The sequence below is a fragment of the Scyliorhinus torazame genome, chromosome 4, assembly GCF_047496885.1.
Source record: "Scyliorhinus torazame isolate Kashiwa2021f chromosome 4, sScyTor2.1, whole genome shotgun sequence".
In the NCBI taxonomy this organism is placed as follows: Eukaryota; Metazoa; Chordata; class Chondrichthyes; order Carcharhiniformes; family Scyliorhinidae; genus Scyliorhinus; species Scyliorhinus torazame.
The window spans coordinates 207734634-207806722 of record NC_092710.1 but is presented as its reverse complement, the minus strand read 5'-3'; the positions used below and the strand labels follow the sequence as shown (position 1 = coordinate 207806722).

General features: G+C 51.1%; 1 long non-coding RNA gene across 1 annotated transcript; it reads left to right on the top strand.

The window, feature by feature from the left end:
- Nucleotides 1-35894: 35894 nt before the first annotated feature.
- On the top strand, nt 35895-58771 carry LOC140411702 (uncharacterized). Its single transcript, XR_011940954.1, has 2 exons — nt 35895-36075; nt 58318-58771. It is a non-coding gene; the product is annotated as an uncharacterized lncRNA (long non-coding RNA).
- The last annotated feature ends 13318 nt before the right edge of the window (nt 58772-72089 follow it).

Here is a 72089-nt window from a genome sequence, read left to right as displayed (position 1 = left end):
TTCATGAGCGATGAGCTGCATCAGTTCCTGCTCAGCAGGGGTATAGCCCCCAGCAGGATTACCAGCTACAACCCCCGGGGAAACGGGCAAGTAGAATGGGAGAATGGGACGGTTTGGAGGGCCGTCCAGCTGGCCCTACGGTCCAGGAACCTCCCAGCCTCTCGCTGGCAGGAGGTCCTCCCTGACGCTCTGCACTCCATCCTGTCACTATTGTGCACCGCCACTAATAACACACCCCATGAACGTTTTTACCTTCCCCAGGAAGTCCACATCCGGGGTGTCGCTCCCGACTTGGCTCGCTGCTCCAGGACCGGTCCTTCTCCGTAGGCAGGTCCGACTTCACAAGGCGGACCCCTTGGTGGACAGGGTTCACCTGCTCCATGCCTACGTTGAGTTCCCCGACGGCCGCCAAGATACTGTCTCACTCAGGGACCTGGCACCGTCAGGTTCCACCCCAACACACACCCCCACCAATGCGCACTCCCCTCACCTCCCACCTCGCCGACAATATTGACCCCACCAGACCACCCCCCCCTCCCCTTTTCCGCACAAGAGGACGAAGAGGACTTTGGCACGCTCCCGGAGTTCTCCGATGACTGGCCAGCATCAGCACCGCCACCACCGCCATCGGTGCCACCTCCACCACTGCCAGCACCGACTTCGCCGTCACCGTTACGCCGATCCCAACAAAGCACCAAAGCACCGGACCGGCTGAACCTTTGACGGACTCCGGACCGTCAACATGGACTTTTCTTTCCCTACCACTGTACCGCAGATGCCACACATCTGACTGTAATAAAGCCACAGTTGTACCCAACTTTAGTCTTTGTGCAATTGAGCGTGCATCAAACAGTCAACCTACTGAAGGAATATGCCATTCAACTATTGATTCTGGACTCACGCAAAACCTTACGTTGTCGTATCTGGGCACCATTTTGAAAATCCGCCCAACATCACTGATCCCCTATTGAAGGAAGTACGTGATCCTTCTGAAAATGAGGATGGATCACCGGGAGCACTCTTGATAGTGGAAGATGGACCCCGTGAGAATGATGATGGATGTCCAGGAACACTGAGGCTGGAAAATGGACCCCATCCAGGACAACAGACCCACCTGCAGGTGCTACACCCATCCACTGCTCTGGTGTGGGTCACAGGCGGCCTCTATCCTGAACTCCGGGGGCAGCCCCAGGCATTGTTCAGGTGAGATCCGACAGCTGCACATCACACTTTTCCACATGTATCTTACGCCGGCATGTTTTCCTGCCAGCATCACCGAACCTCGGGCATGGCTGGAAGGAGATCTAATTGAGCTAAAGGGAATTGACAGAGTAGTTGTGGAGCAACTGTTTCCCTTGTTGGATATTCCGGAACAAGGTGCCATAATTTCAGGCTAAGGAGTGGCAGATTTAAAACAGAAATGAGGAGGCATTACTTAACTCAAATGGTCGCGAATCTGTGGAATTCTCTACCTCAGAGTGCAGTGGATGGCGGAACACTCAACAAATTTGAGGAGATCGGAGGGTTTTTAATTAGTTGCAGGATGAAGGGTTATGGGGAGCAGGCAGGAAGGTGGAGATGAGGCTGGGATGAGGTCAATCATGATATTTTGAATGGCAGAGCAGACTCAAGGGCCTGCTCCAGCTCCTAGTTCTGAAGTTCTCTGTCACTTTGAAATTTCCACATTATAAAAATCAACAAAATATAAATATCTGCTTATTAAATAATTTAGCATTGTTCACTCTGTCACTGTTAATATGGCTATAGAACACATTTAGATTCCCTTTTATGTTTGCCACAAATCAATTCTTGTCGTGTCTCTTTGTCCCTCTTATTTATTTTTCACTTCCCTACTTTTTATACTCAGCCTGATTGTCCCTGTATCCTCAGACACCTGTTATATGCCACTTTTTCCTGCTTCCTCATGCATTGTATTTTAACATCCAGCGACCTCTGACTTTGATTGGCCTCCTTTTTCTTGTGGGAATGTACCCAGATTATATTCAACCCATTTCCTCTTCAAAGGTCACTCATTATTCCATTACATTTCTGCCTGCTGATCTTTCACTCCAATTTACCAGGCTAGATTCCCCTGCAATTTACTGAAATTAGCCATGGTTCAGTTAAACTGCTGCATTCTCTGTTGTGCCTTGTCCTTCACCATAAATAATCTGAACCGAGTGATACAAAAGCAAACTACTGCAGCTCATTTGGCTGGACGGCTGGTTTGTGATGCAAGGCCAACAGTGTGGATTCAATTCCCGTCCCGTACGGGCTGAAGTCACCTTCTCAACCTTGCTCTTTGCCTGAAGTGTTGTGATCGTCAGGTTAAACAACCACCAGTCAGCTCTCTCTCTCTCAAAGGGGAAAATAACCTATGGTCATCTGGGACTATGGTGACTTTACTGCAGATGCTGGAAATGTGAACTAAGATGTTGGAAATACTCAGCATGTCAGACAGGATCATCAGAGAGAGAAACATAGTTAATGGGCAGTCATCAGGGGTCTCTGTTGCCAGCTGGAGAGGCTCACAATTGACTCTTTTCTGGGAGGCCCACCACATCTTACATCATTCAGTCACTTGACAGGACAACGGCAGGCATTCTCCCAGATCAAGAGCCCTGGGGGTTTTAGTCCCACCTACAAAGAGCTGCGAGCCAATCAGACAGCATCACCTGGGAAGTGGTAGTGTGCTGGTACAAAACCCTGTCGAGGCCCAGGATCATTGGTGGATTTCAGGCCGGGGGGGGGGGGATCGTAGGGAAAGGGGTAGACATTAGGCACAAGCTTTCCAGGATGTATTCTGCCACCCATCTAGCTCCTTAGGTTCAGAAGCCCTCAGCCTCAATTCAAGCAGCTGGAGTCACTTCCTGCACACTTGTTCCTCCACCACACACCTTGATAATATTTCTTTGTAAATTTTGAAGTGTAAAATGTTTTGTTATTAGCTGTCATTGAAGATTGTCAGCTTGTGCACACTACCTGTCGATGGGTGATGAATACTTCAAGTATTGAACAAGCATTTTACCCTTTGAGCTTCAGGAGACTCAAACAGTCAGCCCCTTCCTTATTTTATATGTAACAATTTATATCAAGAGGTAGCATGTGTGTAGTTAGCTTAAAATAAAGTCCACAGCAAAAACAGCTTTGTTTTCCTTCAAAGTACATCATTTCTGTATTGCATCTTGCATTTGAATTTTTCGGTGAATTAAGTATTGTGGATTTAAAATAGAATCACGTTGTAGTGCCGGAAAATGAATTACTGGGGCCTGAATCTAAGTAATAAGCTAACAATTTGTTTCTGAAGAGATTATGGGCAAGATTCTCTGTTTGGGAGATGCAACCAGTTTGTGGTCCCCTGGGAGCGCAAACCGGTAAGCAATTCAGTGTTCCTTGCCATGCAAATTTATGCATGGCGTGGAATACGAGGGATTCCCAAGGGAATCCCACTATTGGGCCGTCATTTTGAGCAGGCAGTCTGACGGTGAGGTTCTGTGACCACCCCCCCCCCACACACACAGCAAATCAGCCCTGTACCCCCACCCCCACCACCCCCCACACAGCAGCCCCCCCCCCCTCGACCCACTCCCGGATTGCCTGGATATTCCCCCACCCCAAGTTTGGGAGAGTTTCAACACCCCCCACCCTCAGACCCCTGTAATAGGAAGACTTTCCCACAGGGACCACTGTAATATGGAGACCCTCCAGGGACCCCCCCTGACCAAAGGGACTTCCTCCCCGGGAACCCCCACCCCCCCACCCCACAGAGACCCCTGACCAAAGGGATTCAAGAACAAGAACAAAGAAATGTACAGCACAGGAACAGGCCCTTCGGCCCTCCAAGACCGTGCCGACCGTGCTGCCCGACTAAACTACAATTTTCTACACTTCCTGGGTCCGTATCCCTCTATTCCCATCCTATTCATGTATTTGTCAAGATGCCCCTTAAATGTCACTATCGTCCCTGCTTCCACCACCTCCTCCGGTAGCAAGTTCCAGGCACCCACTACCCTCTGTGTAAAAAAACTTGCCTCGTACATCTACTCTAAACCTTGCCCCTCTCACCTTAAACCTATGCCCCCTAGTAATTGACCCCTCTGCCCTGGGGAAACGCCTCTGACTATCCACTCTGTCTACGCCCCTCATAATTTTGTAGACCTCTGTCAGGTCGCCCCTCAACCTCCGTCGTTCCAGTGAGAACAAACCGAGTTTATTCAACCGCTCCTCATAGCTAATGCCTTCCATACCAGGCAACATTCTGGTAAATCTCTTCTGCACCCTCTCTAAAGCCTCCACATCCTTCTGGTAGTGTGGCGACCAGAATTGAACACTATACTCCAAGTGTGGCCTAACTAAGGTTCCATACAGCTGCAACATGACTTGCCAATTCTTATACTCAATGCCCCGGCCAATGAAGGCAAGCATGCCGTATGCCTTCTTGACTACCTTCTCCACCTGTGTTGCCCCTTTCAGTGACCTGTGGACCTGTACACCTAGATCTCTCTGACTTTCAATACTCTTGAGGGTTCTACCATTCACTGTATATTCCCTACCTGCATTAGACCTTCCAAAATGCATTACCTCACATTTGTCCAGATTAAACTCCATCTGCCATCTCTCCGCCCAAGTCTCCAAACAATCTAAATCCTGCTGTATCCTCTGACAGTCCTCATCGCTATCCGCAATTCCACTAATCTTTGTGTCGTCTGCAAACTTACTAATCAGACCAGTTACATTTTCCTCCAAATCATTTAGATATACTACAAACAGCAAAGGTCCCAGCACTGATCCCTACGGAACACCACTGGTCACAGCCCTCCAATTAGAAAAGCATTCTTCCATTGCTACTCTCTGCCTTTTATGACCTAGCCAGTTCTGTATCCACCTTGCCAGCTCACCCCTGATCCCGTGTGACTTCACCTTTTGTACTAGTCTACCATGAGGGACCTTGTCAAAGGCCTTACTGAAGTCCATATAGACAACATCCACTGCCCTACCTGCATCAATCATGTTTGTGACCTCCTCGAAAAACTCTATCAAGTTAGTGAGACACGACCTCCCCTTCACAAAACCATGCTGCCTCTCGCTAATAATTTGCTTCAAAATGGGAGTAGATCCTGCCGCGAAGAATTCTCTCCAGTAATTTCCCTACCACTGAAGTAAGGGTCACTGAAGTAAGGTTCCCTGGATTATCCTTGCTACCCTTCTTAAACAGAGGAACAACATTGGCTATTCTCCAGTCCTCCGAGACATCCCCTGAAGATAGTGAGGATCCAAAGATTTCCGTCAAGGCCTCAGCAATTTCCTCTCCAGCCTCCTTCAGTATTCTGGGGTAGATCCCATCAGGCCCTGGGGACTTATCTACCTTAATATTTTTTAAGATGCCCAACACCTCGTCTTTTTGGATCTCAATGTGACCCAGCCTATCTACACACCCTTCTCCAGACTCAACATCCACCAATTCCTTCTCTTTGGTGAATACTGATGCAAAGTATTCATTTAGTACCTTGCCCATTTCCTCTGGCTCCACACATAGATTCCCTTGCCTATCCTTCAGTGGGCCAACCCTTTCCCTGGCTACTCTCTTGCTTTTTATGTACGTATAAAATGCCTTGGGATTTTCCTTAACCCTATTTGCCAATGACTTTTCGTGACCTCTTCTAGCCCTCCTGACTCCTTGCTTAAGTTCCTTCCTACTTTCCTTATATTCCACACAGGCTTCGTCTGTTCCCAGCCTTTTAGCCCTGACAAATGCCTCCTTTTTCTTTTTGATGAGGCCTACAATATCTCTCGTTATCCAAGGTCCCCGAAAATTGCCGTATTTATCCTTCTTCCTCACAGGAACATGCCGGTTCTGAATTCCTTTCAACTGACACTTGAAAGCCTTCCACATGTCAGATGTTGATTTGCCCTCAAACATCCGCTCCCAATCTAGGTTCTTCAGTTCCCGCCTAATATTGTTATAATTAGCCTTCCCCCAATTTAGCACATTCACCCTAGGACCACTCTTATCCTTGTCCACCAGCACTTTAAAACTTACTGAATTGTGGTCAATGTTCCCGAAATGCTCCCTTACTGAAACTTCTACCACCTGGCCGGGCTCATTCCCCAATACCAGGTCCAGTACCGCCCCTTCCCTAGTTGGACTGTCTACATATTGTTTTAAGAAGCCCTCCTGGATGCTCCTTACAAACTCTGCCCCGTCTAAGCCCCTGGCACTAAGTGAGTCCCAGTCAATATTGGGGAAGTTGAAGTCTTCCATCACCACAACCCTGTTGTTTTTACTCTTTTCCAAAATCTTTCTACCTATCTGCTCCTCTATCTCCCGCTGGCTGTTGGGAGGCCTGTAGTAAACCCCCAACATTGTGACTGCACCCTTCTTATTCCTGATCTCTACCCATATAGCCTCACTGCCCTCTGAGGTGTCCTCCTGTAGTACTGCTGTGATATCCTCCCTAACCAGTAGCGCAACTCCGCCACCCCTTTTACATCCCCCTCTATCCCACCTGAAACATCTAAATCCTGGAACGTTTAGCTGCCAATCCTGCCCTTCCCTCAACCAGCTCTCTGTAATGGCAACAACATCATAGTTCCAAGTACTAATCCAAGCTCTAAGTTTATCTGCCTTACCCGTAATACTTCTTGCATTAAAACATATGCACTTCAGGCCACCAGACCCACTGTGTTCAGCAACTTCTCCCTGTCTTCTCTGCCTCAGAGCCACACTGTCCCTATTCCCTAGTTCTCCCTCAATGCTCTCACCTTCTGACCTATTGCTCCCGTGCCCATCCCCCTGCCATAATAGTTTAAACCCTCCCGTGTGACATTAGCAAACATCGCGGCCAGGTTATTTATGCCTCTCCAGTTTAGATGCAACCCGTCCTTCTTATATAGGTCACACCTGCCCCAGAAGAGCTCCCAGTGGTCCAGATAATGGAAACCCTCCCTCCTACACCTGCTGTTTAGCCACGTGTTTAGCTGCTCTATCTTCCTATTTCTAACCTCACTGGCACGTTGAGGTCCTGTCTTTTAACTTTCTGCCTAGCTCCCTGAACTTCTGCTGCAGGACCTCATGCCCCTTCCTGCCTATGTCGTTAGTACCAATGTACAGACCTCTGCCTGTTTGCCCTCCCCCTTCAGGATGCCCTCTACCCGTTCGGAGACATCCTGGACCCTGGCACCAGGGAGGCAACATACCATCCTGGAGTCTCTTTCACGTCCACAGAAGCGCCTATCTGTGCCCCTGACTATAGAGTCCCCTATTATGATTGCTCTTCTGTGCTTTGACCCTCCCTTCTGAACATCAGAGCCAGCCATGATGCCACTGCTCTGGCTGCTGCTGTTTTCCCCTGATAGGCTATCCCTCCTGACAGTATCCAAAGGGGTATACCTGTTCGAGAGGGGGACAACCACAGGGTATTCCTGCACTGACTGCCTGCCCTTTCTGGTGGTCACCCATTTCTCTGCCTGCACCTTGGGTGTGACCACATTTATATAACTGCGATCTATGACGCTTTCCGCCACCTGCATGCTCCTAAGTGCATCCAATTGCTGCTCCAACCGAACCATGCGGTCTGTGAGGAGCTCCAGTTGGGTGCACTTTCTGCAGATGAAGCCATCTGGGAGGCTGGAAGCCTCCCGGACCTGCCACATCTCACAGTCAGAGCACTGCACCCCTCTAACTGACAGTGCGTCAATTAATTAGTAAATTAAAGTTAAAAGTTAATTTTTTTTTTAAAAAGTTACTGTTAACTATCTGTTTCCTAGCACTAGATTTCTACTATAAATGAGAAAGCTAAATATAGTACTCTCCGATCTCTGGCTTAGATACCCCTCTGAATTATAATTAAGTAATTATGTTTAATTAGTTACCAATGCTTAATTTTTTAAATTTAGTGTAGATTCCCAACCAGCCACTCCGGTCACAGCTTTTGCCACTTCAGTTCCTCCCCCCCCCCCCCCCCCCCGCCCACACACAATTTGAAAAGGTAATAAAAGTAAAAATTAGTTAAAAATCACTTACTTATTTTCTGAGGGTCTCAGATGTTCTCAGGTTCTCTCCCTGCTGATTAAAAGTTACAGGCCAGAAGAAAGAGAGAGAACAAAACAGTAGGGAAAAAGCACCTTCTCCCACTCTTCACTGAATTACCTCACTGCACCAAATTACCAAGTTTCAAATTCTCACACTGTGTTTCACTCACTCAGGCTGTGTCTCCTTGACCAGCGCAACGCTTACTGAGTGCGCTTTCTGTCTGTCTTTTATACAGACTTTAGGATGACTCACACTAAAACTGCAAAGAGAAGAATACAATGTGTACCTTTGTGCCCCTAAACAGGCCTCAGGTGACTGCCAGATAACTGCCTCTCAGCAAATAGAGGGGGGGGCAGCTTCAGCCAATCAGACACTAATCTATACTGCACTTTTAACTGAAAAACAACAGAATTAGATTTATCACTTACCTTTCCTGGTTACCTCACTGCACCAAATTACCAAGTTTCAATTTTGGTAATCCGACCCCCAGCGGGTCGGAGAATGGCCGTTGGCCGCCGTGAATCCCGTCCCCGCCGGTTGCCGAAGTCTCCGGTACCGGATATTCGGCGGGGGCAGGAATCGGGCCACGCCGGTTGGCGGGCCTCCCCGTTGGATTCTCCGGCCCGGATTGGCCGAAGTCCCGCCGATAAATTGCCTGTCCCGCCGGCGTAAATTAGAGTACCTATTTACCGGCAGGACAAGGCGGCGTGGGCGGGCTCCGGGGTCCTGGGGGGGCGCGGGGCGATCCGACCCCGGGGGGCGCCCCCACGGTGGCCTGGCCCGCGATCGGGGCCCACCGATCCGCGGGCGGGCCTGTGCCGTGGGGGCACTCTTTCCCTTCCACCTCCGCAACGGTCTCCACCATGGCGGAGGCGGAAGAGACTCTCCCCACTGCGCATGCGCGGGAAACTGTCAGTGGCCGCTGACGCTCCCGCGCATGCATCGCCCCAACATGTCATTTCTGCGCCAGCTGGCGGGGCAACAAAGGCCGTTTCCGCCAGCTGGGGGGGGCGGAAATCCCTCCGGCGTCGGCCTAGCCCCTCAATGTTGGGGCTCGGTCCCCAAAGATGCGGAGCATTCCGCACCTTTGGGGCGGCGCGATGCCCGTCTGATTGGCGCCGTTTTGGGCACCAGTCGGCGGACATCGCGCCGTTTGGGGAGAATTTCGCCCCAGGTGCCTAACAAAGTTTTGCAGAAGTGTTACAGAAGCAGTGTTTGAAGAGACAAACATTGAGGCGGTTTCTGATGGTGGTGTGAGAAGTAGAAAGATAATGGGGTGTAAGAAAATAATTAATAAAAATAATTTAACATTATAATTCAACTCAACCTTATAATTTCTCAACTGACAATTTATAACCAGCAGCATAGAAGTTTTAGGGTGTGATTTTTAAGCCACTGGTATTAGGGTACTAAACTTAACAATTGTAGGACAAATATAAAGCTAAGAATGAATAATGGGTTCCGCACACCTAATATGCTGATATATTAGATATGACAATGTTGTCTTCCAGAAACAAATTTCACAAATAAGGAATTGCAGACCAAGCGATTGCGCTGGAACCGGATTGTTCTTTTTAGATTGAATACAATGAGCATTTTTGTTCATTCTTATGATAGCGCATTGCTGTTAAGACCAGTATTTATTGTCTACTCCGAGTTACCCTGGAGAAGGTGATGGGTTCTTCTGGAAAAGCTGTAGGTTATGAGGTGGAAATAAGATTACATTGCTGTTATGTGGTGAGTTCCAGAATGTTGACCCTGGGGCAATGAAAGTACAACAATATATGTCTAATGGTATGTGATTTGGAGGGGTGCCTGGGACTGATGGTGTTCCCATACAACTCTTGTCCTAGATGGTGGAAGTTATGCTGGAAAAGCTTCAGTCAGTTTCTGCGAAGCATTTTGTAGGTGGTTCACACTGTGCTAGTGGTGGAGGAAGTGGATATTTAAACTGGTGGATTGACTGGCAGTCAAGCACATGCTTTGGCCTGGCTAATGTTCGGTTTCAAGTGTTGTTGTAGGTCTACCCTGTTATATTATTCTTTGGTAATATACCGTGACTCTTTGTTTCGTAATCCAGAATGGTCTGATATTGTGATTATAAAGAAACCATCAATTTCTAACTTAGAGCAAAATTGATTTATTGAATAACGATTGATTAATATTGAGTTTGCATACTCCACAGAACTATGATTTGTAATCAAGTAATCTATATTGAAGTAATGCCTAATTTAAATAACACGTGCTGCTTCTATCTAATCTTAACTATGCTATGATCTATCTCTCACTACACTATACTGGCTACAAGAATACCTAAGATCCCCTGAGTTCTTATATTTATAATGGGAACTAGTGGTGACCTCTAGTGGTTGTGATTTGATTTGATTTATTGTCACATGTACCGAAGTACAGTGAAAAGTATTTTTCTGCGGCCGAGGGAACGTACACAGTACGTACATAGTAGGCAAAAAGAATAATCAACAGAGAACATTGACAAATGGTACATCGACAGTGATTGGTTACAGTGCGGAACAAGGGGCCAAACAAAACACACACATGAGCAAGAGATCATAGTGTTCTTACAGGGAATAGTGTTCTTGCAGGGAACAGATCAGTCCGAGGGGGAGTCGCTGAGGAGTCTTGTAGCTGTGGGGAAGAAACTGTTCCTATGTCTGGATGTGCAGGTCTTCAGACTTCTGTGCCTTCTGCCTGATGGAAGGGTCTGGAAGAAGGCAAAGCACGGGTGTGAGGGGTCTCTGATAATGCTGTCTGCCTTCCTGAGGCAGCAGGAGGTGTATACAGAATCAATGTGCGGGTAGCAAGCTTGTGTGATGCGCTGGGCTGAGTTCACCACACTCTGCAGTTTCTTGTGATCTTGGACCAAGCAGTTGCCATACCAGGCAGTGATGTTCTCTATCGCACATCTGTAGAAGTTTGTGAGAGTCGATGTAACTGAGATGTAATACTTAACCTTTACTTGTCTACAGATATACATATCATTACACACCCATCCAGGCAAGTGTAGAATATTTGTGAATTGTGTCTTGTAGGCTCTGGGGAGTCAAGAGGTCAATCATGTGATATCTAATACCCAACATCTGACCTGCTCCAGTAGCCATAGCATTTCTATGGCAAGTACAGTTAATTTTCTGAACAATGATGACCCCCCAGCATATTAGTGGTCCAATGATGGTAATGCCAATGAATGTCAAGTAGATGTGTTTAGGTTCCCTCTTCTCTGGCATTAATCTTATGTAATGATGTATATTAATGAAATTGACAAGAGTTGGTTAATGGAGTATCAAATGACTGACCAATCATTTTAATCCTTTTGTCTGGTTTTGCTTCTCCCTCAGCCCTGCTCCAAAGCTAAATGTCACTTTCTCCACAAGGGGGCAATCTACCTTAAAAACAATGCAAAGAATCCTTCCTTTCAAACTTTCAGATTTTCTCAACGAAAGCTACTCATTGCTTCTAATAAAAGGGTAAATTATTTCTCATCCACTCATGATGTTTCACTCTGATGCTCCCGAATATAGCTGAATGATTAGTTTTATTTTCACTACATAAACTATATAGGATTAGATGGAAGGAAAAAGGCCCGTGGCGACTTCCCACACCTCTCCCATACACCTCACCATTTTACCTGTTTTTCCCCTCTACAGCTTGACGGCCATTCCACTAACACTGCCTCCTCCTCTATCAAATGTCCAGCCCATTCTTTTCCTTTTATGCTACTTACTAACTTTCTGCATCCACATTCATTACCTGCCCTTTATTACCCACCCAGATGCTTCACCCTTGATTTGTTCCCCCTCCCCTCACCCCATCCGTTATCTCACTTAATCGTATTTCCTATTCCTCCTTGTTACCGAACTATTCTACCCTCAACACTAGGCAGGTCTGAAGGATTAAGAATTTGTTTTATGAAGTGTTTCCAGCATTATAAATAGAACATAATGCTACATGTGCTTTGAAATGAAATTCGCTTATTGTCACAAGTAGGCTTCAATGAAGTTACTGTGAAAAGCCCCTAGTCGCCACATTCCGGCGCCTGTTCGGGGAGGCTGTTACGGGAATTGAACCGTGCTGCTGGCCTGCCTTGGTCTGCTTTCAAAGCCAGCGATTTAGCCCTGTGCTAAATAGCCCCTGCTTTAAAGTGCTTTAAAAGGGTGAACGTCTGATATACAGTAAAAGAAAAACAAGCTCGATGGTGGTCCTCAGTGTGGACAGTAAAACACGTGAAATAGGGAAGGGAAGAACAAAATTCAAGACCTGGGTCAGGCACACCAGCAGCTCCAATGGCAAATAAGAATCCAAAATATTACCAAAAAAAGGGTTGTAGAAGACAGGGATGTGACATGAGGTGTGAAAGGCTTGATCACGAATAAGAAAGTGGGAGGTGGTGGACGGGAAGCTCGCGAGCTTGGGTGAGCTGGAGGAGACGTACGGGCTCCCCCCGGGGAAAACCTTCAGGTACTTACAGGTAAGGGCGTTTGCCAGACGGCAGGTGGTGGAATTCCCGCGGCTACTGCCACACACAGGGACAGGACAGGGTGCTCTCGGGGGGGGGGGGAGATCTCGGAAACTTACCAGGTGATGCAGGAGGAGGAGGAGGCCTCGATGGTGGAGTTGAAAGGTAAGTGGGAGGAGGAGTTGGGAGAGGAGATTGAAGAGGGGACGTGGGCAGTTGCCCTAGGGAGGGTGAATTCTTCCCCTTCATGCGCGAGGCTCAGCCTCATACAGTTTAAGGTGCTGCACAGGGCACACATGACCGGGACAAGGATGAGCCGGTTCTTTGGGGGTGAGGACAGGTGTGTTAGGTGCTCAGGGAGCCCAGCAAATCACACCCATATGTTCTGGGCATGCCCAGCGCTGGAGGAATTTTGGAAGGGCGTAGCGAGGACGGTGTCGAGGGTGATAGGATCCAGGGTCAGACCGGGCTGGGGGCTCGCAATATTTGGGGTGGCGGAGGAGCCGGGAGTGCAGGAGGCGAAAGAGGCCGGAATTCTTGCCTTTGCGTCCCTGGTAGCCCAGCGAAGGATTCTCCTTCAGTGGAAAGATGCGAGGCCCCCAAGCGTGGAATCCTGGATCAGCGATATGGCAGGGTTCATTAAATTGGAGAGGGTGAAATTCGCCTTGAGAGGGTCGGTACAAGGGTTCTTTAGGCGGTGGCAACCGTTCTTAGACTTTCTGGCAGAACGATAGACATTGGTCAATGGCAGCAGCAGCTCGGGGGGTGGGGGGGGGGGGGGCGGTTACTTTATTTTTGTTTATGTTATTTACACTGGAGGATCTGAGGGGGTGTATACACCTGTTGTGTTAAGTCGGGGTGTTAATGTTAATTTATTATTTAGGTACGGGGGGGGGGGGAGGGGTTTGGGGGGTTGCTTTTTTAGATTGTGTTTTGTACTTAACCCTGTTGGGTTCTTTTTTCTTTCTCATTTTGTTGTTGATATTTTATGAAAACCTTTAATAAAAATTATTTTTTTTTAAAAAGAAAGTGGGAGGTGGCTGTAATACTGTAGTGGTAAGAAACAGTTGAGTGGATAAACCCACATGATAAATTGATCATTCCTGCAGCAGCTGTAAACCAGAATAACCAAATGTACTGAAAGACTCCCAACTTTTGCTTTAGCACAAATCACAACCAATATAAATTACACATGGAAAGTAACATTTGTCCATTTAAAGGTAAATTTCACTTTGAGTCGTTGAAACAAAGAAGCATCTTGCATAACCACAAGCACCCGCATAACTCCCAAAAGACATTTGACGATATGTAGTCACACAGTTCCACAATTTGTTGTTCTTTATTCATGCAGGATAGGGTAGGAGTCCTATCTGACAATAGCTTTCATCTTCAAGTTTCATCAGCAAGGCACAATTCTATGAACACATCCTCTTCCTCGGGTCACAACAGTCCTGATGGTGTAGCTCTCCAGAATTCCTTTCCAACTGACTAACCAATAGCATCTCTAAGCTATCCACAGTGTTGTTTTCTAGATTTTAGACTCTTTTAGCCCGCTTGCACAGTGCCTCCAAGAACTCCTGTATCTGTATGGTAATCACCTTCTGTCTGCAGCTGTCCTCTGGGGGCTGGTTTAGCACAGTGGGCTAAACAGCTAGCTTGTAATGTAGAACAAAGCCAGCAGCGCGGGTTCAATTCCTGTACCGGCCTCCCCGAACAGGTGCCGGAATGTGGTGACTGGGGGCTTATCACAGTAACTTCATTGAAGTCTACTTGTGACAATAAGCAATTATTATTATTATTGTGCCTGACAGGGCAGCACGGTGGCGCAGTGGATAGCACTTCTTGCCTCACGGCGCCGAGGTCCCACGTTCGATCCCGGCCCTGGGTCACTGTCCCTGTGGAGTTTGCACATTCTCCCCGTGTCTGCGTGGGTTTCACCCCCCAACAACCAAAAGATGTGCCAAGTAGGTGGACTGGCCATGCTAAATTGCCCCTTAATTGGAAAAAAATGAATTGGGTACTCTAAATTTATATTTTAAAAAAATTAATGTGCCTGACAGCCACAGAGTTTTCATACAGTAATTTCCATTCTGTTGGTGCTTCTTCCAGGTCCAGTGTCACCAGGTCACATGGACCTGATAGTCCCTATTATTCAAGAAAATTACAATTGATCCCTTTACAATTGACACAGGCTCTTAAAACCCCTTTCCAAATAATTTTCAACAATTACGGATTCCAAAAACATTTTTAAGACATTATTAATTTTACCTGACTGTACTCTACTGCTTCCGGGTCAAAGACAATCAAAGCTTGAAACCAAATCCCATTGTGTGGCTGAGAAATTGGCACGCTACAAATAAATTGAGCATATAGACAGTATTCTCACAAATGGCAAGGCAAGTGCACTCTGGAAATCAGTTGTAAAATCTGAAAAGCATCTTTGAAACTCAAACTAGATGGAAAGAAGACATCAGAATAATATGAAAAACAATAAGTGTATCTGGGTATCTCACATCACACTGTCACTTAGTGATGGAAGGCTTTCAAGCAGAGAATAACAGCCAAAAAGCCTTCAGCATTATGGAATGTTGATGTAGAATTATGCTACTATAAATGTCAATCAAAAATCATAACTCAGGAAGGTCATTGCAGCCAGCAAATGAATGTGTTGCAGAAAATGTTTAACAGCAGATCCAGGGAATCTATGCTTATAAAAATTAAAATAGTATCTCTAGGCTTGATCCTAGATTGGTTGGAAAAGGCAGTGCAATTGGGACAAACATACGCTGTTCCGTACTGGTAAAGAGATTAGATTGCATTGGACTCAATAAGAGCACTTAATTTAATTTAAGTTAAATAATCACTCTGTGTACAAAGGGGCTCAGCCTACTTCCCGTGCTTCCATTCCATTCCTAATAGCAACACTTAAAATCACTGCTCCATATTTTTATATGTATGTTTATTGAGATTTTACATTTTAATAACAAATTAACTCAACAAAATAATACAGCACCCAAAGCGGGGGCGGGGACCCCTGCCCCCCAGAAATGGCTTAACCCACATGAGCACAGTAAGGATCAGGAGAACAACATCACAATTGGCACAAAATCATCATTAAACTAAATTGGATGCCCATATCGTCCATCAGAGATCGTGGAAGAAACAGGATATGATCATAGAACATGACAGCATGACAAAATAGAACACGCCCTCTCACACTGCACAGTCCCGCAACCATTAGGAAGATCAGGGTAAATTTCTCACACCATGATTGGGTGTGCACCAATATACATTTCCCGTAAGGAGTGGGAAATCCTGGGGGCGATTCTCCGAGCCCCTCGCCGGGCCGGAGAATCACCGCAACCGCGCCAGGACGCCCCAACGCCGGCACGCGATTCTCCGAGGTGCAGAGAATCAGCGCCACTTGCACCGGAGTGTTTGACACGGCGGGGCCGCCAATTCTCTGGCCCGAATGGGCCGAGCGGCCGCGCAGATAGGACAGAGTCACGCCGGCGCCATTCGCCCCTGGTCTCTGCCGGCGGGAACTCTGCGCAAAGGGTCGGGGGCGGCCTGTGGGGCGGGGAAAAGCGATCCTTCACTGGGGGGGCCTGCGATGGGGTTTGGCCAACGATCAGGGCGCACCGATTGGCGGGCCGGTCTCTTCCCCCCTGGGCCTACTTTCTTGTGCGGCCGGCCCCTGAACACCAACGCCATGCTGAGTCGGGGCCGGTGCGTTGAATCATAGAATTTACAGTGCAGAAGGAGGCCATTCGGCCTATCGAGTCTGCACCGGCCCCTGGAAAGAGCACCCTACCCAGGCCCACATCTCCACCCTATCCCCATAACCCAGTAACCCCACCCAACACTAAGAGCAATTTTGGACACTAAGGGCAATTTATCATGGCCAATCCACCTAATCTGCACATCTTTGGACTGTGGGAGGAAACCGGAGCACCCGGAGAAAACCCACGCACACACGGGGAGGATATGCAGACTCCGCACAGACAGTGACCCAAGCCGGAATCGAACCTGGGACCCTGGAGCTGTGAAGCAATTGTGCTAACCACTATGCTACCATGTTGCCCCGCGCATGCGCAGGTTGGCGCGGCCCAACTGCGCATGCGTGGGTTGGCGTGGCACCCATTTGACGCCGGGAAAGGAGGCTGGAGCAGTGTGAACCGCTCCAGCGCCGTGCTGGCCCCCTATGGGGGCTGTCATAATATCCACTCATGTGTATAATGAGATGCAGACAGGCAGTGATGACCAGTAAGCACACAACACAGTGCAGCCAATCACCAGACAGGACACTACCACTATAAAGCCAGAGGGCACTAGGTTTACAGCTCTCTCGGGACCCAGCCACTGAGACAGTCAGAGTCCACGAGCTAGCAAGCACAAACACCATGCGGTAGCTAGTAAGTCTGGTCAGGCTACTACAAGGTCTGCAGTCAGTTCAGTATAGTGTCGACTCACAGTTGAATATGTATATCAGTTATATCATTGAATAAAACAGTGTTGGATCTTCTCCAGTGTTAGACGTCTGTTTCTAGCTTCCCTGCATCGAGTGCAGTCCACATCGAACCTACCTGCCTAAAACATCATGGTACCAGAGTGATACTGATCTTGACGCAACTACGTCGAGTGAATCAGCATCGACCAGCAAGCAGCCATCCAGTGAAATGGAAAACATCCAGCCTCCTCCGCAAATCCGCATCTCTGGCAACCTCGGCGCCAACTGGAAAATCTTCAAGCAAAAGTTCCTCTTGTACATCGAGGCCTCCGACCTCGAAGCAGCATTGGATGCCAGGAAGATCGCGCTATTTCTCTCCACCGCGGGGGACCACGCCATCCACATCTACAACTCCCTTACGTTCACTGACGGCGAAGACAAAACAAAATTCAAAACAGTCCTGCTGAAGTTTGACAGCCACTGCGACATTGAGGTGAATGAGAGCTTTGAACAGTACATTTTCCAGCAGAGGCTTCTGGGTAAGGATGAACCTTTTCAGTCCTTCGTGACCCTCCTCCGCATCTTAGCGCAGTCATGTAACTATGACTCGACGGCTGATTCCATGATTCGGGATCAGATCGTTTTCGGGGTCCACTCCGACTCCCTTTGGCAGCAGCTCCTGAAAGTCAAACAGTTGACCCTCTCTGTCGCTATCGAGACGTGCATTGTCCATGAGCGTGATGAATGATATCTGTACACATATGTACCTTTAATGCGTAGGCCCTTTTAAGACCGGCTTTGGAACCCTGGGGGACTCCGCCCCCAGGAAGCTGTATATAAGGTTACGTTCAGTAGGCAGCGTGCAATGAGCACACTTCTCGGCAGCTGTCTGGTTTTCTGGTTATTAAAGCCTTTGTATTATCGAACTCCTCTCCTGAGTCGTAATTGAGGGTATCTCAATTTAATAACCCGACTACATCATGATGGACAGCGGTCTAAAGCCGGAGAAGCTCAATTTGGACGCTCGGTCGCCGGAAGCCACTGAAATTTTAAAATACTGGCTCCGGTGCTTTGAGGCCTATCTGAATTCCTCAGAGACAGAAGTTAACGGACCTCGCAAGCTGAGCTACTACATGCCCGGGTGGGCCACCGACTATCCTCCGTGATCGAGAAAGCTACATACGAAACGGCGGTCGAAATCCTACAGAAGCGCTTCGTAAAGCCGATAAACGAGGTACACGCCAGACATTTGCTCTCGACCTACCGCCAGCGCTCCGGGGAAACGCTAGATGAATACTTGGAGAGACTCACCGCGCTCGCCAGGAACTGTGACCATAAAGAGGTGACGGCAGAAGTCCACATGAACTTACATATTCGTGATGCTTTCGCGTCCGGTATCCGATCCACGTACATCTGACAGCGGCTCCTAGAAGATGGAGCGAAGGACCTCCACCACGGTAAAGCTCGCCTCTTCCCTGGAAGCGGCCCACCATAATCTCCGCACGTACTCCACAGACCTTGCGAACCCCTCTCAATCCCCTCCAGACTCGGCCACGCTTCAGGCCTGCACCGCGCGGCGACCCGCTTACACCGGGGGCCCCCAATGCTATTTCTGTGGGCAAGGCCAGCACTCACGCCAACGTTGCCAGGCCCGCTCCGCTATCTGCGGCGAATGCGGAAAGAAGGGGCTCTTCGTGAAGGTCTGCCTGGCTGGGCCCAAAGGCCAGAAACAAAAGTCTCATCGGGCCCAAAAATCGAACTCCTGGTACCACAGGCCCCGCAACGCGGCCGCATGGCGGCCGGACACGCCTACTTCCGACGCGTCATCGGCCTTGTGCGAGTCATGGGGGCGGCCATCTTCAAAACTCAAAACGTGCGACCGACGGCGGCGGCCATTTTGCGAGTCCGATTCAACCGAGAACTCTGACTGCCCACAACTAGGAGCGATCACGCTCGATCAATCTCGGCCGAAGTACCTGCGAAACTCAATGATGCAGGTTCAAATGAACGGCCGCGACACCCCCGGCCTTTTTGACTCCGGGAGCACGGAGAGTTTTATCCATCCAGACATGGTAAGACGCTGCTCCCTGTGCACCTATCCCACCTCCCAAACTATCGCCCTCGCATCTGGGTCTCATTTGGTCCAAATCACAGGGTATTGTGTCGCGAACCTCGCTATCCAAGGCGCCAAATACGCCCGTTTTAAACTTTATGTCCTCCCGCACCTCTGCGCCCCCCTGCTGCTCGGTCTGGACTTTCAGTGCAGCCACCGAAGCCTGACCCTGAAGTTCGGCGGACCCCTGCCCCCACTCATGGTATGTAGCCTGGCGACACTCAAAGTTGCACCACCCCCCTCTTCGCGAACCTCACCCCCGACTGTAAGCCCGTCGCCACCAGGAGTCGGCAGTACAGTGCCCAAGACATGACCGTCATCAAGTCAGAGGTTCAGCGGCTACTAAGAGAAGGGTCATAGAGGCTAGCAACAGCCCTTGGAGGGCACAAGTACTGGTAGTCCGCTCCGGGGAAAAACAACGTATGGTGGTGGACTCTAGCCAGACCATAAACCGCTTTACGCAACTCATGCGTACCCACTTCCCCGCATAGCAAAAATGGTGAACCAAATCGCCCAGTATCGAGTATTCTCCACGGTCGACCTAAAATCGGCCTATCATCAACTTCCTATCCGCCCAGAGGACCGCCCCTATACAGCCTTCGAAGCAGCCGGTCGGCTCTTCCACTTCCTCAGAGTCCCTTTCGGTGTCACAAACGGAGTCTCCCTTTTCCAAAGGGCAATGGATAAAATGGTGGACCAGTACGGCTTACGGGCTACATACCCGTACTTGGACAACGTCACCATCTGCGGCCATGACCAGCAGGACCATGATGAAAACCTGAGGAGTTCCTCCAGACCGCCCGGGCCCTCAATCTGACATGCAATAAAGAGAAATGCGTGTTCCACACAACCCGGCTAGTCATCCTCGGCTACGTCGTGGAAAATGGGGTCCTAGGGCCAGACCCAGACCGCATGCGCCCCCTTAAGGAACTTCCCCTCCCCCGTAGCCTCAAGGCATTCAAACGGTGCCTGAGGCTCTTTTCCTATTATGCCCAGTGGGTCCCCAGATATGCGGACAAAGCCCGTCCACTCATTAAGGCCACGGTTTTTCCCCTGACAGCTGAGTCTCAGTTGGCCTTCAGTCGTATCAAGGCCAATATCATCAAGGCCGCCATGCTCGCGGTGGACAAAACCATTCTCTTCCAGGTAGAAAGCGACGCATCAGACATTGCCCTGGCTGTTACCCTCAACCAGGCGGGCAGACCGGTAGCGTTCTTCTCCCAAACCCTCACCGCCTCGGAAATTCGACACTCTGCAGTCGAGAAGGAGGCACAAGCCATAGTGGAGGCTGTGCGGCACTACCTAGCCGGTAGGAGGTTCGCCCTCGTCACCGACCAACGGTCGGTCACCTTTATGTTCGATAACGCACAACGGGGCAAAATAAAGAATGATAAAGTTCTGAGGTGGAGGATCGAACTCTCCACCTACACGTACGATATTACATATCGTCCAGGGAAGCTCAACGAGTCCCCAGATGCCCTGTCCCGCGGCACGTGCGCCAACGCGCAGAAAGACCATCTGCGGGCCATCCACAATGACCTCTGCCACCCGGGAATCACCCGGCTTGCCCATTTCATCAAGTCCCGCAACCTACCTTACTCCACCGAGGAGGTCAAGGCCATGACCAAGGCTTGCCAGATCTGTGCGGAGTGCAAACCACACTTCTATCGACCAGACAAGGCTCGCCTGGTAAAGGCCTCTGGGCCCTTTGAGCGACTAAGCGTGAACTTCAAAGGGCCCCTCCCGTCCACCAACCGCAACACCTACTTCCTCACTGTCATCGACGAATTCTCCCGCTTCCCATTCGCTGTCCCCTGCCCCGATATGACCTCGGCCTCCGTAATCAAGGCACTGCACAGCATCTTCACCCTGTTTGGTTTCCTCGCTTATATCCACAGTGACCGGGGTACATCGTTCATGAGCGATGAGCTGCATCAGTATCTGCTCAACAAGGGCACTGCCTCGAGCAGAACGACCAGCTATAACCCGCGGGGAAACGGGCAGGTGGAGAGGGAGAATGCAACAGTTTGGAAGGCTCTTCTTCTAGCCCTACGGTCAAGAAATCTCCCAATCGCCCGCTGGCAGGAGGTCCTACCCGATGCCCTACACCCCATTAGGTCGCGCCTCTGTACGGCCACGAACGAGACCCCTCACAGCCGTTTCTTTGTCTTCCCCAGGAAGTCCACCTCTGGGGTCTCGCTTCCACGTTGGCTGATGACTCCGGGACCAGTTCTACTCCGGAGGCACGTGAGGAGCCAGAAGGCAGATCCACTGGTCGAGAGGGTCCAACTATTATACGCAGACCCTCAATACGCCTACGTCGAGCACCCCGACGGCAGGCAATACACTGTTTCCCTGCGAAACCTGGCAACCGCTGGCTCGCCCACCGACGCCCCCCCTTCCACCGACACTCCCCTGCCCGCACCGGCTGTCGACTCCGACAGCGCCCCCCCCCATAGCGCCCCCCTCCCCTCAGCAGGCGCCGGCACCAATCACCCTAGTCACCCCAGGTACACCCCTGCTCCAACGCGGGCAAAGGCTCAGACAACCGTGCTCCTGGATATACCACCACCAAGGACGACCGTGTCCGCTGCACCATCGCCGGAGCTGAGAAGGTCGACACGGGCAATCAGACCACCCAAAAGACTGAACTTGTAATTGCACTTCACCCCCGACGGACTAGGCGTTTTTTTTAAACAGGGGGTGAATGCGATGAATGATATCTGTATGCATATGTACCTGTAATGCGTAGGCCCTTTAAGACCGGGTTTGGAACCCTGGGTGCCTCCGCCTCCGGCTCCGCCCCCAGGAAGCTGTATATAAGGTTACGTTCAGTAGGCAGCGTGCAGTGAGCACACTTCTCGGCAGCTGTCTGATTTTCTGGTTATTAAAGCCTTTGTATTATCGAACTCCTCTCCTGAGTCGTAATTGAGGGTATCTCAATGAGCATTCCAAGAATCGTTACTCCCACATCAGGGCGGCAGAAACTGCGAAGCTGGCCTCCCACGAGGTGGAACGGGTGCAGGCCATTGCACAAATGCAGGGCCTGAGCATCGAGGAGAGTGGCCGTTTTGCTCGCTTTTCCCGGGTCCCTGCACATGCGCGCCACGACCGAGTGGACGATGAGCCTGACAATCCGACTGCGCAGGTGCGTACATCGACCGACCGCACTGCGCTTGTGCGATGGCGCACGGAACGCGCTGACGTCGATGTCATGATGTGTCCAAATTGTGGCTCCGCCCATTTAAAGTGGCAATGTCCGGCAGAAGGACGCCGGTGTCTACAGTGTGGCAAGCTTGGCCACTACGCAGCCCTTTGCAGATCTGCTCCACCGCTCAGCAGACAGCGATCCCAGCTGCGGCGCAGAAATGTCCGCTCAATACAACAAGGCATGCCAGATTCCGATCCCGACAGCCCAACAGACCCTGATGCTGAGTGCCTCAAGTCCCCATACCGGGTGGGCATCATAACTACACATGCGCTGCCTACCACCACAACGGCGAAATGTCTCTCGATCCTCAGTGTGATCCCGACGGCGAGTGGTGTGCTGTCCTCACAGTTAACAAGGCTCGCTACCGATTTAAACTGGACACCGGCGCATCAGCGAACCTCATCTCAAAATCCGACCTCGACACCATCCGCCCCAGACCAAGCATTCTTCCACCGGCCTGCCAGCTCCTTGACTACAATGGTGATGCCATAGCTGCCAGTGGCTCGTGTCAACTAGGGGTATCCAACAAGGCGGTCAAGGCAACACTGCGGTTTGAAATCGTCGGGCCTGACAGAGTGTTCCTGCTTGGTGCTCGAGCCTGCAAGCTCCTGAACCTGGTTCAGCGAGTCCACACCATGTCTGTGGTAGTATGTATTAGGGGTCATGTGGGACTGGGAGCCCTAATGTCATTGGCTGACAGATCCCGGGTCCTGGTTGGCCGTTGACCTCTAGCTCCGCCCTGAAGGCGGAGTATAAGAAGCCGGAGTCCTCCCCCGCAGGCCATTCTACTATCGAGCTGCGGGGGAACAGACACGCTTAATAAAGCCTCATCGACTTCACTCTATTCGTCTCACGGAGTCTTTGTGCGCTACAATTTATTAAGCGTGCCTAAAAAGGACTATGGAGCTCAGGATCATCCCGGAATGCCTGAGGATCAGCCCTCACGCAGTGAACGCGGCAGCAGCCTTCAAGCACTGGCAGACTTGTTTCGAGGCCTACCTCAGAACGGCCACCGGCCGGGTCACAGAAGACCAAAAACTACAGGTCCTGCACTCGAGGGTAAGCACGGAGATTTTCTCCCTCATCGAAGACGCGGAGGATTTCCAGACGGCGTTCGCAGCACTGAAAAGTCTCTATGTCCGCCCAGTTAACCAAATCTACGCTCGATACCAGCTCGCGACGAGACGGCAAGGTCCCGGAGAATCGATGGACGAATTCTACGCCGCGCTGCTGATTTTGGGACGAGCCTGCAGCTGCCCTTCGGTGAACGCAAATGAACACACGGACATGTTAATGCGCGATGCTTTTGTGGCAGGTATGAATTCCTCCCAAATCCGCCAAAGACTTCTAGAGAGTCGCTAGGACTCTAAGAGGCCCGGGCCCTAGCAGCCTCCCTAGACGTGGCCGCGCGTAATACCCGCGCCTACGGCCCCGACCGCGCGTCAGCCCATTGGGCTCCGTACGTACCCGTCGCGACAAACCCACCCCCCCCCCCCCCCCGGACACCCCACAGGCTTGCGCGGTCCAAACGCCAAGTCGCACCGGGGGAAATCCTCCGCGTCTTCGATGAGGGAGAAAATCTCCGTGCTTACCCTCGAGTGCAGGACCTGTAGTTTTTGGTCTTCTGTGACCCGGCCGGTGGCCGTTCTGAGGTAGGCCTCGAAACAAGTCTGCCAGTGCTTGAAGGCTGCTGCCGCGTTCACTGCGTGAGGGCTGCTATTTCTGCGGCCAGGCGAAACACCCCCGGCAGCGCTGCCCGGCCCGCGCAGCAATCTGCAAGAGCTGCGGGAAAAAGGGCCATTTCGCGGTTGTGTGCCGGTCCCGCGAGGTCGCCGCTGTCCCGGGAGAACAGGGAGCCCTGCAAGCTGTTTACGCTCCCCAACCCCCCCAGCGCCCCATGTACGACCCGCAGGCGCAGCCGCTCTGGGTCCCGACCACCGCGGTCCCGGGAGAACAGGGAGCCCTGCACGCCGCTTACGCTCCCCAAACCCCCCCCGCGCCCCATGTATGACCCGCCGGCGCGACCACTTTGGGTCCCGACCACTGCTCTCCCCAGAGAAGAGGGAGTTCTGCGCATCTCTAACGCCCCGCCAAACCCCCCCCCCCCCCCGCGCCCCACGTCTGACCCGCCGGCGCTACCAACTTGGGTCCCGACCACTGCTGTCCCCAGAGATGAGGGAGCCCCGCCCGGTCCTAACGCTCCCCAACCCCCCCCAGCGCCCCATGTGCGACCCACAGATGCCGCCATTTTGGGTCCCGGCCACCACGAGGGGAGGAAGGGCGCCGCCATCTTGGACCACCCCAGACCTGTACGACGCGTGGGGGTGGCCATTTTGTCCACCCCCGCCGCCATCTTGTGACCCCCCAGCCATGTGCGATGTATGGGGGCAGCCATTTTGTTCATCCCCGACGCCATCTTGGACGGCAACAACGGACCCCACTCCACTACTACAACCACGTCTCGCTTCAATTACGCTCGATCAAGCTCGGCCCCGGACACTCCAGACGACGATGACAATGGTGCTAATAAACGGCCACGAGACACCATGCCTAGTCGACTCCGGGAGCACGGAGAGCTTTATCCACCCCGACACGGTAAGACGCTGTTCCTTGACCACCTATCCCAGCGCACAAAAGATTTCCCTAGCTGCAGGATCCCACTCAGTACAGATCTAAGGTTTCTGCATTGTTACCCTAACGGTGCAGGGGAGGGAGTTCAAAAACTACAAACTACACGTCCTTCCCCAACTCTGCGCCCCCACTTTACTGGGATTAGATTTCCAGTGCAATCTACAGAGCCTTACGTTCAAATTCGGCGGCCCAATACCCCCACTCACTATCTGCGGCCTCGCAACCCTCAAGGTGCAACCCCCGTCCTTGTTTGCGAACCTCACCCCGGATTGCAAACCCGTCGCCACTAGGAGCAGACGGTACTGAGCCCAGGACCGGCCCTTCATTTCTCTCCGAAGTCCAGCGGCTACTAAAGGAAGGCATAATCCAGGCCAGCAATAGTCCCTGGAGAGCACAGGTGGTAGTAGTGAAGACAGGGGAGAAACAAAGGATGGTCATAGACTATAGCCAGACCATCAACAGGTACACACAACTAGACGCGTACCCTCTCCCCCGCATATCCGACATGGTCAATCGGATTGCCCAATATAAAGTCTTCTCCACCGTGGACCTCAAGTCCGCCTACCATCAGCTCCCCATCCGCCCAAGTGACCGCAAGTACACAGCCTTCGAGGCAGACGGGGGATTATACCATTTCCTAAGGGTCCCATTTGGCGTCACAAACGGGGTCTCGGTCTTCCAACGGGAGATGGACCGAATGGTTGATCAACATGGGTTGCGGGCCACGTTCCCGTATCTCGACAATGTAACCATCTGCGGCCACGACCAGCAGGACCACGACGCCAACCTCCAAAAATTCCTCCAGACCGCCAAAGCCTTGAACCTTTAAGAAGGGTGGCAGGGATAATCCCGGGAACTACAGGCCGGTGAGCCTTACTTCAGTGGTAGGGAAATTACTGGAGAGAATTCTTCGAGACAGGATCTACTCCCATTTGGAAGCAAATGGACGTATTAGTGAGAGGCAGCACGGTTTTGTGAAGGGGAGGTCGTGTCTCACTAACTTGATAGAGTTTTTCGAGGAGGTCACTAAGATGATTGATGCAGGTAGGGCAGTAGATGTTGTCTATATGGACTTCAGTAAGGCCTTTGACAAGGTCCCTCATGGTAGACTAGTACAAAAGGTGAAGTCACACGGGATCAGGGGTGAACTGGCAAGGTGGATACAGAACTGGCTAGGCCATAGAAGGCAGAGGGTAGCAATGGAGGGATGCTTTTCTAATTGGAGGGCTGTGACCAGTGGTGTTCCACAGGGATCAGTGCTGGGACCTTTGCTCTTTGTAGTATATATAAATGATTTGGAGGAAAATGTAACTGGTCTGATTAGTAAGTTTGCAGACGACACAAAGGTTGGTGGAATTGCGGATAGCGATGAGGACTGTCTGAGGATACAGCAGGATTTAGATTGTCTGGAGACTTGGGCGGAGAGATGGCAGATGGAGTTTAACCTGGACAAATGTGAGGTAATGCATTTTGGAAGGGCTAATGCAGGTAGGGAATATACAGTGAATGGTAGAACCCTCAAGAGTATTGAAAGTCAAAGAGATCTAGGAGTACAGGTCCACAGATCACTGAAAGGGGCTACACAGGTGGAGAAGGTAGTCAAGAAGGCATACGGCATGCTTGCCTTCATTGGCCGGGGCATTGAGTATAAGAATTGGCAAGTCATGTTGCAGCTGTATAGAACCTTAGTTAGGCCACACTTGGAGTATAGTGTTCAATTCTGGTCGCCACACTACCAGAAGGATGTGGAGGCTTTAGAGAGGGTGCAGAAGAGATTTACCAGAATGTTGCCTGGTATGGAGGGCATAAGCTATGAGGAGCGGCTGAATAAACTCTGTTTGTTCTCACTGGAACGAAGGAGGTTGAGGGGCGACCTGATAGAGGTATACAAAATTATGAGGGGCATTGACAGAGTGGATAGTCAGAGGCTTTTCCCCAGGGTAGAGGGGTCAATTACTAGGGGGCATAGGTTTAAGGTGAGAGGGGCAAAGTTTAGAGTAGATGTACGAGGCAAGTTTTTTACGCAGAGGGTAGTGGGTGCCTGGAACTCACTACCTGAGGAGGTAGTGGAGGCAGGGACGATAGGGACATTTAAGGGGCATCTTGACAAATATATGAATAGGATGGGAATAGAAGGATACGGACCCAGGAAGTGTAGAAGATTGTAGTTTAGTCGGGCAGTATGGTCGGCACGGGCTTGGAGGGCCGAAGGGCCTGTTCCTGTGCTGTACATTTCTTTGTTCTTTGTTCTTTGTTCTCACGTACAACGAGGACAAGTGCGTTTTTAGCACCAACCTGCTAGCCATTCTGGGCTACGTAGTGCGCAATGGGATAATAGGCCCCGACCCCGAACGTATGCGAGCCCTCATGGAATTTCCCCTCCCGCACTGCTCAAAAGCCCTGAAACGCTGCCTGGGGTTTTTTTCATACTACGCCCAGTGGGTCCCCCAGTACGCAGACAAGGCCCGCCCCCTAATACAGACCACGACCTTCCCTCTGTCGACAGAGGCTTGCCAGGCCTTCAGCCGCATCAAAGCGGATATCGCAAAGGCCACGATGCGCGCCATCGACGAGTCCCTCCCCTTCCAGGTCAAGAGCGACGCCTCCGACATAGCTCTAGCGGCCACCCTTAACCAAGCGGGCAGACCCGTGGCCTTTTTCTCTCGAACCCTCCACGCTTCAGAAATCCGCCACTCCTCAGTGGAAAAGGAAGCCCAAGCCATAGTGGAAGCTGTGCGACATTGGAGGCATTACCTGGCCGGCAGGAGATTCACTCTCCTCACCGACCAACGGTCGGTAGCCTTCATGTTCGATAATGCACTGCGGGGCAAAATCAAAAACGACAAGATCTTAAGGTGGAGGATCGAGCTCTCCACCTTCAACTACGAGTTTTTGTATCGTCCCGGAAAGCTGAACGAGCCGTCCGATGCCCTATCCCGCGGCACATGTGCCAACGCACAAATTAACCGCCTCCAAACCCTCCATGAGGACCTCTGCCACCCGGGGGTCACTCGGTTTTTCCACTTTATCAAGTCCCGCAATCTCCCATACTCTTTAGAGGAGGTCCGTACAGTCACAAGGGACTGCCACATCTGCGCAGAATGCAAACCGCATTTTTTCAGGCCGGATGGTGCGCACCTGATCAAGGCTTCCCGCCCCTTTGAACGCCTTAGTCTGGATTTCAAAGGGCTCCTCCCCTCCACCGACCGCAACACATACTTTCTTAATGTGGTGGACGAATACTCCCGCTTCCCATTCGCCATTCCCTGCTCTGACATGACCGCGGCCACAGTCATTAAAGCCCTGAACACCATCTTCACACTGTTTGGTTGCCCCGTGTACGTCCACAGCGACAGGGGGTCCTCTTTCATGAGTGACGAGCTGCGCCAGTTCCTGCTCAGCAAGGGCATAGACTCAAGCAGGACGACCAGCTGCAACCCCCGGGGGAACGGGCAAGTAGAGAGGGAGAACGGCACGGTCTGGAAGACCGTCCTACTGGCCCTACGGTCCAGGGACCTCCCAGCTTCACGGTGGCAGGAGGTCCTCCCGGACGCTCTCCACTCCATCCGGTCGCTATTATGTACGAGCACTAATCAAACGCCTCATGAGCGTCTCCTTGTCTTCCCTAGGAGGTCCTCCTCTGGAACGTCGCTGCCGACCTGGCTGGCGGCCCCAGGACCCATCTTGCTCCGAAAGCATGTGCGGGCACACAAGGCGGACCCGTTGGTCGAAAGGGTTCACCTCCTCCACGCGAACCCGCAGTACGCTTACGTGGAGTACCCCGACGGCCGACAGGACACGGTCTCCCTGCGGGATCTGGCGCCCGCCGGCAACACACACACCCCCCCGACACCATTCACCCAACCCCCCTTCCTGCCACCGCCACACCCCGCGACCGCCCCCTTCCCAGGTGGATCGGTTCCCCTCCCCTCAGGCCCGACCAAGAATAAAGCCCAAGCTGAAACCGTAAGGCTCCCGGAAACGACAACACCGGTACAAGCACCGCCACCACCACCGGGGCCGAGGCGATCGACACGGACGACCAGACCGCCCGACCGACTCGTGGCGCCGATCTAAATCAATATATGGACTTTTCACAAAAACATTTTGCTTTTCTCCCGATACCTTCTGTAAATAGTTGAAACAGGACAAAATTGTACAATACTGTATTGCCATGTGAATGTTTTTCCTCCCAGGACCAGCCCGGTAAACCCTTACCACCATGCGAAGCATCACCCCGCCGGGTTCATTTTTGACAAGGGGTGAATGTGGTAGTATGTATTAGGGGTCATGTGGGACTGGAAGCCCTAATGTCATTGGCTGACAGATCCCGGGTCCTGGTTGGCCGTTGACCTCTAGCTCCGCCCTGAAGGCGGAGTATAAGAAGCCGGAGTCCTCCCCCGCAGGCCATTCTACTATCGAGCTGCGGGGGAACAGACACGCTTAATAAAGCCTCATCGACTTTACTCTATTCGTCTCACGGAGTCTTTGTGCACTACAATGTCATCATCACCGGCGACGGCCTCGCCTGATGTAAATTTGCAAGCCGACATAGATGACATTATCACGCAGTACCACAGTGTATTCGATGGAATGGGCACGCTCCCATACCGATATAAATTCCCGCTCAAGCCGAACGCCACCCCTGTAATTCATGCACCACGCCGGGTGCCGGCACCCCTCAAGGATCGTCTGAAGAAGCAATTGCAGGACCTCCAATACGAGGGCATCATACCCGATACCAAAACGTGAAGAGTTGACCAGTGAGATGGCTCATGCCAGATTCTTTACTAAGCTGGACGCCTCCAAGGGTTTTTGGCAAATACAGCTGGACATGTCCAGTCGCAAGCTGTGCAAGTTCAACACTCCATTCGGTCGCCACTGCTACAATCGGATGCCTTTTGGGATCATATCTGCCTCCGAAGTATTTCATCGCATCATGGAGCAGATGATGGAGAGCATCGAGGGGGTGCGAGTATACGTTGACGACGTAACTATCTGGTCCACAATGACCCAGGAACACATCGCTCGCCTCAAGAAGGTATTCCAGAGAATTTTTGAACATGGGCCAGCTCAACAGGGCCAAGTGCTCATTTGGTCAATCAGATATTAAGTTCCTGGGTGACCACATCTCGCAGCAGGGCGTGCGGCCAGATGCCGACCAGGTCTCGGCGGTCAACGCCATGAAGACCCCGGAGGGCAAGAAGGCGGTCCTGCACTTCCTCGGGATGGTCGACTTCCTCGGGAAATTCATTCCCAATATGGCATCCCACACCACGGCCCTCTGTCATCTCGTCAAGAAGTCGACGGAATTCCAGTGGCTGCCCACGCATGAAGAGAAAAGGTGTGAGCTGAAAGCAAAGCTCACCACAGCCCCGGTTCTAGCGTTCTTCGACCCAACCAAGGAAATCAAGATATCGACTGATGCAAGCCAGGACGGCATTGGGGCGGTGCTCCTTGATGCACGATCAATAACTACTAAAATGAGGTTGTAGCACAACTGAAGGCTTTAATAGACTAGAACTGTTTCCCAGCAGCTCAGGTGCAGAATGAGGGCTGCAGGGACGGCACTGACTCTTATACCCAGCCTATCAGGGCGGAGCTACGTACTATACAGCCAATGGTAAACCCCCAGGTTTAACCAATGGAACTTCAGCCTCTCGGGTACTGCAATACCTGATAATACCGCACTCCTTCAGCGAAATGACTCCTCGTCCTGGGCTCCAGTGGCGTATGCCTCCAGTGCCATGACGCCCACTGAGCAACGGTACGCTCAGATTGAGAAGGGGTGCCTGGGCCTCCTGCCAGGGAGAGTCAAGTTTCACGACTACGTTTACGGCCTGCCAAAATTCACGGTAGGAACGGACCACCGGCCTCTAGTCCATATAATCCAGAAGGATTTAAATGACATGACACCTCGGTTACAGCAAATTCTTCTTTGACTCCGCCACTATGACTTCGAACTTGTCTACACGCCAGGCAAAGAGCTGATCGTTGCAGATGCCCTATCCAGGTCCATTACCACAACGTGTGAACAAAGTGACTTCATCTGCCACATAGAAGCGCAAGTACAGTTGTGTGCCACCAACCTTCCGGCCTCTGACGATCAAGTGGTCCAAATTTGTGAGGAGACGACCAAGGATCCTCTGCTGCAGCGTGTGATGCAGCACCTTACCAATGGCTGGCAGAAGGGACAATGCCCCAGTTCTATAACATAAAAGACAACTTGACGGTGGTGGAAGGAATCCTTCTGAAACTCGACAGGATCGTAATTCTTCAGAGCATGCGGGCTATGGTGCTGGGCCAACTCCATGAGGGTCACCTTGGGGTCGAGAAATGCCGACGCAGAGCTCGGGAGGCGGTCTATTGGCCGGGCATCAGCCAGGACATTGCCGACACAGTCCTCAACTGCCCTACCTGTCAGAAGTTTCAACCGGCTCAACCCAAGGAAACACTGCAACAGCACGAGATCATGACCTCTCCATGGTCCAAAGTAGGCTTAGACATTTTCCATGCCAAGGGGCGTGACTACGTACTCCTGGTCGACTACTTCTCCAGTTACCCAGAAGTAGTGAAACTGTCCGACCTCACGTCGAAGGCGGTAATCAAAGCCTGCAAAGAAACGTTCGCCAGGCGTGGGATTCCGCACACGGTAATGAGCGACAACGGTCCTTGCTTTTACAGCCAGGAATGGTCTGATTTTGCATAGTCCTACAACTTCCGTCATGTAACCTCCAGTCAACACTACCCGCAGTCGTATGGGAAGGCCGAGAAAGGGGTCCATATTGTAAAGCGGTTGCTGTGCAAAGCTGCAGACTCAGGCTCCGACTTCAACCTGGCAATGCTGGCATACAGGGCAACCCCACTGTCCACTGGGTTGTCTCCAGCGCAGATGCTCATGAATCGCACTCTGAGGACCACAGTTCCAGCCATCCATGTTCCAGACCTTGACCACCTCACGGTCTTACAGAAAATGCAGCAGTCACGGGCCCAACAGAAGGCCACATACGATGCTCATGCCACGGATCTGCCCGAGCTGGCCCCAACTGATCATGTTCGTGTCCAGTTGCCTGAGGGCGGCTGGTCAGCCACAGCTGTTGTGATCAACCAAGTGGCCCCAAGATTGTTCCTTGTCCGCATGGCTGATGGCTCCCTGCTACGGCGCAACAGACGGACACTGCGAAGAGTTCCACGCCCGCTACCTGACCGAAGTGCCGCGCTGCCTACGATGCTTCCTCCGGACGTACCCTGCCACGAGGCCAACGATCTACCAGCAATCCTGCCGGCCCATGCGACCACCATGATGGCAGCGATCCCGCCTATCCATGTGCAGGCAGCTCCTGATCCACCTCTGCGGCGATCAACAAGAATTTGTCACCCACCACAAAGACTGAATCTGTAGACTGAACTTTTGTACATTTTGTGACTTCACCGATTTAACCTCTGTAAATATTGTTTTGTTTGCCATGTATCTACACCATCGACACTTTCCTATGTATATACATTCATTTAGACACCTTTTGTATATAGTCAGGCATATATATGTATATACGCACGCACACCTTTGTATTTATTTATCTAAAAAAAAGGGGAGATGTCATAATATCCACTCATGTATATAATGAGATGCAGACAGGCAGTGATTGACACACAGGATGACCAGTAAGCACACAACACAGTGCAGCCAATCACCAGATAGGACAGTACCACTATAAAGCCAGAGGACACTAGGTTTCCCGCTCTCTCGGGACCCAGCCACTGAGACAGTCAGAGTCCACGAGCTAGCACAGTGCAAACACCATGCGGTAGCTAGTAAGTCTGGTCAGGCTACTACAAGGTCTCCAGTCAGTTCAGTATAGTGTCGACCCACAGCTGAATATGTACATCAGTTCTATCGTTGAATAAAACAGTGTTGGATCTTCTCCAGTGTTAGACGTCTGTTTCTAGCTTCCCTGCATCGAGTGCAGTCCACATCAAACCTACCTGCCTAAGACATCAGGGGCCAGAATCGGTCATCCCCGTGCCCGTTTCGCGCCGTCGTAAAACGCAACGGCGTTCACGACGGCGCAAACACTCGGGCTCCATTTTGGAGAATCGCCCCCCCATCTCATGAGTTTGATTGAGTTTTTTGAAAGAGGAACAAAGAAGGTAGGTGAGGGCAGTGCAGTCGACGTTGTCTACATGGACTTCAGCAAGGGCTTTGACAAAGTACCGCACGGTAGGTTGTTGCATAAGGTTAAATCTCACGGGATTCAGGATGAGGTAGCCAATTGAATACAAAATTAGCTTGATGCCAGAAGACAAAGGGTGGTTGCAGAGGGTTATTTTTCAAACTGGAGGTCTGTGACCAGTGGTGTGCCTCAGGGATCGGTGTTGGGTCCGCTGTTATTTGTTATTTATATTAATGATTTGGATAAGAATTGAGGAGGCATGATTAGTAAGTTTGTAGATAACGCCAAGATTGGTGGCATAGTGGACAGTGAAGAAGGTTATATAAGATTGCAATGGGATCTTGATCAATTGGGCCAGTGGGCCGATGAATGGCAGATGGGGTTTAATTTAGATAAATGTGAAGTGATGCATTTTGGTAGATCAAATCAGCGCAGGACCGACTCAGTTAATGTTGGGGAGTTGGGGAGAGTTATAGAACAAAGAGATCTAGGAGTACAGGTTCATAGCTCCTTGTAAGAGGAGTCACAGGTGGACAGTGTGGTGAAGAAGGCATTCGGCATGCTTGATTTCATTGGTCAGAACATTGAGTTGGGACGACTTGCTGAAGTTGTACAAGACATTAGTAAGGCCACACTTGGAATATTGCGTTCGGTTCTGGTCACTCTATTAGAGACAGGATATTAAACTAGAAAGGGTGTAGAAAAGATTTAAGAGGATACGAGGGACTTGATGGTTTGAGGTATAAGGAGAGGCTGGATAGACTGGGACTTTTTTCCCTGGAGTGTAGGAGGTTTAGTGGTGATCTTCTAGAGGTCTATAAATAATGAGGGGCATAAGTAAGGTAGATAGTCAACATCTTTTCCCAAAGTTAGAGGAGCCTAAAACTAGAGGGCATAGGTTTAAGGGAAGAGGGAAGAGAAAATAAAAGGGTCCAGAGGGGTAGTTTTTTCACACAGAGGTTAGTGAGTGTCTGGAATGAGCTGCCAGGGGCAGTAGTATAGGCAGGTACAATTTTGTCTTTTAAAAAGCGTTTAGACAGCTTTTATACAAGTTTGTAGAATTTCCTTACTTTTGTACTCTATTCCCCTATTAATAATGCACAGGATCCTTTAAATTTTATCAACATGTCCTGTGATCTTCAATGATTTGTGCACATATAGCCACAGATTCCTTGGCTCCTGCACCCCCCCCCCCCCCCCTTTAAAATTGCATCCTTCATTTTGGGAAAGCTGGGTATAGAGGGATATGGGCCAAATGAGGGAAATTGGGACTAGCTTAGTGGTAAAAACTGGGCGGCATGGACAAGCTGGGCCGAAGGGCCTGTTTCCATGCTGTAAACATCTATGACTCTAACTCCAGCAGCGCGAACAGCATCAATGACCCAATACAGCATTTCCTTTCCGGATTCCAGACAACCTGCACCCATGTGGGAGCAACGAATGGATTTGTCACACCCACCCTTGCAAAACTAAAAGAAAATGCACGGAAATCCCAGATCTACAGGGAGTTACAGACACGCAACTTAACACAACAAAACCCCAAACCCGGGCCCAATGCTGAACCACAATTATAACGAGAGTAGAGGAAGCGAGGACCTGCAGCAACAACATGTTCAGATTATGATCAGGCCCACTGACCATAAGAAAAGGAGAAAAAACAGACCCTCCCAAGCTATCCCAACAAATGACAACACTCGCCAGTTAAGAGGAGAACAGGCCACTCACTCAACAAAAGGGGGCCCACCCCACAGGGGAAACAACAGGAATCTAAACAGGTATATAGTGATTCATTTTGGTAGGCAGAATATGGGGGACAATACAAAATGAAGGATGCAATTCTAAAGGGGGGGGGGGGTGCAGGAGCCAAGGAATCTGTGGCTATATGTGCACAAATCATTGAAGATCACAGGACATGTTGATAAAATTTAAAGGATCCTGCGCATTATTAATAGGGGAATAGAGTACAAAAGTAAGGAAATTCTACAAACTTGTATAAAACTTTAGTTTGGTACAACTGGAATATTGCATCTTGTTGTGGGTACCACGTTTTTGGAGAAAAATGGAGGTATCAGAGAGGGTGCAGAGAAGATTCACGAGAATGGTCCCAGGAATGAGGAACTTGAGTTATGCAGATATATTGGAGAAGCTGGGATGTTTCCCTTAGAGATGGGAACGTTGCGAGGAGAATTGAAAATTCAAACTTATGTGGGATCTGGACAGAGTAAATGGGGAAAAACTGTTTCCATTGGTGAATGGATCGAGACAGAGGGCAAGGTGGCAAAAGAGGCAATGGCAACATGAGGAAAACCGATTTTATATAGAGTGGTTCGGATCTGGAATGCCCTGCCTGAGAGTGTGGTGGAGGCAGATTCAATCACGGCTTTCAAAAGGCAACTGAATCATTATCTGAAAAAGAAAACAGTGCTTAGCTACAGGAAATGGTGGTGGATTGGCACTGGGTAAATGGTTCTTGCAGAGAACCAGCACAGCCACGGGAAAATAAAGAGATAAGCTTACTTTGATCATGTAAATGTAATTATGTTGGGCTGATCATTAACATTCAGTATCAAAATATAAAAATGAGAGATGCACCTACATTGTTAACGCAAAATCAGTTATTTCCAACATTTGCTTTGAGCAAATTTTACTAAGTGTAAACATGACTGGAGAAGACAAAAAAAAAGCTATGTGGATGTAATCATCGATGCCTATCTCAGGGCATAGGGTTATAAAATCTGTTACAAATCCCAAGCTTACTCAAACAGACCAAAGTCCACAAAGTAAAATAGAATGTACTTTGGTATCTGACTAAAGCAGAAGAGATGCAGTGACTGCCAGTGACTGCAAAGACTCTATCATGGAGTACAGACTTTCAACATTCGCAGCTGTGTTTGAGGCTCTGCCACTGTGGCTTCTTATATTTGGAATATTCATCCCAGTTGTTCTGCTCTTGTTGCTGATAATTGCTTACCTCAGATTGGAGCTCATGGAAGGTATGTTATTTATGATCTATGTTTCATTTAATGCACACAAGAAAATACCACAACATAAAAAGCATGCGATGAAACCTCCCATAGTTCTAGTATCAGATCTAATATAATTACACCTCAGACACTGAAACGAGTGATTGATCTCAACCTCTTTGAAAGGTAATGTTCACAAATTGCTGCTATAAACAATTCTGCCGACAAGGAGACTAATAATGGGATTTTCCTGGCCTTCTCGTCACCAGAATCTTCCGGAGCTATTGACGGGCAAGCCACGCAAAACACTATAGATTTCAGTGGGACCTCCAAAGGCGAACCGCCTCTGCCACCGGAATACACGCCACAGGAATTTGGTGAGGGGGGGGGGGGGATCCCTGCTCTAAGTATCTTTCCAAGACAATATCTTCTAATATTGCTTGAGTAACTTCAGATCATATTACAGGCCTACCTTTTGGATACACATGCTAAGGGGACAAGGTGCTAGATTTTGTTCAGAGGCCTCAGGTCCTGGTGGCGTCACCAGAATAAGGTATAGCTTCCACCTGCTGCCAGCCGAACATAACCACACAACAGCTGGCCAATTAACTAACTGGAGGAGTGGGGACCGTCCAATTAAAGAGCAAGGACGGGATACAAGGTGCCGGTGCTGATTCAAAGTCATGTGCTGGCACCATATTTAATGGGCTGCCACAGCCCTGTATACACTTGCCTTAGAATCATAAAATCTACAGTGCAGAAGGAAGCCATTCGGCCCATCGAGTTTGCACCAGCCCTTGTAAAGAGCAGCCCTCCTAAGCCCACACCTCCACCCAATCCACGTAACCCAGTAACCCCACTTAACCTTTGGACACTAAGGGCAATTTAGCGTGGCCAATCCACCTAACCTGCATATCTTTGGACTGTGGGAGGAAACCAGAGCACCCGGAGGAAACCCACGCAGACAATGGGGAGAAAGTGCAAACTCCGCACAGTGACCCAAGCCGGGAATCCAAGGTAGGTGGCTTGGCCATGCTAAATTGCCCCATAATTGGGAAAAAATGCATTGGGTACTATAAATTTATAAAAAGAAATAAATTCACTTCATTTAAACAAATGGAGTGGGATTTAGCGGCCGGATTAGTCTTGGATGCAAATTCCATAATGGCCACTAAATCTCACAAGAGGCCAAAAACAGGATTTGCACTGGTGAGAATTTGGAACGCGATCTTCCCGGGCCCTGTCCGACGACACGATCAGGAAGGGCGTGAACCTGATTTGCATGAATTTGAAATCATTACAATATACTTAGCATGATTAACATCGCATTTTCAGCCATCTTTGAATCTTCCCCCCCGCTGGGCGTGATGTCACGCTGGTGCGAATTACTAATGCTTCTTTAAAAACTGGAAGCAGGCACCATGACCTCAGAGAGGGTGGAAGGAGGTAGGCACCTCTGTCTACACCTGGCACCAGGGAGTGCAAGGGAACAGAGCCCATTGACCAGCTCCACAGGCCGAGGGGTGGCCTCAGCTTTCCGGAATGGGATTTGCAGCAGGTGGGGCTGGTCATGACGCCTGGTGCCTATTTTCTTAGAGGGCTGTGTTAGTCTGATGTCTGTGGCGTGGGGTGGCTGCAGGCCATATATGGTGGATGGTGGGGTGGGATGAGAGTGAGAGTGCTGGGCCTAATTGGCTGGGTGGATAAAACCCTTAAAGAGAAGGCAAAATGGTGCCCAGCCTGAATGGTGGGGCTGGGGGGGGTGGTGTTGCCAAAACCCTAGAGTGGCTGTCCAGGAGGATTGAGTGTAGCAGCATGACAGCAATGAAATCTCAGAATGATGCAACCTGAGTAAGAAGGGTGCCTATTAGCTCTGCCTAACCCAGAAGCACAAAGTAACACTCATGCTCAACAAACTAATTGACCATCAATAGTTAACCATTAATAATGTCAGCTGCCCTCACTCACAAAGTCAAGGAATGGGACAAATACACAGGGTTCAGGACTCAATGCTTGATTGCATGCGATCAAGAGACAGTTGTCCTGCTTACATGCCACACCCCAACGTCTGCCAGTGAGGATTCATTAGCCCCCAAAGACATCACTGTCCAGTTGACCCTGCACATTGGGGATGTGCAAGCATATAAACCACCTGCCAGAACCCCTTGTGATATAAGAAATATGACCGGGAGGGGACTCGACAGGAGGCCAAAGGCGACTCTGGGCGAGTGCATAGAGGTGGGATGGCACCTGAGCTGTGCATGAGTGGCACACACCTGTTAAGGTCTGGGACTGGTTACCTCCAGGTCTGGGAAGCCAATAGGTCAGCAGAGCTCCTATTGTTATCCAGAGGCGAACCAGCCTGACTGCCTCTCTCTCATCCCTCACAGGTAACCGAGTGATATCTGTATGAGCCAGTGGAGCTGGCTATTCTTATTATCACAGCACTGGAGGAGTACAAACTCCATCAGCGATGTGCAGCGGCACCCAGACCCAGTGACAGGTGACCAGAGGGCCGCAGAGCAGGCTCAGGGGGTGAAGGCCACACTAAACATACAGGGGATGCCAAGGCGCAGACGGAGACCGAGGGTGTCAAGGACCCAAGTATACTTCCTGGAGCTGTCAGAAAATATACGCTGTAGGAGGCACCCCCTCGCCTGTGCAGTACCTGTGCCACATCCCTGCTGACTTGGCGTCACATGGGGGTGGAGGGCGCCCGCTCCCTGTGGTCATGAAGGTTATGGCACTCCTCAACTTTTACGCAACGGGATCGTTCCAGGGCTCCACTGGTGACACGTGCCATCTTGCAGGCATACGCCCATAAGAGGTAATGGATGCACTCTCTGCAAGGGCTTTCAACTTTATTCATTTCAACCTGGACGGCCCAGTGAGACGGGAGGGCCACTGGATTCGGCATCATGACTGATCTACCTAAAGTGCAGGGGGCGATTGACTGCACTCATGTCACTCTCTGCACATGTGGCAACAGGAAGGGGTTTCACTCCCTCAGTGTGTAGCTGGTGTGTGACCATCAGATGCAATTCACACACGTTTTCCAGGGAGCATGCATGATAGTTACACTTCCGGCAGTCGTGGATCCCTGGCATTTCCAAGGGTAACCCCAAGGAATATCCCCGAGGTCTTGGCTGATGACTCCGGTGCGGAAGCCAGAGACCGCAGCAGACGTCCGGTACAATGAGGCTCACAGTGCCACCAATCTGTGCTGGAGTGGTGCATCAGCCTCCTGAAGATGCACTTCCGCTGCCTCGACAGATCCGATGGGGCCCTCCAGTACAGTCCGGAGAGGGTCTCCCGCATCATGGTGCCCTGTGGCCGACATAACCTGGCTTTTTAGTGGAGAGACGGCCTTCATGAGGAAGACCTGGAGGAGTGGCACATGTCCTCTGATGAGGAGGACTTTCAGGAAGGAGTTAAGGAAGAGGTCGCTGAAGATCCAGAGGATGGAGTCCAGGCGATACCTGGGAACGCCAACACCTGGAGGTTATGCTCCAAGTCACTCGCCACCCTGACTTGGAAATATATTGCCGCTCCTTCACTGTCGCTGGGGCAACAGCCTGGAACTCCATCCCTAACAGCACAGTGGGTGTACTGACACTTCAAGTACTGCAGCGGTTCAAGAAGGCAACTCACCACCACCTTCTGAAGGGCAAGTAGGGATGGGCAATAAATGCTGCCTAAGCAGTGACGCTCACATCCCGGAAGTGAATTTTTTTTAAAGTGCATGCATCAGCAGGAGGGCTAGGCACACCCTCATTACCTCCCGCACCAACAGTACAACACCTCCCCCCGAGGTAGTCACCATTGATGTATATATTGTATATATAGGATGTTGATATACGTGCTTTACGGTAAGGCCCCTGTACTACAGGTACGGGGGTAGATCCCTGCCTGCTGGTTCCGCCCAGTAGGCGGAGTATAAATATGTGTGTTCCCAGTACAGCAGCCATTTTGTCAGCTGCTGTAGGAGGCCACACATCTCAGCGTAATAAAGCCTCGATTGCATCCAACTCTCGTCTTTGTGTAATTGATTGTGCATCACCCCTCTGTGACCAGAGGATGAGGTTGCAAGATCTTATTCATCAGGCCACTGGGGGTGGGGAGTCCTTGAGTGTTTGCTGTCCAGTCATTGCAGGAGGATGATGATGACTTGCAGTGAGGAATGCTCTGTGATGCTCCTCAGCTACTGGTTATGTCTGATTCTTGTCTGTCTGCTCTCAGCACACTGACTCCCCAGCTCATGTCTCAGTGAGATTCGTCCTTACATTCCTTTGTCCCTTAGCTTTAGAGGAGGATAGGGAGGAGGGTCTGGGGCTCCGTGAATCATGCCTGGGTTCAATCACTGCGAATGAAATATTCTTAATGAGTGGGCCTAGCCTTCTGGCTGATATTGAGAGCCAGTGAGAAGAGCTGTGTCCAGATAGACTATGCCACTGGGAGGCACTAAGATGGTGAAGAACAATAATATTTAATTCAGTGACATACAGATGTTACGAGTGAAAAGGACCCCCAACTACCTGTGCCTGATGCACGATCAATTACACAAAGACGAGAGTTGAATGCAACTGAGGCTTTATTACACTACAGCTGCCTCCTACAGCTGCTGCCGAAATGGCTGCAGTTCGGAGAGCACACACATTTATACTGCGCCTACTGAGCGGAGCCAGCAGGTAGGGATCTACCCCCTTACCTGTAGACAGGGCCTTACCACAAATCACCAAATATATACATCAGTGGTTTACCACATTCACCCCCTGTTAAAATTGAGTCCGGCGGGGGGGGTGGAGAACTATATACAAGTACATGTTTTAACTTCAGAGAAAAATGGAGTCCCAATCAAGTTACAGGTTCAGTCGGTCCGGAGCCTTGATCTGCCGTTGGGAGCGCCGCAGTGGTGGTGGCGATTCCGGTGTCGGTCTGGTCCTCGGTGTCGGTCTGGTCCTCGTTGTCCTCGGGCGTGGGCAGGGGGAGGACGGATTATCCTGGGGCGGGGGCTGTGGTGGGGTGTGCCGAGGGAGGGGAGGGTGGCGCTGGGTCGGATGGGTGTGTGTGTGCGGAACCAGCTGGTGCCAGGTCCCTGAGGGAGACAGTATCTTGGCGGACGTCGGGGTATGCTACGTAGACGTACTGCGGGTTGGCGTGGAGTAGCTGTACCCTTTCAACCAACGGGTCCGCCTTGTGGAGTCGCACGTGCTTACGGAGGAGTACGGGTCCTGGAGCTGCGAGCCATGTCGGGAGCGACACCCCGGAGGTGGATTTCCTGGGGAAGGCAAAGAGACACAGGTGTGTCATTAGTCTCAGTGCATAGGAGCGCCAAATGGAATGCAGTGCGTCGGGGAGGACCTCCTGCCAGCGGGAGGCCGGGAGATTTCTGGACCGTAGGGCCAGCTGGACGGCCTTCCAGACCGTCCCATTCTCCCTCTCCACCTGCCCATTTCCCCGGGGGTTATAGCTGGTCATCCTGCTCGAGGTGATACCCTTGTTGAGCAGGAACTGACGCAGCTCATCGCTCATGAATGAGGATCCCCGGTCACTGTGGACGTAGGCGGGGAAGCCAAACAGAGCGAAGATGGTGTTGAGGGCTTTGATGACGGTGGCAGGCGTCATGTCGGGGCATGGGATGGCGAAGGGGAATCTGGAGTACTCATCGACCACACTGAGGAAGTACATGGTACGGTCAGTGGAGGGGAGGGGCCCTTTGAAGTCCACGCTGAGGCGTTCAAAGGGGCGGGAGGCCTTCACCAGGCACGCATGGTCTGGCTGGTAGAAGTGCGGTTTGCACACCGCGCAGACCTGGCAGTCTCTGTTGATTGCCCTGACTTCCTCGACGCAGCAGGGCAGGTTGCAGGCCTTGATGAAGTGGTACAAACGTGTGACTCCTGGGTGACAAATGTTGTCGTGCAGAGTCCGGAGTCAGTCCACCTGTGCGCTGGCACATGTACCTCGGGATAGGACATCGGGGGCTCGTTGTAGTTGTAGGTGGAGAGCTCGATCCTCCACCTCAAGATTTTATCGTTTTTGATCTTGCCCCGCTGTGTGATGTTAAACATGAAGGCTACCGACCGTTGGTCAGTGAGGAGAGTGAATCTCCTGCCGGCCAGGTAATGCCTCCAATGCCGCACAGCTTCAACAATAGCTTGCGCCTCTTTTTCGACAGAGGAGTGCCGAATTTCAGAGGCATGAAGGGTTCGTGAAAAGAATGCCACGGGCCTGCCTGCCTCGTTGAGGGTGGCGGCTAGAGCGACGTCTGATGCATCGCTCTCGACTTGGAAGGGGAGCGTCTCGTCGACTGCGTGCATCGCGGCCTTGGCGGTGTCGGCCTTAATACGGTTGAAGGCCCGGTGAGCCTCGGCCGTTAGTGGAAAAAGAGTGGATTGGATGAGTGGGCGGGCCTTGTCCGCATAATTTGGGACCCACTGGGCATAGTAAGAAAAGAACCGCAGGCAACGTTTGAGGGCCTTGGGGCAGTGGGGGAGGGGGAGTTCCATGAGGGGGCGCATACGGTTGGGATTGGGCCCCAGAACTCCGTTCTGGACCACAAAGACAAGGATGGCTAAGCAGTTTGTGCTGAACACACACTTCTCCTTGTTGTAAGTGAGGTTGAGGAGAGTGGTGGTGCGGAGAAATTTGGCACGGTTGGCGTCATGATCCTGCTGATCGTGGCCGCAGATGGTGACATTGTCAAGGTACGGGAAAGTGGCCCGCAGCCCGTACCGGTTGACCAATCGGTCCATTTCCCGCGGTGTGCCAGGTCCGTTCAGTTGCTGATATTGTTCCGAGCCCCCCCCGTACGGCCAGTGGGCACCGCCATCTTCCCCTCCTCGGACCACGCATGGCCATGGGTGCCGCTATCTTTCCCTCCTCTGACCACGTGGGGCCCATGGGCGCCGCCATCTTGTTCAACCCCCACCACGTGCGGCCCGTGGGCGCCGCCATCTTGTCCTCCCAGGAACATCAAGCGCCACCATTTTGTCTCCCCCCACGGCACGTGCGGCCGCGAAGTGCCCTTTCTTGCCACAGGCCTTGCAAAGGGCGCTCCGGGCCGGGAAGCGTTTTCGGGGGTGTTTTGGCTGCCCACAGAAGTAACATTTGGGGCCCCCAGGGTTGGTTGGCTGAGTGGGGTCCCCAATGGGGCGGCCTTCTGCGGAGTCCACGATGCGTAGGAGGGGCAGCGCGGCCGGGGGTATAGGCATGGATGTGCGCGAGGCGACCGTCAGCGAGAGCGCAAGCTTTTTAGTTGCCGCTAAGTTGAGCGTGGCCCCTTCTAAAAGGCATTGGCGGATGTAATCTGATCCTATCCCCGTAACAAAAGTGTCCCTCATAAGCAAGTTCGAGTGTTCCGTGGCCGTGACGGCCTGACAGTCACAGTCTCTGCCTAGGGGAATTAGAGCACGCCAGAAGTCTTCTACTGACTCACCAGGGAGTTGACTGCGCGTGGAGAGGATGTGTCTGGCGTAAAGCGTGTTAGTCCACTGAGCGTAGTTTTCTTTCAGTAGCGCCATGGCTTCGTCGTAGTTCGGCGCGTCCTGGATAAGTGGAAAGACGTTGGAGCTCAGCCGCGTGTAGAGGATCTGAATCTTCTGAGCTTCCGGAATTGGGTCTGGTGCAGACCTGATGTAAGCTTCAAAACAGGCGAGCCAATGTTCAAAGTCCTTTTTGGCGTTGCCTGATTGCGGATACAGCTGCAGGCGATCCGGCTTGATGTGGAGGTCAATCTTCTGAAAACTTTAGTGTAATAAATTGATGCACGATACATTACAAAAAGACGAGAGTTGAATGCAACTGAGGCTTTATTACACTAAGATGTGTGACCTCCTACAGCAGCTGGCGAAATGGCTGCTGTATGGGAGCACACATATTTATACTCCGCCTACTGGGCAGAGCCAGCAGGCAAGGAACTACACCCGTACCTGTAGTATAGGGCCTTACCACAAATCATCTAATATATACATCAGTGGTGACTACCACAGTGCCGAACTTCACCTGTCGCTACATTGCTGCTATGATTCCTTACTCTTGCAAACCCTCCCGTTATATCTGGATGTGTTCCCAGGATGCACATCAGAGGTGGAAGTGACTTTCTGCCTTCCACACCTCGTCGCTTGAGCTGTCCTTGGCAGGCGTCCTCTTCAAGCCCAGAACCTGGAGGGTCCCGGTCTAATTTTGGATGGCACTGGTGTTGCCGCAACACCCTGTTCTGCCCGCTGTGTCTGAGTTGCGCCAGTCTCAGGAGGGAGAACTCCGATTAGCTGGTTGCTCCCAGGTCTCCTGGATGGAAGGCTCTGGGATATGCTCCAGAGATGCTCCTCCCTCTGGGTGCTTGTGGGCCCCTGGATTACTCCATGGTATAAATGGGATGTCTCGGATCGTGTCTTCAGGATCCTTAAGGGGGAGGGAGAGCAGCCGTGGTGCACATTGGTACCAACGACATAGGTAGGAAAAGGGGTGTGGAGGTAATAAACAAATTTAGGGAGTTAGGCTGGAAGTTAAAAGCCAGGACAGACAGAGTTGTCATCTCTGGTTTGTTGCCGGTGCCACGTGATAGCGAGGCTAGGAATAGGGAGAGAGTGCAGTTGAACACGTGGCTGCAGGAATGGTGTAGGAGGGAGGGCTTCAGGTATTTGGATAATTGGAGCGCATTCTGGGGAAGGTGGGACCTGTACAAACAGGACGGGTTGCATCTGAACCAGAGGGGCACCAATATCCTGGGAGGGAGGTTTGCTAGTACTCTTCGGGAGGGTTTAAACTAATTTGGCAGGGGAATGGGAACCGGATTTGTAGTCCAGCAACTAAGGTAGCCGATATTCAGGACGCCAAAGCGTGTAATGAGGCAGTGGGGAAGGGAACCCTGACAAAGGAGAGTACTTGCAGGCACGGAGATGGGTTGAAGTGTGTATACTTCAACGCAAGAAGCATCAGGAATAAGGTGGGTGAACGTAAGGCATGGGTCGGTACTTGGGACTATGATGTAGTGGCCATCACGGAAACTTGGATAGAAGAGGGGCAGAAATGGTTGTTGGAGGTCCCTGGTTATAGATGTTTCAATAAGATTAGGGAGGGTGGTAAAAGAGGTGGGGGCGTGGCATTGTTAATTAGAGATAGTATAACAGCTGCAGAAAGGCAGTTCGAGGAGTATCACCCTAATGAGGTAGTATGGGTTGAAGTCAGAAATAGGAAAGGAGCAGTCACCTTGTTAGGAGTTTTCTATAGGCCCCCCAATAGTAGCAGAGATGTGGAGGAACAGATTGGGAAACAGATTTTGGAAAGGTGCAGAAGTCACAGGGTAGTAGTCATGGGTGACTTTAACTTCCCAAATATTGAGTGGAAACTCTTTAGATCAAATAGTTTGGATGGGGTGGTGTTTGTGCAGTGTGTCCAGGAAGCTTTTCTAACACAGTATGTAGATTGTCCAACCAGAGGAGGGGCAATATTGGATTTAGTACTTGGTAATGAACCAGGGCAAGTGATAGATTTGTTAGTGGGGGAGCATTTTGGAGATAGTGACCACAATTCTGTGACTTTCACTTTAGTAATGGAGAGGGATAGGTGCGTGCAACAGGGCAAGGTTTACAATTGGGGGAAGGGTAAATACGATGTTGTTAGACAAGAATTGAAGTGCATAAGTTGGGAACATAGGCTGTCAGGGAAGGACACAAGTGAAATGTGGAACTTGTTCAAGGAACAGGTACTACGTGTCCTTGATATGTATGTCCCTGTCAGGCAGGGAAGAGATGGTCGAGTGAGGGAACCATGGTTGACAAGAGAGGTTGAATGTCTTGTTAAGAGGAAAAAGGAGACTTATGTAAGGCTGAGGAAACAAGGTTCAGACAGGGCATTGGAGGGATACAAGATAGCCAGGAGGGAACTGAAGAAAGGGATTAGGAGAGCTAAGAGAGGGCATGAACAATCTTTGGCGGGTAGGATCAAGGAAAACCCCAAGGCCTTTTACACATATGTGAGAAATATGAGAATGACTAGAGCGAGGGTAGGTCCGATCAAGGACAGTAGCGGGAGATTGTGTATTGAGTCTGAAGAGGTAGGAGAGGTCTTGAACGAGTACTTTTCTTCTGTACTTACAAATGAGAGGGGCGATATTGTTGGAGAGGACAGTGTGAAACAGACTGGTAAGCTCGAGGAAATACTTGTTAGGAAGGAAGATGTGTTGGGCATTTTGAAAAACTTGAGGATAGACAAGTCTCCCGGGCCTGACGGGATATATCCAAGGATTCTATGGGAAGCAAGAGATGAAATTGCAGAGCCGTTGGCAATGATCTTTTCATCCTCACTGTCAACAGGGGTGGTACCAGGGGATTGGAGAGTGGCGAATGTCGTGCCCCTGTTCAAAAAAGGGACTAGGGATAACCCTGGGAATTACAGGCCAGTTAGTCTTACTTCGGTGGTAGGCAAAGTAATGGAAAGGGTACTGAAGGATAGGATTTCTGAGCATCTGGAAAGACACTGCTTGATTAGGAATAGTCAGCACGGATTTGTGAGGGGTAGGTCTTGCCTTACAAATCTTATTGAATTCTTTGAGGAGGTGACCAAGCATGTGGATGAAGGTAAAGCAGTGGATGTAGTGTACATGGATTTTAGTAAGGCATTTGATAAGGTTCCCCATGGTAGGCTTCTGCAGAAAGTAAGGAGGCATGGGATAGTGGGAAATTTGGCCAGTTGGATAACGAACTGGCTAACCAATAGAAGTCAGAGAGTGGCGGTGGATGGCAAATATTCAGCCTGGATCCCAGTTACCAGTGGCGTACCGCAGAGATCAGTTCTGGGTCCTCTGCTGTTTGTGATTTTCATTAATGACTTGGATGAGGGAGTTGAAGGGTGGGTCAGTAAATTTGCAGACGATACGAAGATTGGTGGAGTTGTGGATAGTAAGGAGGGCTGTTGTCGGCTGCAAAGAGACATAGATAGGATGCAGAGCTGGGCTGAGAAGTGGCAGATAGAGTTTAACCCTGAAAAGTGTGAGGTTGTCCATTTTGGAAGGACAAATATGAATGCGGAATACAGGGTTAACGGTAGAGTTCTTGGCAATGTGGAGGAGCAGAGAGATCTTGGGGTCTATGTTCATACATCTTTGAAAGTTGCCACTCAAGTGGATAGAGCTGTGAAGAAGGCCTATGGTGTGCTCGCGTTCATTAACAGAGGGATTGAATTTAAGAGCCGTGAGGTGATGATGCAGCTGTACAAAACTTTGGTAAGGCCACTTTTGGAGTACTGTGTACAGTTCTAGTCACCTCATTTTAGGAAGGATGTGGAAGCTTTGGAAAAGGTGCAAAGAAGATTTACCAGGATGTTACCTGGAATGGAGAGTAGGTCTTACGAGGAAAGGTTGAGGGTGCTAGGCCTTTTCTCATTAGAACGGAGAAGGATGAGGGGCGACTTGATAGAGGTTTATAAGATGATCAGGGGAATAGATAGAGGAGACAGTCAGAGACTTTTTCCCCGGGTGGAACAAACCATTACAAGGGGACATAAATTTAAGGTGAAAGGTGGAAGATATAGGAGGGATATCAGAGGTAGGTTCTTTACCCAGAGAGTAGTGGGGGCATGGAATGCACTGCCTGTGGAAGTTGTTGAATCGGAAACATTAGGGACCTTCAAGCAGCTATTGGATAGGTACATAGATTACGATAAAATGATATAGTGTAGATTTATTTGTTCTTAAGGGCAGCACGGTAGCATTGTGGATAGCACAATTGCTTCACAGCTCCAGGGTCCCAGGTTCGATTCCGGCTTGGGTCACTGCCTGTGCGGAGTCTGCACGTCCTCCCCGTGTCTACGTGGGTTTCCTCCGGGTGCTTGGGTTTCCTCCCACAGTCCAAAGATGTGCAGGGTAGATGGATTGGCCATGATAAATTGCCCTTAGTGTCCAAAATTGCCCTTGGTGTTGGGTGGAGGTGTATGAGTTTGGGTGGGGTGCTCTTTCCAAGAGCCGGTGCAGACTCAGGGGGCCGAATGGCCTCCTTCTGCACTGTAAATTCAATGATAATCTCTGATTAATCTAGGACAAAGGTTCGGCACAACATCGTGGGCCGAAGGGCCTGTTCTGTGCTGTATTTTCTATGTTCTATGTTCTATGGGATGGAGGGGCAGCGGGCGGGGGGTGCACTGCTGGCAGGAAGAGTGAATCGCAACGGCTGGAGAATTCAATGTCTCAAAGAAGTGAAGGATTAAAATAATAATTGCCCAAGTAAAAGGACCAATTTCAATTACTCACTAGGAAGAGAAAGAATGCTGTTGATCGGTAGAAATAGAGCGGCAAAAAGGGAAGGAGACTGTGTGAACTTAGGGATGGGAGGGAAAAAGGTCATTGTGCTATCGAACCAACAGGGAAGTCCGACAAGTTTATTAGACGAGAAACATAACACCAAGCCTTTAACTAATCAAATGGACTTAATTCAGAAATTAAAAACAAGGATACTGATACCACAGGTATCTTTGAAGATTTACCATGCTGGGACTCACTTTTACTCAGCTTTACAAGTTAAATCTTTTGTTCTCATGTCAGCTTTAAATAAATACTCATTTATTATCATACACCCAAGGCACCTTTAGAAATGTGAAATGCACTGGAGAGGTGTACTTGCTTCACTTTCAGCTGCAATGTGTATAGAATGTATTAGGAATTTTAATGCAAGGTCCATACTGCCATTGAAGCAGCATTGTAGGCCAGCGTTTCGAGGTCAGGGTTAGGTCTATCCTGTGTATATCAGTTTTCCCAAATGTTACTTGTAACATTGGGAAAGATTTTCCCTCCATGTGGTTTCCAGGGGACTGGCTGATGGTGCAAGTGGGATTCCCATCCATTTCAAAGGATAGACTTTAGATAAATATGGCTGTGGGCTAAAATACGAAGTACCCTGTTGAATCAGGCCACTCTAATATCAGTCAGTCCCACTGACTTACAAAATAGTGCTCTGTTCTCAGGTGGGGTAAGGACCGATGCAACATCACCCAGCTTGATTTGGGGAAGAATAGAAGAACACACTCACTATTCCTGTCCTCAAAATACATTAAACTATGGGCGCGATTCTCCAGAAAAATGTCCAAGTGCTGTAGTGAGTGTGAATTGTCACGTGTTTCCCGGCGCGCAGCCCAGCGAGGCCGGCAACATTAATTGGTCCACTTAACGAGGCGTCATGTGCTTCCCGCCCGATTGCCGGCTCACCAGCTGATTCGCCAGGACCGCGCTCGCCAGCCCACCGCTAACATGGTCGAATAGCACTTAAGCTGCACTTGCTCAGCCAACACCAGCCAGCTCGCCCAGGAGACTGGCCCCAAGATGGGCAGGCTCCTGGACGCGGTGGAAGCCAGGAGGGATGTCCAGCTGCCCCTCCGTCCCAAGGTGAACCACAGGGCCATATGGGCACAGATCGGGAGGGGGCGCTGGGTGGCAACCTGGACCCGTCCCTGGAGTGGCAACGGTGGCCATCAGCTCCACCGAGTTCCACCCCTCTGATTAGGCCATGTCTCGCAGGCAGCACACGGGATAGGGCTCATGATAAGTGAGTCTGGGCTGTCCAGTGCCAGAGCCGCCAAAGGACACCTGCCAGGGACATCGAGGGCCATGGGACGAGGTAAGTAGCTGGCTGCCTCCACCTCCGATGTGCATCCTGGGGAAACACCAAGACGTAGTGGTAGAGCTACGAGGGCCAGGCATGTCACTGAGGGCACCAGATAGGGTAAGGGGGAGGTTAGATAGGGGGTGGGGAGGGGTTGGGGTTGGAGGCTGGGGCGTTGGGGGTCGGCACTATCGGGAATGGGGTATTGTAAAGCACATTAAACAACATTTTGCACAACCGTTATGATGCCTCTGTCCGCAAGGCGGGCTGTCCACCCGACTCTTTGCCCATCTCTCCAGGCATCCCCCCCCTCACCGTGGCAACCACCCACCCACCCTCCGACCGAGGTCATGTCCCCGGAGTTGTGTCCCATCCCCTGGGTGTTCAGGTGTTGGCTGCGGTGTCCATGCATCAGGGTGCGATTGGAATGCTAGGTAATGACTCCCACATGCTACATGGCCCGCCCACCCACGGGAATCCACTTGGCATGTTTCAGGTGCTCACTTAACCACGATTACCAATTCCTTATTAGCGATAACCTTCAGCCGCGCAGCCAGAGGACTCAGCAGTTGGTGGGGGTTATGGGTGATCGGTGGGGCAGACGGGCAGGGACAAGGTTTGCCCCTGGAATGGGGTTGGGATCCAGGGGTGGCAAGCCCAGCACACCTGGTCTCTTTGCCTATGCGCAAAGATGGCTACTCACCTCCTTGACTCCCCACTGAAGCCCTTCCGCCAGGTTCACGTTTTTAAAAAGGAGTACTTGCTGGGGAGGCCAATGAATGACGGGAGGCCGGTGCATATGGCGTTGCTCTTGTTGATTGTATGGAAATAGGGCTTAAGTGATGATAATTGGTTACTCGCCTCATTACAGCGAGATACCGATTTCGCCTACGGGAGTGGGTCGGTGGGGGTGCTGTGTGGTAAACCACGTTATTGCATTATATGTACTGTATTGTATTGTACATGCCTGGGCTTGTCCAGGCTGACTCTGCCTGTGGCTCCTCCCCTCGGGCTTCTGTATAAAAGTGATAAGTCTCCGCCTCCGGAACCAGTTCAGGTCCAGAGGCAGGAGGCTTGCTGTTTAGTGTATTAAAGCCTCAGTTACATTCATCACTCGTCATGTGTTATTGATGGTGTATCAATTTAATACACTAAACTCCTCAAGATGAACTTATCACTCAAGCCTGATTGCTTGGAACTGGACCCACAGGCAGCCGATGCTACAGAAACGTTTGAACACTGGCTAAGCTGCTTCGAGGCGTACCTCGCATCCTTCAACTAAAACTTCACAGACCTCCAGAAGAAGCAGGTCCTCCACGCACTGGTGAGCCCAAGAGTCTTCCCCCTCATCAGGGATGCCCCCTCATACGCGGAAGCAGTAACGCTGCTAAAAGCACAAGATGTGAAGTCTGTTAACCAGATATATGCTCGGCACCTTCTCACCATGAGACGGCAGCGCCCTGGGGAATCACTCACAGAATTCCTGCGTGCCTTGTGCATCCTCTGCCGGAACTGTGAGTGCCGGGCGATATCGGCTAGCTGAGCACGCGGAGCTGCTGATCAGGGACGCTTCTGTCGCGGGCATGCACTCATACTATATCCGCCAGCATCTACTAGAAGGGGGGACACTTGGCCTCCTAGAGACAGTACAACTCTCTAACTCGCTGGAGATGGCCTCCCAGAACATGGGGGCCTACACCTCCGACCGCGCGGCACCCTCGTGGGCGCAGCCATCAACCGACCCGGGTGGAACACAAGCCTGCACCGTGCAGCGGCCTGCCAACGCTGGAGGCCCGAGGTGCTACTTCTGCGGCCAGGGTAATCACTCCAGACAACGCTGCCCGGCACGAAACACAACTTGTAATGGCTGTGGGAAGAAGGGCCACTTCGCAAAAGCCTGCCAGGCCGATCCCCCCCTAAATCTTCTAGGCCCAGCAGCACTGCCTGCTGCCTGTCGTGGCCGCCCCCAGCTGCCGCGCCACCCGCCATGTGCGACCTGTGGACGGCGCCATCTTTAACTTCGGCCGACACGTGCGACCTACGGGTGCCGCCATCTTGGTCTCCATCACCGCTGACACCCACCATGCGCGACCCATAGGGGCCGCCACCTTGTAAGCCATCGCCGGCACCACCCTCCACGCGCGACTCATGGGGGCCGCCATCTTGGGACCACTCCGCAGCCTCCCGGGAGCCCAGCTCACCTGACCGTACTCTGGCCGCCGCTACCTCCGACCAGCCTACCGACAGCCTTCCGACACTCGGCTCCGTCACACTGGACCAGTCCCGGCCGCACCACCTCGCGAAGTCCGCGATGACCGACCGGATCAAGGGGCACGAGACGGCCTACCTTTTCGACTCCGGGAGCACAGACAGCTTCATACACCCAGATACGGTAAGGCGCTGCTCCCTCCCCATCCTACCCGGGACCCAGAAAATCTCCCTGGCTTCCGGATCCCACGCTGTAGAAATCCAGGGGTACTGTGTCGCGATCCTTAACGTACAAGGCGTAGAGTACACCAACTTTAAGCTCTACGTCCTCCCCCATCTCTGCGCTGCCCTATTACTGGGGCTCGACTTCCAGTGCCACCTCCAGAGCTTTACCCTAAAGTTTGACGGACCCCTGCCCCCCCTCACCGTCTGTAGCCTCGCGACCCTTAAGGTCGCTCCACCCTCCCTCTTCGCAAACCTCACCCCGGACTGTAACCCCGTCGCCACCAGAAGCAGACGCTACAGTGCTCAGGACGGGGCCTTCATCAGGTCGGAGGTCCAGCTACTCCTGCAAGAGGGGATCATTGAGGCTGGTAACAGCCCCTGGAGAGCCCAAGTGATGGTCGTCAAGACTGGGGAGAAGCACTGGATGGTCATCGATTACAGCCAGACCATTAACCGGTACACGCAGCTCGATGCGTACCTCCTCCCCTGCATATCTGACATGGTCAATCAGATTGCGCAGTATCGAGTCTTCTCTACAGTCGACTTGAAGTCCGCGAACCACCAGCTCCCTATCCGCCCGGAGGACCGCCAATACACTGCCTTCGAGGCAGATGGCCATCTCCAGCACTTCCTAAGGGTCCCCTTCGGCGTCACCAACGGGGTCTCGGTCTTCCAAAGGGAAATGGACCAAATGGTTGACCAGTACAGGCTGCGGGCCACGTTCCTGTACCTAGACAACATTACCATCTGCGGCCGTGACCAGCAGGACCATGACGAGAACCTCCGGCGCTTCCTCCACACCGCTAAACGCCTGAACCACACTTATAATAAAGAAAAATGTGTCTTCCGCACAACCCGCCTGGCCATCCTCGGCTACGTCGTGGAACACAGAGTCTTAGGGCCCGACCCCAACCACATGCGCCCCCTCCTGGAACTCCCCCTTCCCCACTGCCCCAAGGCCCTGAAGAGATGCCTGGGGTTCTTCTCTTACTATGCCCAATGGATTCCCAACTATGCGGACAAGGCCTGTCCACTGATCAAATCCACCATTTTTTCCCTGAAGGCTGAGGCCCGCCTGGCCTTCAACCGCATCAAGGCAGATATTGCCAAAGCCGCGATGCACGCTGTGGATGAGTCCATTCGGTTCCAGGTAGAGAGCGATGCGTCGGACTTTGCCCTGGCTGCTACACTCAACCAGGCGGGCAGGCCCGGGGCTTTCTTCTCCCGTACCCTCCATGCCTTCGAAATTCAACACTCCTCCGTCAAAAAGGAAGCCCAAGCCAACGTAGAAGCTGTGAGACATTGGAGCCATCACCTGTCCGGCAGGCAATTCACTCTCCTCACTGGCCAACGGTCGGTTGCCTTCATGTTCAATAACACACAGCGGGGCAAGATCAAGAATGACAAGATTCTGAGGTGGAGGATCGAGCTCTCCACCTATAGCTATGATATCTTGTATCGACCCAGGAAGCTTAATGAATCCCCAGATGCCCTCTCCCGCGGTACATGTGCCAGCGCAGAAGTAGACCGACTCCAGGCCGTCCACAACGACCACTGTCACCCGGGGGTCACCCGTTTTTTCCACTTCATCAAGGTTTGCAACCTGCCTTCTCCATCGAGGAGGTCTGGTCCGTGACCAGGGACTGCCAGGTCTGTGCGGAGTGCAAACCGCACTTCTGTCGGCCAGACAGAGCACAACTGGTATAGGCCTCCCGCCCCTTTGAGTGCCTCAGCATGGACTTCAAAGGGCCCCTCTCCTCCACTGACCGTAACGTGTACTTCCTCAACGTCGTTGACAAGTACAACAGATTCCCCTTCGCCATCCCTTGCTCTGACATGACCTCTGCCTCCGTCATCAAGGCCCTGCACAGTCTTTTCACCCTGTTCAGGTTCCCCGCCTACATCCACAGTGATCAGGGCTCCTCCCTTCTGAGCGACGTTCCTGCTCAGTATAGGCATCGCCTCCAGCAGGACGACCAGCTACAACCTCCGGGGAAACGGACAGGTGGAGAGGGAGAACGCGACGGTCTGGAAGGCCGTCCTTCTGGCCCTATGGTCGAAAAGTCTCTTAGTTTCCCGCTGGCAGGAGGTCCTCCCCGATGCACTCCACTCCATCCGGTCGTTCTTATGTACAGCCACTAACAAGACACCTCATGAACGTATGTTTGCCTTCCCCAGGAAGTCCACCTCCGGGGTCTCGCTTCCATCCTGGCTGACAGTCCCGGGGCCCGTCCTTCTCCGGAAGCATGCAAGGAGCCATAAAACCGACCCCCTCATCGAGAAGGTCCTACTCCTCCATGCAAACCCCCAATATGCCTACGTGACACACCAGGACATGATCGCCCTTCGGGATTTGGCTCCAGCAGGCTCCCCGGCGACCATCGCCACCTCCCCCCCCCCCCCCCCACCCTACACCGTCTTCCCCCACCTCCGCCCACTTCCCTCACGAACTGACACCAGCAGGCCCACCGGCGACAAGAACCACCACCTCCGCCCGTACACCGCCCCCCCCTTCGCCGACTCAACATCTGGGTGAAGAAGTAGAAGACAACAGGCTCCCGGACATGCAGGTCTCAACGCCGGCGCCCAAACCACAGCCGGGACTGAGGCGATCACGGTGGAAGGTCAAGGCCCCCGACAGACATGACCTTTAAGACCACTTCACCCCCGCCGGACTCCTTTTTTAAACAGGGGGTGAATGTGGTTAACCACGTTATTGCATTATATGTACTGTATTGTATTGTGCATGCCTGGGCTTGTCCAGGCTGGCTCCGCCTGTGGCTCCTCCCCTCGGGCTTCTGTATAAAGGTGGCAAGTCTCCGCCTCCAGACCCAGTTCGGGTCCAGAGGCAGGAGGCTTGTTGTTTAGTGTTTTAAAGCCTCAGTTACGTTCATCACTCGTTGTGTGTTATTGATGGTGTATCATGCTGTAAGGGGGCTTGATGGTGCCTGATGAGGGGGGACCCCCAGGGACCCCATAGCAGGGTGTCCTCACTTGGGAAGTGGGGGGAAGGGGGGGGGAGGGGGGAGGGGGGACCCACAAGCTCACTTTGAGATCGGGGCACCCTTTCAAAATGGCAGCCCGATCTCGAGTTCAGCTCTGCAGTGCTAAAAAAAATTCTAAGTGTGGGCTAAACCGGTGAAAAACTCCCCAGGGCCCAGTAAAGTGGCTAAGTGTCATTGAATAGCGGGTAACTCCTTGAAAAAACCGCCAAACGTAGAGATATTTGGGGAGAATCACGCCCTAAGCGTTGACTCCGGGGCAGGATTAGTGGAGTTCTATGACAGCAAAACTGGTGCCGCACCTGGACCGATTCAGTGACTGTTCAGGGACGAGCCCTGGCGCCACGTGGAACACGATCAATTCCAATGAGAAATGGTGCTGGATTCGCCAGGGTTGGGGTTGGCACTCGAGAGGCTGACAAGCTGCAGCTGCATATTGGCACTCCACTCCCCACACACATTCATCCCTGCCAACAAGATGGCACAGGTTGCGCTGCAGCACATCCATTCCATTGATGGGTCAGCTGGGGCCAGAGGATACCTAGGGGCCTGGGCGACACCCATATGACCCATGGCACTAAGTTCACAGTGGGCAGTCAGCGGCGTGCGCAGCCGCATGGCAACCTTGCAGTCTGCGGCAATGGTGCTCCGTGCCCGTCCACACCACAGCCCAACTCCTGGCCACACCCCACTACTTCCCCCCGGCCAGTGGCACAACTGTCAGCAAAATATGGCGATGTCGGACACTTTCCGTAACCCCTGCTCTCCCCCTCATTAGCCACAGCGCCTGTTTTACAATTTTTGAAAGCACAAGTGAACCTCGCCAAGGGGAATTCCCCCCAGTGGAGGCGGAGAATCACCGAGGTCCCGGAGAATACAAGGTCAGGCCCGCTACTGATATGCCAACGGCGTTTACTGCACGCGCCTTCCGGAACGTATTGATGTTGCGGTCCAGGCACCGGAGAATTCCGATTTGGTGTGAACCCGGCGACCGTCACGATTTTGGCGTCAAAACCGATTCTCGGCCCAATCGCGTTTCGGGATTCCCACGTCAGCCGACAGAGAATCCCGCCCATTAATTCTGACCTCTATAAATCACAAAAACCTCTCCTTGTGATTAAACTTCTCACGTAGTTTTTCTTACTAATATATTCAAATACTCTTTCACATTTTTTTGCCAAATCTGCAGAACCATTTTCTAAAAATTGTTAAAATGTAGGGCTGGTTGAGGGATTTGTTTTTGGAGGGGCCAGCTTGGAGGAATTGGAGAAGAAAGCAGGACTTGTGGGTTGGATACGTTCAGGTATGGGATTTTCTTTGGCGGGCATCCCCGGCAGGGCCTCCGCCCACTTTATTGGAGAGGATTCTCTCCTGTACGGGGTCGGAAAAGGGCAGCACATCCAGGATATATGGACGGATCTTGGAGCAGGAGCAAGTCTCGCTAGAAGAGGTGAAGGCCAGGAGGGAAGAGTAGCTGAGACCCCATATTGGAGGAGGTGGAGTAGGTCCCTCAACAGGGTGAGTGCTATGACATCCTGTGCAAGGTTGAGCTTGATCCAGCTCAAGGTAATGTTTAAGGCGCATCTCACCAAGGCCAGAATTAACCTGCTTTTTGCAGGGGTTGAAGACAGGTGCGAACGGTGTTCAAGAGTGCCCGTGAACCACATGTTTGGTCCTGTCCCAAATTGTTGGGTTTTTGGGTGTCTTTCTTCAGCAGCATATCAGCAATCCGTAATATTGATTTAGAGCCTTTCCACTTGTAGCTATATTTGGGGTGTCAGACCATCCGGATCGGAGGACGGCTGCCCTGGCATTCGCCTGGTTGATTGCTCGGAGGTGAATACTACTGAGCTGGAGACAGGTGATGCCACCTAGTGCCTCAGTGTGGCTAGGTGACTTGATGGGGCTTTTGCACCTTAAGAAGGTCAAGTTTACACTGAGGGGTTCGGTCGAATGGTTCTACTGTAGATGGTGCCCTTTCATATTGTACTTTAAAGTATTGGTCACTGTTAGCTGGGGGGGGCGGGGGGATTTGTTTGGGTTGCATTTATGTTACTGGGGTTACTGTTATTGTTGTTGTTAGTAATTTTTGACACCTGTGTTGGTTTTGTTTTATCTTGTAAATGTTTGATGTAAAATCTTAAAAGTTCAATAAAAATATTTTCCCACCCAAAAAATAGGGCTGGTTTTCCAAGCATTGGGTACAGCATTGGAATCGTAGTTCACTCAATCCATTGACTAGTCAGAAGGAAATCTCCAATTGAAATTCCTGGCTATGGCTGGCTGGAGCTACCACGTCCATATTATCCACATTGCTCCAGTTCAGATCAAAGCTCTTATTGTCCATTGATCACCTCGAGGCACTGGCAATGGCTTTAAATCATGACTTAATTTGCTAAATGTGCAGCTGTAATTAAAGCAATTTGGGAGGATAAAAATGAACATTTTCTTTAAGTATGGGAAAATTACACTTTTTCTGTAGATTACCCGCCCCCCCCCCCCCCACCCCACCCCCATGCCTTCTCACCATAGCCCTGAATTCTTTCCTTAGAAAATGCATGTAGTGAACTAAATATATGTATGTACAGAAGGGTTTAATGTATAGACATAACAGCTAAGTAATCACTAGATGGCGACACTAGAGATGGGTATAAAAAGACAGACTCAAGCCAAGATCCGCCTCTTCATGTGGATAGTGACCGGTGACCAGATGTAGAGAGAGTTAGCTCAGAGTGTAGGTGTTGTTAATCATAGTTAATTCTTATTCAGTCTTGTTTATTTAATATCTAGTATAAGTGTTGGAGAGAGAACAAACTCACCGTTTATTTGTTAACGTTACTCAATAAAGTATTTGCTTTAATTGGAAGACTACGAGTGTTAACCAACATCGAGTTAAAGATCATCCAGGCAAGAAGCAGATGAGTAACATATATTGCACAAAGTAATATAACAATGCATTCAGTTGTCTCTGCGACACATCTCACATCCTCTGTTTCAATGAAATGGGGAAGCATGAAGGGGGAATTAAACACAACACCAACTGGTTGGATTGATGTATTGCTGAATACATTATATTCATCAATACTAGAATGGAAACAAATGACCAGAAAAGCCTGTTCCATGTTTTAACTTGTGTCTAAAGAGCTTCAGTTTGATGTTGATGTCAGAAATCTTCCAAACCATGTCTCTGCCACGATATAACAATCAAATGTGTTTTCATGATTAGTAATAATCTGCTTTCTTAACAGTGAACAAAGAGCTGGGAATAAATCACGACCCTAAAGACATTATTAAGGAGCACTTCAACAAGCAGACTCGTCACCATTCAACAGAATATAGAGTACGGAATAGAATCTGTGACAACTCAATCACAGCAAAGGCAGAAACACACTTTAATAAGTAGACTGTTGTTGTTAAGGTACCTGTTGTCCTATTACAGTTGTACAGGTTACCTCTTCAATCAAAAATTACCAAGTGATAAACCACTTCATAGCTTTGCCAAATACCACCTGCTTTTACAGTGGATCCATGCTCAAAAGATGGTATCCTTTGAATGCCCCATACAGGCTGGATGCAAAAATAACCAAGAGACATTTCTTTTAGCACAGCCATTTGAGCCTGTCCAAAGGATATATTAATTTCATGTTTAAGATTATATCATTATCTTTTTCAGTGAATAAACCTAGTTTCTTCTGTCCTGCAGTTGGTAACTAATTTTCTTCAATCATATCTATTTCACATTCAGGAATGGTTAATTAGTTCCTGCAAAAACTTGATTATTAAACTCATCCCATTGGTCGATTTGTTTACTAAACTTTTAGCTATATCCGTGATAATCGTATTTATATAGGTTTGTAGGCTAAAGCAGAATTTTAGAACTCATTTTACCCAAATATGATATCAGTTCAGTTGTGTATTAATTGAAAATATACTTGTCCCCAGAGCTTTGCAGGAATTTCATTTCTTTTTTAAAAAGATATTTTTATTCAACGCTTTTCAACAAAATATAAATATACAAAAACATCAAAAGAACTAAAAGAACATCAGAAGACCATCACATCAACCCAACCAACAACCCCAACCCCTCTGACATCGACCCCAACCACGTCCCTCCTTCCCCTTTTTAACCCCCTTACCCCATCAAAAGCCCCCCCCCCCCACCCCCACTGACCCCTCAATCCTCCTTGAAGAAATAGATGAACAGTTTCCACCTCCGAGTGAACCCTTCCACCAAGTCCGCGGAGCGAACTTGATCCTGTCTAACTGCAGGGATTCTGCCAGGTCGCTCACCCACACCCCGGCCTTCGGCGGCTCCGAGTCCCACCAACATAATTAAATCCACCTCCGGGCTATCAGGGAGGCAAAGGGCAAAATATCGGCCTCCACACCCGTCACCCCCCCCCCCAACCCCCCACCCCCACGAACTCCTGGATCTTCAGACACCCCAAATAGCGCCACCTCCGGATTCGGGGACATCCTCCCCCCAGATCCTCGGATATCACATCCAGGAATCCCAAACAGGACCCCTCAATCTTGGACATGCCCAAAACATGTGGGCATGGTTTGCAGCGCCCCCGCCCACACCTATCTTCACACCCTCAAAAAACCTGCTCATCCTCACCACCGTCTTGTGGGCCCTATGCACCACTTTAAACTGGATGGGGGTTAACCTCGCACACGACGAGGACACATTCACCCTCCGCAATGCCTCAGACCATGTCCCAGCACCGAGCTCCTCTCCCAACTCCTCCTCCCATTTGCGCTTCATATCTTCCACCCGGTGCCCTCCCCCTCCATCAATTCCTTGTAAATGTCCAACACCTTCCCCTTCCCTATTTCATCCTTCGCCAGGAGCTTACCTTGCAGCACCCGAGGCGGCAACCTTGGGAAGGACGTCACCTCTCTCCTCACAAAATCCCAAATCTGAAGTTACCTAAAACCATTCTCCTTGGGCAACTCATACAATTTCTCCAACTCCTCCAGCCCCACACATTTGCCCCCTATCAACAAGTCCTCGAAGTACTCAATCCCCACCTACCATCACCCCGGATCATCGTATCCAGTCTCCCGGCACAAACCTATGGTTATCGCAAAAAGGTGGCCACAATGACATACCCTCTGACCCCTGCATGCACTGACCCCACACCCTCAAAGGCGACACCACCATTGGACTAATGGAGTACCTGGCTCGCAAGAATGGCAGAGGCGCCAACAAAAAAGTCCTCAAGCACGTCCCCCTACACAATGCTGCCTCCACCCGTCCCCAATCCAACCTCTCCGCCACAGACCATTTCCTCACTGTCGCAATGTTTTCAGCGCAATAATAACATCAAATTCGGCAATGCCAGCCACCCCCACCCCCGAGGAGATCATAATCACATTCAGTAACCTCTGGACATCTCCAACTGCCCTCCCTTCACAATACCCGTCTGATCCTCCCCAATCAACCCTGGCACACGGTCCTCAATCCGCGATGCAAGCACCTTCGCCAATAGCTTGGCATCCACATTCAACAACAATACTGGGCAGTATGACCCACACTGCTACGGGTCCTTATGCTTCTTAAGAATCAGGGAGATAGCAGCCTGCGATAAAGTAAGGGGGTGTCTCCCCCTCTCCCTTGCCTCATTATACGCCTCACCAACAGTGGTCCCAGTTCCGCCCCAAACCTCTTAGAAAACTCCACTGGGAACCCATCTGGACCCATGGCGTTTCCTGCCTGCATCGCCCCCATGCCATCCATCACCTCCCACAGCCCAATTGGGGCCTCCAGGCCCTGCACTAACCCAAACTCCATCTGGAGCGTCTGTCTCTCATTCAACAAACCCCCCCTCCAGCCCAACTAAGTACCTCCTAGCCACCCTCAAGATCTCATTAACCAGCCTCGCCCTCTCCTCCTGCTCCACCCTCTACCTGTCCGGGAATACACCCAGTGCACATGGGAGAAGTATGAAAATTCCATCGCGCTCAGCCTCCCAAATCTCCACCCCCTCACTCCTTTGCCCCCAGCCCCCCTACCCCCACCCCCCATGAGTTAATAGTTGGTGGAGGGGATTGGAACATGGTGCAGGAGCCAAAGGTGGATAGGTCTCAGCCACGCTTGCTGGCCCAGTCAGGGGGAGGCAAAGGTGCTGGCTGGACTCCTGAAAGAGATGGGAGGAGCGGACCTGTGGAGGTTCCTGCACTCGAGGGAACGGAAGTATTCGTTTTCTCCCTGGTACATAAAGTGTACTCGTGAATAGACGTTTTCATGGTGGGGAAGGCGTTATATCAGGGGCTGTTTAGCACAGGGCTAAATCGCTGGCTTTGAAAGCAGACCAAGGCAGGCCAGCAGCACGGTTCAATTCCCGTAACAGCCTCCCCGAACAGGCGCCGGAATGTGGCGACTAGAGGCTTTTCACAGTAACTTCATTGAAGCCCACTTGTGACAATAAGCGATTTTCATTTTCATTTCATTCATTTTCATTTTTCATTTTCATTGGCTGGGGTCAAAGGGTCAGAGTATTGAGCGATATTGATTTCAGACCATGCGCCGCATTGGGTGGATGTGGTTTTGATTTGATTTAATGTCTTCTTACATGTACCGAAGTACAGTGAAAAGCACTTTTCTACAACCGAGGGAACGTACATAGTACGTACATAGTAGACAAAAGAATAATCGAGAATAATAAAGAATAATAAAGAACAAATGGTACATCGACAAACAGTGATTGGTTACAGTGCGGAACAAGGGGCCAAACAAAGCAAATACATGAGCAAGAGCAGCATAGGGCATCGTGAATAGTGTTCTTACAGGGGACAGATCAGTCCGAGGGGGAGTCGCTGAGGAGTCTTGTAGCTGTGGGGAAGAAGATGTTCCTCTGTCTGGATGTGCGGGTCTTCAGACTTCTGTACCTTCTGCCTGATGGAAGGGTCTAGAAGAAGGCAAAGCCTTGGTGGGAGGGGTCTCTGATAATGCTGTCTGCCTTCCTGAGGCAGCGGGATGTGTAGACAGGATCAATGTGGGGGTGGCATGCTTGTGTGATGCGTTTGGCTGAGTTCATCACACTCTGCAGTTTCTTGCGATCTTGGGCTGAGGAGTTGCCATACCAGGCTGTGCTGCAGCTGGAATGGATGCTCTCTATGGCACATCTGTAGAAGTTTGTGAGAGTCGATGCAGACATGCTGAATTTCATTAGCTTCTGTAGAGACGTTGTTGGGCTTTCTTGACTGTTGCATCAACGTGAGTGAACCAGGACAGACTGTTGGTGATGGTGACCCCCAGGAACTTAAAGCTATCGACCATCTTCACTTCGGAGCCATTGATGCACACAGTGGGGGGGGGGGGGGGGGGGGGGGGGGTGTCGTGCTACGCTTCCTGAAATCGATGATCAGTTCCTTGGTCTTTCCGACATTTAGAGAGAGGTTGTTTTTGGTGCACCATGCAACCAAGTGATCTATCTTCCTTCTGTAGTCTGATTCGGCGATACGGTCGTATCATCCGCAAACATATAGATTGAGTTGGAGTTAAATCTTGCCACACAGTCGCGTGTGTATAGCGAGTACAGTAGAGGACTGAGCACACATACTCGCGGGGCTCCGGTGTTGAGGACTATTGTGGAGGAGGTGCTGTTGCCTATCCTGACAGATTGCGGTCTGTTGGTGAGCAAGTCAAGGATCCAGCTGCACAGGGAGTCGTTGAGGCAGGCTACCTTGTTCTTCTTTGGTAGTGGTATTATGGTGGTCTTCTTGAAGGAGGTGGGGACCTCAGAGCGTAAAAGTGAGTGTTCAAGATCTCTGCGAATACACTCGCCAGCTGGTCTGCGTAGGCTCTGAGTGCTCACCCAGGGACTCCGTCGGGGCCCGTCGCTTTCCGCGGGTTTACTTTCAAGAAGGCAGCTGTTATCTCTGAGGCTGTAATAGTGGGAGTGGGCTTTGGACAATTGGATGGCCCAGAGGCCGGTGTGGAGAATGGACGTGGGGCTGTTCGGGAATCAGAGTTTTTGTAATAAGGTCGGGAAGGTGATTGAGGAAAATGTGGGGTTTAATTGCATGGGGGAAGTTTCACAGTTGGTCGTTTGAGTGGCTCTGAAAGCAGTAGTGAGGAGGGAGGTGATTTTGTTCAAAGCTAAGGTGGACAAGGAGAGAGGAGCGCCAAAAATTGCTAGAGGAGATGCTGGAGGTGGATAGAAGGTAAGCAGGGGACCCAGACCTGGCCCTCCTCGTCAAGAAGAAGGAGCTTCAGGTGAAGCTCAACCAGTTGTCCACAGGGAAAGCAGTGCGCCGGTGAGAAGGGTGAGGGGGGCGCAGTCTAAGAGCATGCGGAGAAGGCAGGGCGCATGTTCGCCGGCCAGCTCGGAGCGAGGCGGCGGCAAGGGAGATAGTTCAGGTGCGGGATAAGGTGGGGACGCTGGTGATGGCTCCGGAGCAGATCAATAAAGTAACAGCCTCCCCGAACAGGCGCCGGAATGTGGCGACTAGGGGCTTTTCACAGTAACTTCATTTGAAGTCTACTTGTGACAATAAGCGATTTTCATTTCATTTTCATTTCATTCATTTTAAAGTATTTGAAGAGTTCTGCAAGAAGTTACATAGGTCGGAGCCACCGGGAGAGGAGCGAGGGATGAGGGAGTTCCTGGGGCGGGTTGGAGTACCCGGGTTTGGATGAAGAGGATAGAACAGGCTTGGAGGGGCCAGTGGGGGAGCAGGAGGTGAAGGAGGCGATTGGGAGGATGCAGGCAGGGAAGGCGGCGGGGTCTGACGGGCTCCCAGTGGAATTCTATAAGAAATTTAAGGATACGTTGGCGTCGCTGATGGTGGGAATGTTCGAGGATGCGATGGCCTCGATCACCCTGCTGCTAAAGAAGGATAAGGACCCGGTGGGGTGTGGGTCGTATATGTTACGTTCTAGTGCGTTGCAAAGATTGAGTCAGTACACCAAAGAACATCTAGTTTGTGACTGGTAAAGATTTATTAAATTACAATAACGTGGGTAGAAAACAATACTAATACTACTAACGAACTGTAAACTGTTAACAACTAGAATACGCAAGCTAATACAAAACATGACTAGCCACGATGACTCCTCACCCAGACTCCTCGAGGTTGCAGTGTCACGTGGTGTCGTTCTACTGCCACCTGCTGGTCAGAGGTCTAACATATTAACATACAGAATTGTTATGAATATCATTACATTGTAAGCCCATATCCCTATTCAATGGAGATGGCAAGATATTGGCAAAGGTTTTGGCGGCAAGGTTGGAAGGGTGTCTCCCGGAGGTGATAGGAGAAGATCAGACAGGGTTCGTGAAGGGAAGGCAGCTGTTTTCGAATGTGAGGAGGTTTGGAGGTTTGCAAATGTGATCCTGTCTCCGGCGAAGGGAAAAGAGACAGAGGTGGTGGTGGCAGTGGATGCAGAGAATGCGTTTGATCAGGTAGAGTGGGGTTACTTGGTGGCGGTATTGGAAAGATTTGGAATTGGGCCAGCTTGGGTACAGCTGTTGTACAAGGAGCTGATGGCGAGTGTTCGGACAAATAATATGAGTTTGGAGTACTTTGCTCTGCACCGGGGTACGAGGCAGGGATGTCCTTCGTCCCCCTTGCTGTTTGCATTGGCTAGAGAGCCTTTGGCAGCACGGCATTCTGGCAGGTGCCCGGCACACACCACAATTTTGGCTTCACGACTGATTGCCTTCCTCGATTTTGGCGTCGGCTGAAGGAGAATCCCGCCCCATACCTTGAAGGTTTTTGGGAGAATTCCACCCTTTGTGTCCATCTTCATGGGGGAAAATACAAAAACCTGTCAGAAATAAAGAATAATTGAAGGACGCTCGACTTCCAGTGACGGTGATGTGCTGAGCAGTCGCACATCAGGTGGCTCTCCTCCAGAATACAAATAGGTACCTTTAGTCAAATTTAGCCAGAAAATTCAGACTTTTTCACCCACAAATAAGAAAGGGAGTGAATAGGAACAACATACCAGCGCATGGGAGCTCGAGAGGCCGCAGAGAAGGCAGGAGCGGATGAAAAGGCCTAGAGCAGTGAGAGAGTTGGCGGACCCATGAGGGGAAGGGACCCCAGCCACCCCAGAGAGAGGGAGACTGAAAACCTGAACAACAGTCTGCCCCCCCTGGCCACCGGAGGTGGATGGAAGACATTCCTGATGAAGGAACTGATGGCGACGAAAGAGGTGATTAAAGTAGAGATCCAGGTGCCGGCCAAAGTGACAGTGAAGTCACCATGCAGACGCCGATCGATGTATTGGGGAAGAAGCTGGAAGCTCGGGGAAGATGATCCTAGAACTGGAAAAGGTGTTGACGGAGCAGAGTGACAGGATTGTCACTCTGGAGGCCGAAATCAAAAGGTTGGTGGCAACCCAGGGGAGCCTGAAGGGGAAGTTTGAAGACCACGGGAATTGGTCTCGGTACCAAAATATCTGCATCATGGGCCTGTCAGAGGACAAGGGCCCGATGGACTATGTAGCCCAGATGCTGGGCAACCTAGTCAGGAGGGACAGCTTCCCCAAACCGCTGGAGATCGACAGGGCACACAGGTCGCCCCAACCGAAGCCCAAGGCGGGTGAACAACCAAGGGCGTTAATTGTCAAATTACATAGATATCAGGATCGGGAGAGGATCCTGCGGTGGGCAAGGCAGTGTAGCCACGTAAAATGGCTGCGTTCCGATTAATCTGGCCAAAACCCAGTTTGAAATGGCTAACCCGAAAGACTGCTGGGAAAAGCAGCCAAGAAGACACAAGCAGGCAGCTGCAGACAGGTTTGCATATTCGGCTCTGGGGAAGTTAGCCCAGATCGATACTCAGGGCTATCAACAGCCCATCAACCCAGGTATTTGCAGTTACATTCAGGACTGTTTGCAGCCCATCTATCCAGGCATCTGCAGTTTAATCGGCTATCCCCGGGAACAATTGCAACATATTAGCAATTGAATACCGGGCCAGAGCTGTCGGCGCCTGCAGTGGCCGAAACGAAGACAGGTGAACGACCACCCCCCGATCGAGGAATCGCCTCACCATTGGACACATCAACCCCAGAGACTGGGGACAAATCCAATCACTTGGGACTCAGGGTCAAGGGCCGCCCCGGGAGGCGGGAAGCCCCTGGGCCCTATAAAAGTGAGAGGCCAAGTTCAGATCTCTCTCTCTCTCCTCTTCGCCTGCTCGAGACCTTCGCAAGAACAGCAACCAGCAACAGTAAGTTTGAATCCAGCGATCGCTATCCGGTAGAGACACCTAGCCACCGACCTGTAGCAGCCTTTTGAATCCCACGGGCCAGATCTGATTGGACAAGCCATTCGTTTCCCTGACCTGGTGGGCTCTTCCTAAGTTAAGTATTGGCCAGTAGTGATAGGTTTATTATATAGATAGTAGTATTAGTATATTAATATTGCTTGTTGTATATAATAAATGACTTTTGTTTTAATCCTTACTAAGCGGTGTGCTGTATTATTAATCATAACCTGAACTTGAACCACGTGGCGGTATCATAAAGATACCTGGCGACTCGTGAGCAAAGGTGACGTAATCAGAGCCACTAGACTAAGGCTAAAAAGAGCAACATAATTGTCGACATCCTGACGGGACCCGACATAGAAGTGGAAAACCATTCCGGGAGAACCCCAACATTTTGAATTAGAATCCAATCGGAAACAAACAAAAAGAAAAAAACCACAAGTGTTCAAGCGGTTCTGGTTAATAATTCACAATTCGGAAGTGTGTGTATGCATGCGTAACTAACAGGATATAAGGCAAAACTGATAGACTTTTTGTTGCGTCAAAACTATCGGCAGTTGGTATTTCGGAAATTAGCGCAAGCCGTACCCGCATCTACCACACCACCTTAGCCCCCTGTTCCAAATTCGAACTAAACGAGCAGATAAGAGAGAGCCATGCAGGCAATGCAAGCGATGCAGCGCCTCATGAACCCCGAAGATTTTGCTGTCGCACCAGTCAGCAGCGTAGGAGCAGGACAGTGTCCCGTTTGGGAAGTGGAAATCCGCAAAATTCTGCAGGGCAAAGGATGGCCCATGTGGAAGGATTTCTGCAGTAACGACGACTCAGGTCCTGGAGGTTTAGGGCATACTTGGTGGGAGAACCTGAGTGAGATCCACAGAAAGAGTTTAGCAAAAGCGCGCAAGCCGATGGCAATTGTGTCCTGTCTGGCACAATTGCGAGGCACAGAGGAGGTCATCAGGACGCTCCGCAAGGAAGTAGAAGGCATACATCGGATGAGAAAAATCGATGTATGCGAAATTGAGAAAGAGAACCTGGCGTTAAAAGGGAAATTAGCAGCAAAGGACGAAGAGGTGGCTGATGCCAAACGGGGTCACTAATCTTGTCTGGCGCACTTGAGTAGTTTCCAGTCACAATATGAAAAGGCTTATCAGGACCTGCAGCGTGCAGTCCTGGTAAAGAAAGATACAGAAAACCAGTTAGAGAAGCTCCAGAAACAACGCAGTGATCTCAAGGCAGCCTTGAGAGCGCTCCACGCCACAACCACGGAACAAAGGCAGAGTACTTTGGACCATGCAAAGTGCCGAAAGCAGATTGCAGACTTGAAAGCACTGCTTTCTGTCCAAAAGGGATTTCAAGAAACCTTTGGGGAAAGTTTAGACCAGGAAGACGGCCCTGATTGGGAAGAATTGCAAGAGACAGCGCAGAGATATGTTCAGGGAGCATGTGCGCAGGGAAAACCCCAAAGGAGGAAAGCACCCCCACCCCCCACACAACAGATAATACAGGCTCCCATGAACCCTGTAACAACCCACCGCACCGCCACAGCAGACGCGGCGGAAGTCTTATATTCCACCCCCCTCACAGTGACCCAATTACGGGACCCGTGTGCCAAAATCACACCGTTCCTCCCCGCTTCAGACCCCCACCATTTCTTTGCCACCGTCAAACACCAGGCGACCATGTACGGCCTGGATGAGAAAGAGCAGGTAAAACTCACGGTCCTCAGCTTAGACCCATCGGTCGCAGCAGCCCTTCCCGACCCACAGAATGTAGGAGGAGGCACCCTTGCAGAAATGCATACCGCGATCCTGGATGCGATCGGGTACAACCGGGGCGACCCCGTAGACGGTCTGAATAAATGCAGACAGAAAAAGTCTGAACACCCCACAACGTTCGCAGGACGCTTGTGGATTCATTTTGAAGCCGTTTTCGGCAACGTAGATCGCGCCCATTTGTCCGCAGACAATATGGCCAAGTGGACCCGCACCCTTATCTCCCATGCCACGGAAGCAGGACAGAATGCCTGTAGCAATTATGACCTCCTCGGAGGAGGCTCATAATGAAAAGTGGGTGGTCAAAAGATTGTCTCGCGTTTGGGAACAAGCGGCTCACAGCAAATCAGCAACTAGAACCCCCGAGGAAAACCAAGCCGCCACAGACGTGCAGGCAGTAAGAACCACTCTCCACAACCCCGCCTTGGTAAACGAGGGAAAGAACAGCCCCCCAGCCAAACCGCAAGAGTGCCACAATTGCGGACACTTGGGACATTTTGCTAGAGAATGCAATGGCCCTAAAAACCCACAGAGAGCCCATCAGACCGGCGCTCCCAATAAGAAAAGGGCAGAGCCCATACATAGCGTTAGCGCCCAGCCCGATCAGACAGACGTGACCGGAACAGACTGACGGTGTATAGGCTCCCCAGCTGGGTCTGCGATACCCTTTGGGATAGGTCAGGACGACCCGTAGTCGCAGCAAAGGTTAGGGGACAGCTGATCGAGCTTCTCTGGGACACAGGAGGGTCCCGCACAACCTTAAATTCCTCCACCGGTAAGGACACGTGGCCCACCACAGCCACTATCACCCTCAGCGGCTTCACAGGCCACTCACAACAGGGACATATCACAACCCCTGTACCCATCCAGATCGGAAATATTAATACAAAGCACCCCGTAGTGTTAGTCGACCTGCCCCCAACAGCAGAGCACATTTTAGGGATCGATTTTATGAACTCACACCACGTCTCCTTCGATCCAGTCAACCAGTGTGTCTGGAAGATGGCGAAATCCACTAGAGCCCCTGCAACACTCAATATAGGGAACTACATGAACAAAATCAGCGCCGTAGGCAAGTTTTGGGTTAACCCCAGCACACTCAGCACGGACAGACAGGTTAGGGCAGTCCTGTAGAAAAACAGGGCAGCATTTGCAACCCATAAACACGACGGTGGACGGATGATCGGCTCCGTACAGATAACCGGACCGGACCCAAGACCCCAGAAACAGTACGGATTTCCCCTAGAAGCAGAGGGAGAAATCCTAAAGGTCATAGAAAGCTTGTTAGAACAGGGCGTCCTAAGACCGGTAGCCTCGACTAACAATGCCCCGATTTGGCCAGTAAGGAAACCCGACGGATCATGGCGTTTAACCATTGATTATCGGGAACTCAATAAAGTCACCCCCGCAGCAGCCCCCACCGTTGCAACAAGTCCTGAGACCATGCTCAAACAGGGACTCCATGCCCGATATTTCACGGTTTTGGACGTCAGTAATGGGTTCTGGTCCATTCCATTGGCAAAGGCGTGCCAGTACAAATTTCCCTTCACTTTCCGAGCTCAGCAGTACACGTGGACATGCCTGCCACAAGGCTTCCACAACTCCCCCTCCATTTTCCACCGACAGCTGGCAAATGGACTAGAAAAATTTTCTCGCCCCAAATGTCTGGTACAGTATGTAGACGATCTACTACTGCAGACAGACACAAAGGAAGAGCACATTGAGTTTCTGTCCGAACTCCTGGAGTTACTACACTCCATTGGCTGTAAAGTAAACCCCAAGAAGGCCCAAATATTGGAAGAAAAGGTGATATATTTGGGTACTATCATCACACACGGCAAACACGAGATCGAGCACAAAAGAATTGACTCGATCGCTAAATTGCCCCTTCCCCAACACGTGTCAGCCCTCCGGTCGTTTTTAGGACTGGTTGGCTACTGCCGAAACCACATTGACGGTTTCGCCAGCAAGGCAGCACCCCTCTCAGACCTCCTAAAGAAAGGAGCCCCCTGGGAATGGCTTCCGCAGCATACGGAGGCTGTGGAATCACTAAAACAGGCACTCATAGCAGCCCCCGCACTACAAGTTCCTGACCCGCTTTCCCCTTTCGCCATAGAGGTAGCGACCACAGACCGCACCCTTTCAGCCGTGCTCCTGCAGGAACGGCACAACCAGCTAAGACCCGTAGCTTATGCCTCCCGAATTTTAGACGCTGTGGAGCAGGGATTTTCAGCCTGTGAGAGGCACCTGCTCGCAGTTTTCTGGGCAGTCCAGTACTTTTCCTACATTACCGGACTGAACCCCATCACCATCTTGACCGAACACACCCCCACACAACTTTTACTGGACGGACGACTTAAAGATGGTACCGTCAGCCAAATCCACGCTGCTAGGTGGACCCATCTCTTACAAGGATGGGACATCACAGTAAAACGGACAAAGACTCACACATACTTAGCGGACAATCTACATTACCCCAGAACCCCCCATGAGTGTGAAATCATCTCATCCCACCATAATACAGGCCCCTTTATAGCCAGAACACCCCCCAGAAAACTAGCCACTCCATCTCAGAACCCCCCTCACCCGGACACGGGTGACCCCATCAGGATTTATGTGGATGGATCTTCCACAATCCTGGATGGGCAACGCATAACAGGTTGTGGGATTTATGTGGAGGACGCGCAGGGACGCGCCCTCGAAGAAATCGCATTAAAATTGCCCGGGCACTTAGGCACGCAGGCAGCAGAGCTTGCGGCCATCGCCTACATTGTAGACCACTCAGATTCCTTCCCCAGCCCAGCAGACATATATTCAGACAGTCTGTACGTCTGCAACAGCCTCACCGAATTTCTGCCCCTCTGGGAAACAAGAGGATTTGTTTCCGCGGATGGAAAACCCCTCCCCTCAGCCCCATTACTCCGCCATATTCTGGAAAAGGCCAAGAACAGGACCTTTGGCATTATAAAAGTCCGCAGCCACCTTCGTTCCTCCCCCCCTGGAAATGTAAAAGCCGACGCGCTGGCTAAGGCAGGATCCAGGCATGGGTACTTTTGGAAGCCCCCCGGGAGCGCCCCAGTGAGTGCGCCAGTGAGTGCAGTTCAGGTCGCGCAGACTAGGATCGAGGATCTAGTAGCGGCCCAGAAGCAGGATAGTGCTCTCACTGAGATTGTGAAAGGGAAGTTTCCAGCCTCATACGAGAGGTTCCGGAATACCATAACCACACATGATGGTGTGGTACTAAAGGACAGCCTTTACGTGGTTCCTGTACAAGATAGGAATCAGATGATCTGTCTATTCCATGACGGCCATGGACACCAGGGAATAGAACCCACTGCAGCCCACCTCAAGCAGCTTTGTTGGTGGCCAAATCTCAAAGAGGATGTATCCCATTACATCGAAAATTGCCTCATCTGCGCGCAAAACAACCCAGATAGATATGCCAAAAAGGCACATCTCAGCCACACCCGACCCGTTAACGGCCCCTGGACTAACCTTCAGATCGATTTTATGGGTCCATTGCCCCCTTGCAGGAATGGCTATAAATATGTTCTGGTGGTCATTGACACTTTTACAAAGTGGGTGGGAGCATTTCCAGCCCGCACCAACACCGCGAAAACCACCGCCAAAATCCTTTACAAGATGGGGACTCCCCCGCAGTATTGAATCGGACCAAGGTTCTCACTTTACGGGACGGGTCATGCAGAACGTCCTCACGATATTTGGCATAACCCAAAGATTTCACATTGCGTACCACCCACAGTCGAGTGGTATAGTGGAGCGCATGAATCGGACCCTAAAAACCACCCTTAGAAAAATGGTCCAGCAAAACAACACCACTTGGGATTCGGTCCTCCCCTTTGCGCTGATGTTTTTGCGTAACACTGTTTCCACCTCCACAGGTTTCACCCCACACACCCTCATGACCGGACGCCCATGAAAGGGACAGAATACTTGCTAGGTTTAGACCTAACCAGCCCCGAAGTCACGGCCCTCACCCACGAGAAGGCCGTGGA